This window comes from Bos javanicus, unplaced genomic scaffold, assembly GCF_032452875.1.
Source record: "Bos javanicus breed banteng unplaced genomic scaffold, ARS-OSU_banteng_1.0 tig00002907_1, whole genome shotgun sequence".
Classification (NCBI taxonomy): Eukaryota; Metazoa; Chordata; class Mammalia; order Artiodactyla; family Bovidae; genus Bos; species Bos javanicus.
This window is the reverse complement of record NW_026893882.1, coordinates 6,084-78,172: the sequence shown is the minus strand read 5'-3', so window position 1 is coordinate 78,172 and position 72,089 is coordinate 6,084. Positions and strand designations below refer to the sequence as shown.

General features: G+C 47.7%; 1 protein-coding gene and 1 pseudogene across 1 annotated transcript; both read right to left on the bottom strand.

Annotated features, from left to right (window-relative positions):
* Positions 1–43,374: 43,374 nt before the first annotated feature.
* Positions 43,375–45,003, bottom strand: LOC133244028 (heat shock transcription factor, X-linked member 3-like). The gene is made up of 2 exons (XM_061410699.1): positions 44,417–45,003; positions 43,375–44,023 (listed from the first exon to the last, which is right to left on the bottom strand). The coding sequence occupies exons 1-2, from the start codon at positions 44,897–44,899 to the stop codon at positions 43,487–43,489; spliced, it is 1,020 nt and encodes a 339-aa protein (XP_061266683.1). The 5' UTR covers positions 44,900–45,003; the 3' UTR covers positions 43,375–43,486.
* A 6,406-nt stretch (positions 45,004–51,409) lies between these two features.
* Positions 51,410–52,682, bottom strand: LOC133244025 (melanoma-associated antigen 10-like; annotated as a pseudogene).
* Positions 52,683–72,089: the final 19,407 nt, after the last annotated feature.

The following is a 72,089-nucleotide window of genomic DNA, read 5'->3' as shown; positions in this document are numbered from 1 at the left end:
CTGAGAAAGAAAATCACACACTGAGAGACACACACACTGAGAAATACATAGACACTGAGAGAGACACACAAACATTGTGAGACACACACAATGGGAAACACACACTTAGAGACATACACATATAGAGAGAGACACACCACAGAGAGAGAGAGAGAGAGACATCCCCAATGAGAGAGAGAAACACACACATGGACACACACAAAAAGAGAGACTTAAACACAGACTGAGAGACAAAAACACAGAGAGGCAACACAGAGACACAAGAGACACACACTGAGAACCCTCACACTGAGAGAGAGAGACATCCACACTGAGAGAGAGAAACACACACACAGAGACACACATACAAAGAGAGACTTAAACACTGACAGAGAGACACAAACACAGAGAGGAAATACAAAGACACATAGAGACATTCACAGTGAGACACACACACACACTGAGACACATACACATACAGAGATAGACACACACACAGAGAGACACAGATACACACTGAGAAACAGACACATACACACACTAAGACATACACAATGAGACAGACATCCACACTGAAAAGGAGAAACACGCACTGAGAGACACACATACTGAGAGAGACATACACACTGAGTGAGAGGCACAAACATTGTGAGACACACACTGCGACACCCACACACAAACTTAGAGACACAGATATACAGAGAGAGAGACTCACACACACTGAGAGACACAAACACACTGAGAGACTCACACAAACAGTAAAAACAGACACACAACTCTGAGGCAGACACAGTGAGACAGAAACACACACATTGAGAAACACAATGGGAGACACACTCACACAGAGACACACATAGACACACACCCTGAAAGAGACACACACACACACTGAGACACACATACTGAGAGAGACATATACAGTGAGAGAGAGACCCAGACATTGTGAGACACACACACTGAGAGTGTCACACACACTGAGAGAGAGACACAAACACATTGAGAGTTACACACGCTGAGAGACACACAGAGACATATGCACTGAGAGATACACACACAAGAGAGAGAGACACACATATACAGTAAGACACACACACACTGAGAGACATACACATACAGAGAGAGACACACACATATGCTAAGAACCAGAAACACTCACACTGAAATAGACACAGACACTGAGACAGACACAAACACATTGAGAGAGAGACACACCAGGAGACACGTGAACAGGGACACTGTGAGAGTCAAACAGAGACACACACACTGAGAGACACACACACACTGAGAGAGACATACACATGAGAGAGACACACACCGTGAAATAGTTAATGCACAACATACAGAGACACACACACACTGAGAGAGACACACACACACTGAGATAGACATCCACACTGAGAAGGAGAAACACACACTGAGAGACAAACACACTGAGAGAGATATACACACTGAGACAGACACAAACATTGTGAGACACACACACATTTATAGACATACACATACAGAGAGAGACACACCACACACACACAGAGAGAGATCCAAAGAGACCCACAGAGACACACACAGTCAGAGAGCAACACACACATACTTAGAGAGTCACACACACTGAGAGGGAGACACAGACACACTGAGAGTGACACACTGAGACAGAGAAAAAAACACACTGAGATAAACACACACTGAGAGAGAGAGACACACCGGGAGACACACGAACAGAGAAACTGTGAAAGTCACACAGAGACACACAGAGAAAGAGAGACACACATACTGAGAGAGACACACACTGAGATACACACATACACCTAGAGACATACACATACTTAGAAAGACATATACAGAACATACAGGGACAGACACAAATACTGAGAGAAACACACAGACACTATGAAAGAGACCCACAACACTGAGGCAGACACACAATGAGACAGACACACACACAATGAGAAGGACAGACATCCACACTGAGAAGGAGAAACACACACTGAGAAACACACACTGAGTGAGGCATACACACAGAGAGAGACACAAACATTGTGAGACACACACACTGAGACACACACACACTTAGAGACATACACATATACAGAGAGAGACACACACATATAGAGAGAGACACACACCTACAGAGAGAGACACACACACATTCTGAGATAGAGACATCCACACTGAGAAGGATAAACACACTCTGAAAAACACAAACACTGAGAGAGACACACACTGCAATAGAGAAACAAATATTGTGAGACACACACACTGAGACACACACACATACTTAGATACATATACATACAGAGAGAGAGAGACACACACACACAAGAGACATCCAAAGGGAGAAGGATAAAAACACACTGAGAAACACACAAACTGAGAGAGACATACACACTGAGAGAGAGACACAAACATTGTGAGACACACACACTGAGACAAACACACATAAAGACTGACATATGGAGAGAGAGACCCACGTGGACTGAGAGAAAGAGAGAGATCCACACTGAGAGATAAACACATACTAAGACACACACCCAATAAGAGAAACATACAAAGTGAGAGACAGACACAAACACACTGATAGTCACACACACAGTGAGAGAAACAAATATACTAAAATACACACAAACACTAAAAGCAGACACAAAACACTGAGGCAGACACAAAATGAGACAGACACACACATTAAGAGAGACATACCAGAAGACACATGAACAGAGACACTGTGAGAGTCACACATAGACACACACAATGACAGACATACACACAAGGAAAAAGACCTGCACATACTGAGAGTTAGCCATGCACACTAAGAGAGAGAGACAAACACACAAGCACTGAGAGAGACACACACGAGAGAGACACACACTGTGAAAGACAGAATGAACAATATACAGAGACACAGGCACACTGAGAGACACATACAATGAGACAGACATCCACACTGAGAAGGAGAAACACACACTGAGAGACACACACTGAGAGAGACATACACAGTGAGAGAGAGACAAAGACATTGTGAGACACACAATGAGACACACACACACACTTAGAGACATATACATACAGAGAGACACATGCACACACTGAGAGATAGAGAGACATCCACACTGAGAGAGAAACACACACAGAGAAAGACTGAAACACTGAGAGAGAGACACAAAAACAGAGAGACAACATAGAGATATGCACACTGAGAGAAACACACTGAAACACATAGAGAGAGAGACACACACACACACTGAGAAACAGACACACACACACTGAGAGAACATGCCCACAGACACTTACCAAGACCCACACCATCAGAGAGCAAGACACACACACTGTGAGAGTCACACACATTGAGAGTGAGACAAAACCACACTGAGAGTCACACACAAGAGAGAGACACACATTCACAGGGAGACACACACACATTGAGAGACAAACAAAGAGAGACACACACACACGCTAAGAACCAGAAACACTCACACTAAACAAGACACACACACTGAGAGAGACACACAAACACACTGAGAGACACACATTCTGAGAGACACACAGAGGCACACAAATTGAGACTGACACACACGCTGAGAGAGACACACATACACTTAGAGACATACACATCAGGGAGAGATACACACACACACTGAGTGAGAAAGAGACATCCACACTGAGAGAGAGAAACACACACAGAGACACACACACAAAGAGAGACTTAAACACTGACTGAGAGACACAAACACACTGAGAGTCACACACACTGAGAGACTCACACAAACACTAAAAAGAGACACACAACACTGAGGCAGACACACAGCGAGACCGACACACACACTTAGAGGGAGAGACATAATGGGAGACACACGAACAGAGACACTGTGGGGACACACAGAGAGACACACACACAGACACACACACACTGAAAGATCCACACACACTGAGAGTTAGCCACGCACACAGTGCGAGAGAGAAAAACACACACACACTGAGAGAGACATACACAATGAGAGAGAGACACAGATATTGAGAGACACACACATGCTAAGAACCAGAAACACTCACACTGAAAGGGACACACACACTGAGAGAGAGACAAAAACACACTGAGAGACACACATACTGAGAGACACAGACAAAGACACACAAATTGAGAATGACATACATGCTGAGAGAGACACCCACATCCAGGAAGACAAACACATTCCTGAGAGCGAGACACACACACACATTGAGGGAGAGAAATATACACAGAGAGAGAGACACACAAACTCCCACACTAAGAGAGACACACAAACACTGAGAGAGAGATACCCACCTACACACCTGGGAGGGAGAAACACACATACTGAGAGACACACACAGACACTAAAAATAGACACAAAACACTGAGGCAGACACACAATGAGACAGACACACACACATTGAGAGAGAGAGACACACCGGGAGACACAAGAACAGAGACACTGAGAGTCACACAGAGACACACACACAGAGAAGCACACACACACTGACAGAGACACACACTGTGAAAGAGGGAACACGCAACACACAGAGACACATACACACTTAGAGAGACACACACACACTGAGAGAGAGACACACACTGAGAGAGACAGACATCTGCACTGAGAAGGAGGAAAACAAACTGAGAAACACACACACTGAGAGAGACATACACACTGAGAGAGAGACACAAACATTGTGAGACACACACACTGAGACAAACACACATAAAGACTGACATATGGAGAGAGAGACCCACGTGGACTGAGAGAAAGAGAGAGATCCACACTGAGAGATAAACACATACTAAGACACACACCCAATAAGAGAAACATACAAAGTGAGAGACAGACACAAACACACTGATAGTCACACACACAGTGAGAGAAACAAATATACTAAAATACACACAAACACTAAAAGCAGACACAAAACACTGAGGCAGACACAAAATGAGACAGACACACACATTAAGAGAGACACACCAGAAGACACATGAACAGAGACACTGTGAGAGTCACACATAGACACACACAATGACAGACATACACACAAGGAAAAAGACCTGCACATACTGAGAGTTAGCCATGCACACTAAGAGAGAGAGACAAACACACAAGCACTGAGAGAGACACACACGAGAGAGACACACACTGTGAAAGAGAGAATGAACAATATACAGAGACACAGGCACACTGAGAGACACATACAATGAGACAGACATCCACACTGAGAAGGAGAAACACACACTGAGAGACACACACTGAGAGAGACATATACAGTGAGAGAGAGACAAAGACATTGTGAGACACACAATGAGACACACACACACACTTAGAGACATATACATACAGAGAGACACATGCACACACTGAGAGATAGAGAGACATCCACACTGAGAGAGAAACACACACAGAGAAAGACTGAAACACTGAGAGAGAGACACAAAAACAGAGAGACAACATAGAGATATGCACACTGAGAGAAACACACTGAAACACATAGAGAGAGAGACACACACACACACTGAGAAACAGACACACACACACACTGAGAGAACATGCCCACAGACACTCACTGAGACCCACACCATCAGAGAGCAAGACACACACACTGTGAGAGTCACACACATTGAGAGTGAGACAAAACCACACTGAGAGTCACACACAAGAGAGAGACACACACATTCACAGGGAGACACACACACATTGAGAGACATACACAAAGAGAGACACACACACACGCTAAGAACCAGAAACACTCACACTAAACAAGACACACACACTGAGAGAGACACACAAACACACTGAGAGACACACATTCTGAGAGACACACAGAGGCACACAAATTGAGACTGACACACACGCTGAGAGAGACACACATACACTTAGAGACATACACATCAGGGAGAGATACACACACACACTGAGTGAGAAAGAGACATCCACACTGAGAGAGAGAAACACACACAGAGACACACACACAAAGAGAGACTTAAACACTGACTGAGAGACACAAACACACTGAGAGTCACACACACTGAGAGATTCACACAGACACTAAAAAGAGACACAGAACACTGAGGCAGACACACAGCGAGACTGACATACACACTTGGAGAGACATAATGGGAGACACACAAACAGAGACACTGTGGGGACACATACAGACACACACACACACACTGAAAGATCCACACACACTGAGAGTTAGCCACGCACACAGTGAGAGAGAGAAAAACACACACACACTGAGAGAGACATACACAGTGAGAGAGAGACACATATATTGAGAGACACACACACGCTAAGAACCAGAAACACTCACACTGAAAGGGACACACACACTGAGAGAGAGACAAAAACACACTGAGAGACACACATACTTAGAGACACAGATAGAGACACACAAATTGAGAGTGACACACACACTGACAGAGACACGCACATCCAGGAAGACAAACACACTCCTGAGAGCGAGACACACACACACACATTTGAGGGAGAGAAACATACACACAGACAGCGAGATACAAACTCCCACACTAAGAGAGACACACAAACACTGAGAGAGAGACCCACCTACACACCTGGGAGGGAGAGACACACATACTGAGACACCCACACAGACACTAAAAATAGACACACAACACTGAGGCAGAGACACAATGAGACAGACACACACACGTTGAGAGAGAGACATACCAGGAGACACAAGAACAGAGACAGAGTCACAAAGAGACACACACACAGAGAAACGTACACACGCTGACAGAGACACACACTGTGAGAGAGGGAACACACAATACACAGAGACACAAACACACTTAGAGACACACACACACTGAGAGAGACAGACATCTGCACTGAGAAGGAGGAAAACACACTGAGAAACACACACACTGAGAGAGACATGCACACTGAGAGAGAGATACAAACATTGTGAGACACACACACTGAGACACACACATAGAGACATAGACATACAGAGAGAGAGAGACCCACACACACTGAGAGAAACAGAGAGTGACCCACACTGAGAGACAGAAACACACACTGAGAGACACACCCACTGAGAGAGATATACACATATAGACACACAAACACACTGATAGTCACCCACACTGTGAGAGAGACACAAACATCCTGAGATACAAACAGACACTAGAAATAGACACACAACATTGAGGTAGACTCACAGTGAGAAAGACACACATATTAAGAGACAGACAAACCGAGAGACACATGAACAGACACACTGTGAGAGTCACACATAGACTGACACAGAGAGAGACACACATACACGGAAAGAGACACATATGGTATGAGAGTTAGCCATGCACACTGAGAGAGAGACAAACACAAAAGCACTGAGAGAGACACACATGTGAGAGACACACACTGTGAAAGAGAGAACACACTATACAGAGACACAGGCACACTGAGAGAGACACACAATGAGACAGACATCCACACTGAGAAGGAGAAACACACACTGAGAGACACACACTGAGAGAGACATACACAGTGAGAGAGAGGCACAAACAGTGAGAGACATACTGTGACACCCACACACACACTTAGAGACATAGACATACAGAGAGAGACTCACACACACAGAGAGACAGAAACACTGAGAGACTCACACAAACATTAGAAACAGAAACACAACATTGAGGCAGACACACAGTAGACACAATGGGAGACACACGAAGAGACTCACTGTGGGAGTCACACAGAGACACACACACACACAGAGGCACACACACTGAGAGTTATCAACGCACACTGAGAGAGAGACACACACACACTGAGAGACACACGCACTGAGAGAGACATACACAGTGAGAGAGACACACAGACATTGTGAGACACACACCTACAGACATATACATAGAAAGACACACACAGTCTGAGAAATAGACATTCACACTGAGAGAGAGACACAAAAATACATTGACAACATGGAGACAAACATACTGAGAGACACACACTGAAACACATATGCATACAGAGAGAGACAGACACACACAGAGACACAGACACACACTGAGAGAGAAACACACGCAGGGACCCACAGAGTCACACACAGTCAGAGAGCAAGACACATAGACTGAGTCACACACACTGAGAGAGACACAAACACAATAGAGTCACACACACTGAGAGACTCACACAGACACTAAAAAGAGACACACAACACTGAAACAGAAACACAATGAGACAGACACACACACATAGATGGAGAGACATAATGGGAGACACATGAACAGAGACACTGTGGAGACACACAGAGACAAACACACATATAGACACACATACACTGAGAGAGACACACACAATGAGACAGACATCCACACTGAGAAGGAGAAACATGCACTGAGAGACCCACACACTGAGAGAGACATATGCACTGAGAGGCACAAACATTGTGAGACACACTGTGACACCCAGACACACACTTAGAGACATAGACATACAGAGAGAGAGACTCATACACACTGAGATACAGACACACTGAGAGACTCACACAAACACTAAACAGAGAAACGCAACACTGAGCAGACACACAGTGAGGCAGACACACAGTGAGACTGACACACAAACTTAGAGGGAGAGACATAATGGGACACACACGAACAGAGACACTGTGGAGACACACAGACACACACACAGACACAGACACACACACACTGAAAGATACACACACACTGAGAGGTAGCCACGCACACAGTGAGAGAGAGAAAAACACACACACACTGAGAGAGACATACACAGTGAGAGAGAGACAGAGATATTGAGAGACACACACATGCTAAGAACCAGAAACACTCACACTGAAAGGGACACACACACTGAGAGAGAGACAAAAACACACTGAGAGACACAGACAGAGACACACAAACTGAGAGTGACGCACACGCTGACAGAGACACACACATCCAGGAAGACAAACACACTCCTGAGAGCGAGACACACACACACACATTGAGGGAGAGAAACATACACACAGACAGCGAGACACAAATTCCCACACTAAGAGAGACACAAACACACTGAGAGAGAGACCTGCCTGCACACTTGGGAGGGAGAGACACACATACTGAGACACACACACAGACACTAAAGATAGATACACAACACTGAGGCAGACACACAATGAGACAGACACACACACATTGAGAGAGAGAGACACACTGGGAGACACAAGAACAGAGACACTGAGAGTCACACAGAGACACACACAGAGAGAAACACACACACACTGACAGAGTCACACACTGTGAAAGAGGGAACACACAACACACAGAGACACACACACACTGAGAGAGACACACACACACTGAAAGAGACACACACCCTGAGAGAGGCAGACATCTGAACTGAGAAGGAGGAAAACACACCGAGAAACACACACACTGAGAGAGACATACACACTGAGAGAGAGACACAAACATTGTGAGACAAACACACTGAGACACACACACACATAGAGACATAGACATACAGAGAGGGAGACCCACACACACTGAGAGAAAGAGAGAGTGATCCACACTGAGGGACAGAAACACACACTGAGAGACACACCCACTGAGAGAGACATACACAGAGAGACACACAAACACAATGATAGTCACACACACTGTGAGAGAGACACAAAAATCCTGAGATACACACAGACACTAGTAATAGACACACAACACTGAGGTAGACTCACAGTGAGAAAGACACCCACATTAAAAGACAGACACACCGAGAGACACATGAACAGACACACTGTGAGAGTCACACAAAGACTGACACAGAGAGAGAAACACATACACAGAAAGAGACACACACGGTATGAGAGTTAGCCATGCACACTGAGAGAGAGACAAACACACAAGCACTGAGAGACACACACAAGAGAGAGACACACACAAGAGAGAGACACACTGTTAAAGAGAGAACACACAATATACAGAGACACAGGCACACTGAGAGAGAGACACACAATGAGACAGATATCCACACTGACAAGGAGAAACAACATTGAGAAACACATGGAGAGAGACATACACACTGAGTGAGAGGCACAAACATGGTGAGACACACTGAGAGACTCACACAAACACTAGAATCAGACACACAACACTGAAGCAGACAAACAGTGAGACAGACACACATACATTGAGAGACACAATGGGAGACACACGAACAGAGACACTGTGGGAGTCACACAGAGACACACACACACACATAGACACACACCCTGAAAGAGACACACACACACTGAGAGTTATTCATGCACACTGAGAGAGACAGACAAATACACACACAGAGAGAGACACACACTGAGATAGACATACACAGTGAGAGAGAGACAGGGACATTGTGAGACACACACTGAGACACACACACACACTTAGAGACATATACATACAGAGAGACACACACACACTGAGAGATAGAGAGACATCCACACTGAGAGAGAGAAACACACACGGAGAAAGACTGAAACACTGAGAGAGAGACACAAAAACAGAGAGACAACATAGAGACACACATACTGAGAGACACACTCTGAAACACATACACATACAGAGACACACACACAGACACAGACACACACTGAGAAACAGACACACACACACATTGAGAGAACAAGACAACAGACACTCACTGAGACGCACACCATCAGAGAGCAAGACACACACACTGTGAGAGTCACACACACTGAGAGTGAGACAAAACTACACTGAGAGTCACACACAAGAGAGAGACACACACATTCACAGGGAGACACACACACAATGAGAGACATACACAGAGACAGAGACACACACACACGCTAAGAACCAGAAACACTCACACTAAACAAGACACACACACTGAGAGAGACACACAAAAACACTGAGAGGCACACATTCTGAGAGACACACAGACACACATAAATTGAGACTGACACACACACTGAGAGAGACACACATACACTTAGAGACATACACATACAGAGAGAGATACACACACACACATTGAGTGAGAGAGAGACATCCACACTGAGAGAGAGAAACACACACAGAGACACACACACAAAGAGAGACTTAAACACTGACTGAGAGACACAGACACACAGAGAGTCACACACACTGAGAGACACACACAAACACTAAAAAGAGACACACAACACTGAGTCAGACACACAGCGAGACCGACACACACATTAGAGGGAGACACATAATGGGACACACACGAACAGAGACACTGTGGAGACACACAGAGAGACACACACATACAGACACACACACACACTGAAAGATACACACACACTGAGAGTTAGCCACGCACACAGTGAGAGAGAGAAAAACACACACACACTGAGAGAGACATACACAGTGAGAGAGAGACACAGATATCGAGAGACACACACACACTAAGAACCAGAAACACTCACTGAAAGGGACACACACTCTGAGAGAGAGACAAAAACACACTGAGAGACACACATACTGAGAGACACAGACAGAGACACACAAATGGAGAGTGACACACACGCTGACAGAGACACGCACATCCAGGAAGACAAGCACACTCCTGAGAACGAGACACACACACACACATTGAGGGAGAGAAACATACACAGAGAGAGACACAAACTCCCACACTAAGAGAGACACACAAACACTGAGAGAGAGACCCACCTACACACCTGGGAGGGAGAGACACACATACTGAGAGACACACACAGAGACTAAATATAGACACACAACACTAAGGCAGAGACACAATGAGACAGACACACACACATTGAGAGAGAGACACCGGGAGACACAAGAACAGAGACACTGAGAGTCACACGTAGACACACACAGAGAGAAACAAACACACACTGACAGAGACACACACTGTGAAAGAGGGAACACACAACACACAGAGACACATACACACTGAGAGACACACACACACACTGAGAGAGACACACACACACTGAGAGAGACACACACACACACTGAGAGAGACAGACATCCTCACTGAGAAGGAGGAAAACAAACTGAGAAACACACACACTGAGAGAGAGACACAAACATTGTGAGACACACACACTGAGACACACACACACACATAGAGTCATAGACATTCAGAGAGAGATACCCACACACTGAGAGAAAGAGAGAGTGATCCACACTGAGAGACAGAAACACACACTGAGAGACACACCCACTGAGAGAGACATACACAGAGACACACAAACACACTGATAGTCACACACACTGTGATAGAGACACAAACATCCTGAAATACACACAGACACTAGAAATAGACATACAACACTGAGGTAGACACACAATGAGAAAGACACCGACATTAAGAGACAGACACACCGAGAAACACATGAAAAGAGACACTGTGAGAGCCACACATAGACTGACACAGAGAGAGACACACATACACAGAAAGAGACACACACATACTGAGAGTTAGCCATGCACACTGAGAGAGAGACAAACACACAAACACTGAGAGAGACACGCAGGAGAGAGACACACAATGTGAAAGGGAGAACACACAAAGTATAGAGACACAGGCACACTGAGAGAGACACATTCAATGAGACAGACATCCACACTGACAAGAAGAAACACACACTGATAGACACACACAGAGACATATACACTGAGAGGCACAAACATTGTGAAACACACATTCTGACACTCACACACATGTTTAGAGACATACACATACAGAGAGAGAGACTCACACAGACTGAGATACAGACACACTGAGAGACTCACACAAACACTAGAAACAGACACACAACACTGAGGCAGACACACAGTGAGAGAGACACACACACATTCAGAGACACAATGGGAGACACACAAACAGAGACACTGTGGGACTCACACAGAGACATACATACACACACCCTGAAAGACACACACACATACTCACACTGAGAGTTATCCACGCACACTGAGAGAGAGAGAAAAACACACACTCACTGAGAGACACACACACTGAGAGAGACACATACAATGAGACAGACATGCACACTGAGAAGGAGGATCATACACTGAGAGAGACATATGCACTGAGTGAGAGGCACAAACATTGTGAGACACACACTGTGACACCCACACACACACTTAGAGATCTAGACATATGGAGAGAGAGACACACAGACAATGAGAGACATAAACAAACAGAGAGACACACTGAGAGACTCACACAAACATAGAGACAGACACACAACACTGAGGCAGACACACAGTGAGACACACACACACACATTGAGAGACACAATGGGAGACACAGGAACAGAGACACTGCGGAGTCACACAGAGACACACACAAAGAGACACACACCCTGAAAGAGACACACACTCACACGGAGAGTAATCCACGCACACTGAGAGAGACATACACAGTGAGACAGGGACACATACATTGTGAGACACACACACACAGAGACACACACACACACTTAGAGACATACACATACAGAGAGAGACACACACACTCTGAGAAATAGACATCCACACTGAGAGAGAGAAACACACACGGAGAAAGACTGAAACACTGAGAGAGAGACACAAAAACAGAGAGACAACATAGAGACACACATACTGAGAGACACACTCTGAAACACATACACATACAGAGACACACACACAGACACAGACACACACTGAGAAACAGACACACACACACATTGAGAGAACAAGACAACAGACACTCACTGAGACGCACACCATCAGAGAGCAAGACACACACACTGTGAGAGTCACACACACTGAGAGTGAGACAAAACTACACTGAGAGTCACACACAAGAGAGAGACACACACATTCACAGGGAGACACACACACAATGAGAGACATACACAGAGACAGAGACACACACACACGCTAAGAACCAGAAACACTCACACTAAACAAGACACACACACTGAGAGAGACACACAAAAACACTGAGAGGCACACATTCTGAGAGACACACAGACACACATAAATTGAGACTGACACACACACTGAGAGAGACACACATACACTTAGAGACATACACATACAGAGAGAGATACACACACACACATTGAGTGAGAGAGAGACATCCACACTGAGAGAGAGAAACACACACAGAGACACACACACAAAGAGAGACTTAAACACTGACTGAGAGACACAGACACACAGAGAGTCACACACACTGAGAGACACACACAAACACTAAAAAGAGACACACAACACTGAGTCAGACACACAGCGAGACCGACACACACATTAGAGGGAGACACATAATGGGACACACACGAACAGAGACACTGTGGAGACACACAGAGAGACACACACATACAGACACACACACACACTGAAAGATACACACACACTGAGAGTTAGCCACGCACACAGTGAGAGAGAGAAAAACACACACACACTGAGAGAGACATACACAGTGAGAGAGAGACACAGATATCGAGAGACACACACACACTAAGAACCAGAAACACTCACTGAAAGGGACACACACTCTGAGAGAGAGACAAAAACACACTGAGAGACACACATACTGAGAGACACAGACAGAGACACACAAATGGAGAGTGACACACACGCTGACAGAGACACGCACATCCAGGAAGACAAGCACACTCCTGAGAACGAGACACACACACACACATTGAGGGAGAGAAACATACACAGAGAGAGACACAAACTCCCACACTAAGAGAGACACACAAACACTGAGAGAGAGACCCACCTACACACCTGGGAGGGAGAGACACACATACTGAGAGACACACACAGAGACTAAATATAGACACACAACACTAAGGCAGAGACACAATGAGACAGACACACACACATTGAGAGAGAGACACCGGGAGACACAAGAACAGAGACACTGAGAGTCACACGTAGACACACACAGAGAGAAACAAACACACACTGACAGAGACACACACTGTGAAAGAGGGAACACACAACACACAGAGACACATACACACTGAGAGACACACACACACACTGAGAGAGACACACACACACTGAGAGAGACACACACACACACTGAGAGAGACAGACATCCTCACTGAGAAGGAGGAAAACAAACTGAGAAACACACACACTGAGAGAGAGACACAAACATTGTGAGACACACACACTGAGACACACACACACACATAGAGTCATAGACATTCAGAGAGAGATACCCACACACTGAGAGAAAGAGAGAGTGATCCACACTGAGAGACAGAAACACACACTGAGAGACACACCCACTGAGAGAGACATACACAGAGACACACAAACACACTGATAGTCACACACACTGTGATAGAGACACAAACATCCTGAAATACACACAGACACTAGAAATAGACATACAACACTGAGGTAGACACACAATGAGAAAGACACCGACATTAAGAGACAGACACACCGAGAAACACATGAAAAGAGACACTGTGAGAGCCACACATAGACTGACACAGAGAGAGACACACATACACAGAAAGAGACACACACATACTGAGAGTTAGCCATGCACACTGAGAGAGAGACAAACACACAAACACTGAGAGAGACACGCAGGAGAGAGACACACAATGTGAAAGGGAGAACACACAAAGTATAGAGACACAGGCACACTGAGAGAGACACATTCAATGAGACAGACATCCACACTGACAAGAAGAAACACACACTGATAGACACACACAGAGACATATACACTGAGAGGCACAAACATTGTGAAACACACATTCTGACACTCACACACATGTTTAGAGACATACACATACAGAGAGAGAGACTCACACAGACTGAGATACAGACACACTGAGAGACTCACACAAACACTAGAAACAGACACACAACACTGAGGCAGACACACAGTGAGAGAGACACACACACATTCAGAGACACAATGGGAGACACACAAACAGAGACACTGTGGGACTCACACAGAGACATACATACACACACCCTGAAAGACACACACACATACTCACACTGAGAGTTATCCACGCACACTGAGAGAGAGAGAAAAACACACACTCACTGAGAGACACACACACTGAGAGAGACACATACAATGAGACAGACATGCACACTGAGAAGGAGGATCATACACTGAGAGAGACATATGCACTGAGTGAGAGGCACAAACATTGTGAGACACACACTGTGACACCCACACACACACTTAGAGATCTAGACATATGGAGAGAGAGACACACAGACAATGAGAGACATAAACAAACAGAGAGACACACTGAGAGACTCACACAAACATAGAGACAGACACACAACACTGAGGCAGACACACAGTGAGACACACACACACACATTGAGAGACACAATGGGAGACACAGGAACAGAGACACTGCGGAGTCACACAGAGACACACACAAAGAGACACACACCCTGAAAGAGACACACACTCACACGGAGAGTAATCCACGCACACTGAGAGAGACATACACAGTGAGACAGGGACACATACATTGTGAGACACACACACACAGAGACACACACACACACTTAGAGACATACACATACAGAGAGAGACACACACACTCTGAGAAATAGACATCCACACTGAGAGAGAGAAACACACACGGAGAAAGACTTAAACACTTAGAGAGAGACAAAAAAACAGAGAGACAACATATAGACATGCACACTGAGAGACACACACTGAAACACATATGCAAACAGAGAGAGAGACACACACACACAGAGACACAGACACACACTGAGAGAGACACACACACAGGGACCCAGATTCACACACACATCAGAGAGCAAGACACAGAGACGGAGAGAGTCACACACACTGAGAGAGAGACACAAACACACTGAGAGTCACACACACTGAGACTCTAACACAGACACTAAAAAGACATACACAATGCTGAGGCAGAAACACAATGAGACAGACACACACACATAGAGGGAGAGATATAATGGGAGACACATGAACAGAGACACTGTGGAGACACACAGAGACACACACACACTGAGAGAGACACACACAATGAGACACACATCCACCCTGAGGAGAACACGCCATGAGAGACCCACATATTTAGAGAGACATACGCACTGAGTGAGAGGCACAAACATTGTGAGACACACACTATGACACCCACACACACACTTAGAGACATAGACTTACAGAGAGAGACACACACACACACTGAGATACAGACACACTGAGAGACTCACACAAACACTAAAAACAGACACACAACACTGAGGCAGACACACAATGAGACAGACACACACATATTGAGAGACATAATGGGATACACAGGAACAGAGACACTGTGGGAGTCACACAAAGACACACACCCTGAAAGAGACACACACACACTGAGAGTTATCCATGCACACTGAGAGAGACAGACAAACACACACACAGTGAGACACACACACTGAGATAGAGATACACAGTGAGAGAGAGACAGAGACATTGTGAGACACACACTGAGACACACACACACACTTAGAGACATATACATACAGAGAGACACACACACACACTGAGAGATAGAGAGACATCCACACAGAGAGAGAGGAACACACACAGAGAAAGACTTAAACTCTAAGAGAAAGACACAAAAACAGAGAGACAACATCGAGACACACATACTGAGAGACACACTCTGAAACACATACACATACAGAGAGAGATACACACACAGACACAGACACACACTGAGAAACAGACACACACACACTGAGAGAACATGCCCACAGACACTCACCGAGACCCACACCATCAGAGAGCAAGACACACACACTGTGAGAGTCACACACACTGAGAGTGAGACAAAACCACACTGAGAGTCACACACAAGAGAGAGACACACACATTCACAGGGAGACACACACACTTTGAGAGACATACACAGAGAGAGAGAGAAACAAACACATGATAAGAACCAGAAACACTCACACTAAACAGGACACACACACTGAGAGAGACACATTCTGAGAGACACACAGAGACACGCAATTTGACACTGACACACACGCTGAGAGAGACACACATACACTTAGAGACATACACATACACAGAGAGATACACACACACATTGAGTGAGAGAGAGACATCCACACTGAGAGAGAGAAACACACACAGAGACACACACACAAAGAGAGACTTAAACACTGACTGAGAGACACAAACACACTGAGAGTCACACACACTGAGAGACTCACACAAACACTAGGAAGAAACACAAGACCGAGGCAGACACACAGTGAGACCGACACACACATTAGAGGGAGAGACATAATGGGAGACACACGAACAGAGACACTGTGGAGACACACAGAAGCACACACACACACACACAGACACACACACACACTGAAAGATATACACACACTGAGAGTTAGCCACGCACACAGTGCGAGAGAGAAAAACACACACACACTGAAAGAGACATACACAGTGAGAGAGAGACACAGATATTGAGAGACACACACACGCTAAGAACCAGAAACACTCACACTGAAAGGGACACACACACTGAGAGAGAGACAAAAACACACTGAGAGACACAGACAGAGACACACAAATTGAGAGTGACGCACACACTGATAGAGACACCTACATCCAGGAAGACAAACACACTCCTGAGAGCGAGACACACACACACACATTGAGGGAGAGAAACATACACACAGACAGCGAGACACAAACTCCCACACTAAGAGAGACACACAAACACTGAGAGAGAGAGACCCACCTACACACCTGGGAGGGAGAGACACACATACTGAGAGACACACACAGACACTAAAAATAGACACACAACACTGAGGCAGACACACAATGAGACAGACACACATGCATTGAGAGAGAGACACACTGGGAGACGCAAGAACAGACACTGAGAGTCACACAGAGACACACCAGAGTGAAACACACACAACTGACAGAGGCACACACTGTGAAAGAGGAAACACACAACACACAGAGACACATACACACTGAGAGACACAGACACACTGAGAGAGACACACACACTGAGAGAGACATGCACACATTGAGAGAGACAGACGTCTGCACTGAGAAGGAGAAAACAAACTAGAAACACACACACTGAGAAAGACATACACCCTGAGAGAGAGACACAAACATTGTGAGAGAGACACAAACATTGTGAGAGACACACACACATAGAGACATAGACATACAGAGAGAGACCCACACACACTGAGAGAAAGAGAGAGTGATCCACACTGAGAGACAGAAACACACACTGAGAGACACACCCACTGAGAGAGACATACACAGTTAGAGAGACACACAAACACACTGATAGTCACACACACTGTGAGAGAGACACAAACATCCTGAGATACACACAAACACTAGAAATAGACACACAACACTGAGGTAGACACACAATGAGAAAGACACCCACATTAAGAGACAGACACACAGAGAGACACATGAACAGAGACACTGTGAGAGTCACACATAGACTGACACAGAGAGAGACACACATAAACCGAAAGAGACACACACGTACTGAGAGTTAGCCATGCACACTGAGAGAGAGAGACAAAGTCACAAGCACTTAGAGAGACACACACGAGAGAGACACACACACTGTGAAAGAGATAACACACAATATACAGAGACACAGGCACACTGAGAGAGACACACACAATGAGACAGACATCCACACTGAGAAGGAGAAACACACACTGAGAGACACACACACACACAGAGACATACACACTCAGAGGCACAAACACTGTGAGACACACATTTTGATACCCACACACATGCTTAGAGACATAGACATACAGAGAGAGAGAGACTCACACACACTGAGATACAGGCACACAGAGAGACTCACACAAACACTAGAAACAGACACCCAACACTGAGGCAGACACACAGTGAGAGAGACACACACACATTGAGAGACACAATGGGGGACACACAAACAGAGACACTGTGGGAGTAACACAGAGACACACACACAGAGGCACACACCCTGAAAGAGACACACACACTCACACTGAGAGTTATCCATGCACACTAAGAGAGAGACAAACACACACTCACTGAGAGACACACATACTGAGAGAGACACAATGGGAGACACACGAACAGAGACACTGTGGGAGTCAAACAGAGACACACACACAGAGACACACATCCTGAAAGAGACACACACTCACACTGAGAGTTATCCATGCATACTGAGAGAAAGAGACAAACACACACTCACTGAGAGACACACACACTGAGAGAGACACACACAATGAGACAGACATGCACACTAAGGAGGAGAAACACACACTTAGACATTCACACTGAGTGAGAGGCACAAACATTGTGAGACACACACTGTGACACCCCCACACACACTTAGAGACCTAGACATACAGAGAGAAAGACTCACAGACAATGAAGGACACAAACACATGGAGAGACAGACACACTGAGAGACTCACACAAACACTAGAGACAGACACACAACACTGAGGCAGACACACAGTAAGACAGACACACACACATTGAGAGACCCAATGGGAGACACACAAAAGGAGGCACTGTGGGAGTCACACAGAGACACACCCTGTAAGACACACACACACACACACACACAGAGTTATCCACTCACACTGAGAGAGACATACACAGTCAGAGAGGGACACATACATTGTGAGACACACACACAGAGACACACACACACACTTAGAGACATACACATACAGAGAGAGACACACACACTCTGAGAAATAGACATCCACACTGAGAGAGAGAAACACACACGGAGGAAGACATAAACACTGGGAGAGAGACACAAAAACAGAGAGACAACATATTGACATGCACACTGAGAGACACACACTGAAACACATATGCATACAGAGAGAAACAAACACACACAGACACACACTGAGAGAGACACACACACAGGGACCCAAAGAGTCACACACACTCAGAGAGCAAGACACACATACTGAGAGAGTCATACACACTGAGAGAGACACAAACACACTGAGAGTCACACACACTGAGAGATTCACACAGACACTAAAAAGAGACACACAACACTGAGGCAGACACAGAGTGAGCCAGACACACACACATAGAGGGAGAGACATAATGGGAGAAACATGAACAGAGACACTGTGGAGACACACAGACACATACACACAGAGACACACACACACACAGAGACACACACACACACAGAGACACACACAATGAGACAGACATCCACCCTGAGAAGGAAAAACACGCACTGAGAGACCCACACATTGAGAGAGACATACACACTGAGTGAGAGGCACAAACTTTGTGAGCCACGCACTGTGACACCCACACACATGCTTAGAGACATAGACTTACAGAGAGAGAGACACACACACTGAGATACAGACACACTGAGAGACTCACACAAACACTAAAAACAGACACACAACACTGAGGCAGACACACAGTGAGCCAGACACACACACATTGAGAGACATAATGGGAGACACAGGAACAGAGACACTGTGGGAGTCACACAGAGACACACACACACACATAGACACACACCCTGAAAGAGACACACACACAGTGAGAGTTATCCATGCACACTGTGAGAGACAGACAAACACACATGCAGAGAGACACACACACTGAGATAGACATACACAGTGAGAGAGAGACACAGACGTTGTGAGAAACACACTGAGACACACACACACACTTAGAGACATATACATACAGAGAGACACATGCACACACTGAGAGATGGAGAGTCATCCACACTGAGATAGAGAAACGCACACGGAGAAAGACTGAAACACTGAGAGAGAGACACAAAAACAGAGAGACAACATAGAGACACACATACTGAGAGACACACTCTGAAACACATACATACAGAGAGAGATACACACACAGACACAGACACACACTGAGAAACAGACACACACACACTGAGAGAACATGCCCACAGACACTCACTGAGACCCACAGCATCAGAGAGTGAGACACATACACTGTGAGAGTCAAACACACTGAGAGTGAGACAAAACCACACTGAGAGTCACACACAAGAGAGAGACACACACATTCACAGGGAGACACACACACATTGAGAGACATACACAGAGAGAGACACACAGGCTAAGAACCAGAAACACTCACACTAAACAAGACACACACACTGAGAGAGACACACAAACACACTAAGAGACACACATTCTGAGAGACACACAGAGGCACACAAATTGAGACTGACACACACGCTGAGAGAGACACACATACACTTAGAGACATACACATCAGAGAGAGATACACACACACACTGAGTGAGAAAGAGACATCCACACTGAGAGAGAGAAACACAGAGACACACACACAAAGAGAGACTTAAACACTGACTGAGAGACACAAACACACTGAGAGTCACACACACTGAGAGACTCACACAAACACTAAAAAGAGACACAAGGCTGAGGCAGACACACAGTGAGACCGACACACACACTTAGAGGGAGAGACATAATGGGAGACACACAAACAGAGACACTGTGGGGACACACAGAGGCACACACACACAGACACACACACACTGAAAGATACACACACACTGAGAGTTAGCCACGCACACAGTGAGAGAGAGAAAAACACACACACACTGAGAGAGACATACACAATGAGAGAGAGACACAGATATTGAGAGACACACACACACTAAGAACCAGTAACACTCACACGAAAGGGACACACACACTGAGAGAGAGACAAAAACACACTGAGAGACACACATACTGAGAGACACAGACAGAGACACACAAATGGAGAGTGACACACACGCTGACAGAGACACCCACATCCAGGAAGACAAACACACTCCTGAGAGCGAGACACATTGAGGGAGAGAAACATACACACATAGAGCGAGACACAAACTCCCACACTAAGAGAGACACACAAACACTGAGAGAGAGACCCACCTACACACCTGGGAGGGAGAGACACACATACTGAGAGACACACACAGACACTAAAAATAGACACACAACACTGAGGCAGACACACAATGAGACAGACACACACACATTGAGAGACAGACACGCTGGGAGACACAAGAACAGAGACACTGAGAGTCACACAGAGAGAAGCACAGAGAGAAACAAACACATACTGACAGAGACACACACTGTGATAGAGGAACACACAACACACAAAGACACACACACACTTAAAGAGTCACACACACATTAAAGAGACACACACACACTGAAAGAGCCAAACACACACTGAGAGAGACACACACACACTGAGAGACACAGACATCCGCACTGAGAAGGAGGAAAACAAACTAAGAAACACACACAGTGAGAGAGACATACACAGTGAGACAGGGACACAGACAATGTGAAACACACACACAGAGACACACAAACACACTTAAAGACATATACATACAGAGAGAGACACACACACTCTGAGAAATAGACATCCACACTGAGAGAGAGAAATACACATGGAGAAAGAATACTGAGAGAGAGACACAAAAACAGAGAAACAACATAGAGACACGCACACTGAGAGACACACACTGAAACACATATGCATACAGAGAGAGACACACACACAGAGACACAGACACACACTATGAGAGACAAAAACACAGGGACCTACAGAGTCACACACACACTCAGAGAGCAAGACACACGGACTGAGAGAGTCACATACATTAAGAGAGAGACACAAGCACACTGAGAGTCACACACACTGAGAGACTCACACAGACACTAAAAAGAGACACACAATGCTGAGGCGGAAACACAATGAGACAGATACACACACATAGAGAGTGAGACATAATGGGAGACACATGAACAGAGACACTGTGGAGACACACACACACAGACACACACACACTGATAGAGACACACACAATGAGACAGACATCCACTCTGAGAAGGAGAAACATGCAATGAGAGACCCACACACTGACAGAGACATACGCAGAGTGAGAGGCACAAACACTGTGAGACACACACTGTGACACCCACACACACGCTTAAAGACAGACTTACAGAGAGAGAGACTCATACACACTGAGATACAGACACACTGAGAAACTCACACAAACACTAAAAACAGACACACAACACTGAGGCAGACACACAGTGAGACAGACACACACACATTGAGAGACATAATGGGAGACACAGGAACAGAGACACTGTGGGAGTTACACAGAGACACACACCCTGAAAGAGACACACACACAGTGAGAGTTATGCACGCACCCTGAGACAGACAAACACACACAAGCAGAGAGAAACACCCACTGAGATAGACATACACAGTGAGAGAGAGACAGAGACATTGTGAGACACACACTGAGACACAAACACATACTTAGAGACATATACATACAGAGAGAGACACACACACACTGAGAGATAGAGAGACATCCACACTGAGATAGAGAAACACACATGGATAAAGACTGAAACACTGAGAGAGAGACACAAAAACAGAGAGACAATATATAGACATGCATACTGAGAAACACACACTGAAACACATACACATACAGAGAGAGAGAGACACACACACACAGACACACACTGAGAAACAGACACACACACACTGAGAGAACATGCCCACAGACACTTACCGAGACCCACAGCATCAGAGAGTGAGACACATACACTGTGAGAGTCAAACACACTGAGAGTGAGACAAAACCACACTGAGAGTCACACACAAGAGAGAGACACACACATTCACAGGGAGACACACACACAATGAGAGACATACACAGAGACAGAGACACACACACACGCTAAGAACCAGAAACACTCACACTAAACAAGACACACACACTGAGAGAGACACACAAACACACTGAGAGACACACATTCTGAGAGACACACAGAGGCACACAAATTGAGACTGACACACACGCTGAGAGAGACACACATACACTTAGAGACATACACATCAGGGAGAGATACACACACACACTGAGTGAGAAAGAGACATCCACACTGAGAGAGAGAAACACACACAGAGACACACACACAAAGAGAGACTTAAACACTGACTGAGAGACACAAACACACTGAGAGTCACACACACTGAGAGACTCACACAAACACTAAAAAGAGACACACAACACTGAGGCAGACACACAGCGAGACCGACACACACACTTAGAGGGAGAGACATAATGGGAGACACACGAACAGAGACACTGTGGGGACACACAGAGAGACACACACACAGACACACACACACTGAAAGATCCACACACACTGAGAGTTAGCCACGCACACAGTGCGAGAGAGAAAAACACACACACACTGAGAGAGACATACACAATGAGAGAGAGACACAGATATTGAGAGACACACACATGCTAAGAACCAGAAACACTCACACTGAAAGGGACACACACACTGAGAGAGAGACAAAAACACACTGAGAGACACACATACTGAGAGACACAGACAAAGACACACAAATTGAGAATGACATACATGCTGAGAGAGACACCCACATCCAGGAAGACAAACACATTCCTGAGAGCGAGACACACACACACATTGAGGGAGAGAAATATACACAGAGAGAGAGACACACAAACTCCCACACTAAGAGAGACACACAAACACTGAGAGAGAGATACCCACCTACACACCTGGGAGGGAGAAACACACATACTGAGAGACACACACAGACACTAAAAATAGACACAAAACACTGAGGCAGACACACAATGAGACAGACACACACACATTGAGAGAGAGAGACACACCGGGAGACACAAGAACAGAGACACTGAGAGTCACACAGAGACACACACACAGAGAAGCACACACACACTGACAGAGACACACACTGTGAAAGAGGGAACACGCAACACACAGAGACACATACACACTTAGAGAGACACACACACACTGAGAGAGACAGACATCTGCACTGAGAAGGAGGAAAACAAACTGAGAAACACAAACACTGAGAGAGACATACACACTGAGTGACAGGCACAAACATTGTGAGACACACACATTGTGACACCCACTCACTCACTTAGAGACATAGACATACAGAGAGAGAGACTCACAGACACTGAGAGACACAAACACACTGAGAGATAGACACACTGAGAGATTCACACAAACACTAAAAACAGACACACAACACTGAGGCAGACACACAGTGAGACAGACACATACACATTGAGAGACACAATGGGAGACACACGAACAGAGATACTGTGGGAGTCACACAGAGACACACACACACACAGAGACACACACCCTGAAAGACAGACACACACACACTGAGAGTTATCCACGCACACTGAGAGAGATACAAACACACACACGCTGAGAGACACACACACTGAGAGAGACATACACAGTGAGAAAGGGACACAGACATTGTGAGACACAGGCACAGAGACACACACACACACTTAGAGGCATATACATACAGAGAGAGATGATATACACACACACTGAGAGTCACACACATTGCAAGAGAGACACAAGCAGACTGAGAGACACACACAAGAGAGAGACAGTCACAGGGAGACACAGACACACTGATAGACATACACAGAGAGGGAGACACACACACACACACACACACACACATGCTAAGAACCAGAAACACTCACACTGAACGAGACACACACACTGAGAGAGAGACAGAAACACACTGAGAGACACATATTCTGAGAGACAAGCAACAGTTAGAACTCAACATGGAACAGACTGGTTTCAAATTTGGGAAAGGAGTATATCAAGCCTGTATTTTATCACCCTGGTTATCTTATATGCATAGTACATCATGTGAAATGCCAGGCTTGATGAAGCCTGAGCTGAAATCAAGATTTCTGGGAGAAATACCAATAACCTCAGATATGACACCACTCTTATGGTAGAAAGTGAAGAGCAACTAAAGAGCCTCTTGATAAAAGTGAAAGAGGAGAGTGAAAAAGTTGGCTTAAAACTCAACGTTCAAAAAACTAAGATCATGGCATCTGGTCCCATCACTTCATGGGAAATAGATGGGGGAAGCATGAAAACAGTGACAGATTTTATTTTCTTGGACTCCAAAATCACTGCAGATGGTGACTGCAGCCATGAAACTAAAAGACACTTCTTCCTTGGAAGAAAAGTTATGACCAAACTAGACAGCATAGTAAAAAGCAATGACATTACTTTACTGACATAGGTCTGTCTAGTCAAAGCTATGCTTTTTCCAGTAGTCATGTATGCATGTGACAGTTGGACCAGAAAAAAGGCTGGGTGCCAAAGAATTGATGCTTTTGAACTGTGATGTTGGAGAAGACTCTTGAGTGATCCTCGAACTGCAAGTACATCAATCCACTCAACCCTAAAGGAAATTGACCCTGAATATTCATAAAAAGGACTGATGCTGAAGCTGAAGTTCCAATACTCCGGCCACCTGATGCCAAGATTTGACACATTGGAAAATAACCGGATGCTGCAAAAGACTGAGGGTAAGAGGAGAAAGGGGCGACAGAGGATGAGATGCTTGGAAGGCATCATCGACTAATGGACATGAGATTGAACAAGCTCTGGTAGATGGTGAAGGACAGGGAAGCCTGGAGTGCTACAGTTCATGGGATCAAACAGAGTCTAAACAACAATTGCATTAAATCATGAAAGCTGTAACAACAAGATGAATTGACCTCTCCTGAGTGCCTTCTATGCATCAGGCACTGTGTTATGGAATTTACACCTATTAAGTGATTCTTATAGGTTTGATAATATTTAATAGATGAGAAAACAGGATTCAAGATGCAAAGTAACTCTATTTTTAGTTCTTTATTAAAGGAACTGAACCTGCCTTGTCATTAATAAGAATATGAAGACAAGCCTCACATTTACTGCAATTTTTATATTTAATTCAGCAAATATTTTAAAGGTAAACCTATTAAGCACTGAGATCAGACTTGGGGAAAGATCAGAAGAGTGAGATAATTAGTAAGACTTTGGACTTGTCCCCAGAGGCTGACTCTGTAACTGGGAGAGAGGAGAAATGGACCAGGTAAAAGGAAGAAAGGATACATCCAGATGCAGTGCAACGCCTCAGGAGAACTTTGGCCAAGAGGACACTGATCCCAACAGAGAGGATGTGGGAAAGCTTGGAGGTGCAGTTCATACTGAGCTGAGTAAACTGCAGGAGGAGACATGGAAGCAGTCGGGTTCCCCGAGTCTCCCTCCATTCTTCAACAGCATGCATTCATGAAGCTGAGCAGACCACTTAAGCCAGGCGGGAGCACTTTCAGACAGAAGATCAAAGTCTGAGAGCAAATCCCTGGCAAGGGGCACACTGTGCAGATCCAGTGCAGTGGAGGAAGGAGAGGGCTACTTGTAGGCTCTGCATGAGTGGCAGGTATAGGCGGCTGGCGTGGAGAGTGCCTTTATAAAATGAGGATCCAACATGCAAAAAGCGGGAGATCTCTTACTGAACTTCAGCTTTTTTGGCCATTCTAGATAAATCAAAAGTCCTGGCACCTGGCCCACACACCCTCCTATTGTGAGTGGCAGCTCCTTCTGGGCTAGATCGTGCTCTCTGCATGTGTTCCAGCCCCCTCGCTTCCTGTGGTTTGTACCCATTGACCTCACTTCTTCAAGTTGCCTGCCAGGGCCCTGGAGCAACAGGGACTCTGTCACTTGGCTCAGTCTCATGCTGAGTCAGAGGACTAAAAAGGTCAACAGGTTCTGTGCTTAAATCTTGTCACTACGACTTTACTACATGCTACCTTAGCTTCCTCATCTGTTAAGTGGGCATAACAGTATACTCAAATCTATAGCAACCACTCAGTATGTGTAATTTTCTTAGCATAGCATCTGGACCCATCAGTTCAGTTCAGTTGCTCAGTCATGTCCAACTCTTTGTGACCCCATGGACTGCAGAATGCCAGGCTTCCCTGTCCATCACCAACTCCCAGGGCTTGCTCAAACTCATGTCTATTGAGTCAGTAATGCCATCCAAGCATCTCATCCTCTGTCACCCCCTTCTCCTCCTGCCTTCAATCTTTCCCATCATCAGGGTTTTTTCCAATGAGTCAGATCTTTGCATCAGGTGCCAAAGTATTGGAGCTTGAGCTTCAGTATCAGTCCCTCCAATGAATATTCAGGACTGACTTCCATTAGTATTGACTGGTTTTATCTCCTTGCAGTCCAAGGGACTCTGAACAGTCTACTCCAACACCATAGTTGAAAAGCATCAATTCTTCAGCCTTCAGCCTTCTTTATGATCCAGTTCTCATATCCATACATGACTACTGGCAAAACCGTAACTTTGACTACACAGACCTTTTCTATACTGTTTACGTTTATCATAGCTTTTCTTCCGAGCAGCAAGTGTCTTTTAATTTCATGAATGCAGTCACAATCTGCAGTGATTTTGGAGTCCAAGAAAATAAAATCTATCACTGTTTCCATTGTTTCCCCATCTGTTTGCCATGAAGTGATGGGACCGGACGCCATGATCTTATTTTTTTGAATGTTGAGTTTTAAGCTAGCTATTTCACTCTCCTCTTTAACTTTCATCAAGAGACGCTTCAGTTCCTCTTTGCTTTCTGTCATAAGGGTGATGTCATCTCCATATCTGAGGTAATTGATATTTCTCCCAGCAATGTTGCTATGCCAACAGCAAGCTGCTTAAAGATAGTCCCCAGAACCCCAGAGGGACACAATAGCAGGCTGGCAACAAGGTGACTTGGAGCACTTTTTTCTGCCCTTGTCAACCAATGGTAGGTCCCAAAAGCAGATGAAAGACCACGGCATAATTTTCCTGGTTCCCTTCCCAATATCATCTTTGTGCACCAAGTTTATCCCAACCTTTCAACTCATGGAACCCTCCTTGCTGACCTAGTGACTTTGCACTGTTACTACACCCAGCATACAGATGTGAAACCTGAGGCTGGAAAAGGGTCATCACTGGCTCAAGATCTTAAACCCTGGCCAATGAGCCATGACACCACAAGGCCAAGGACAAACCCAGGCAAGGACACTGATCTGGGCTGCTCAGCCCTGCGCTGTGAGGCTGATGGTCATACACCTTCATGGGTAACCAGGGTACCTGGAGGGACACTAGGGCACAGAAGCTGGGGTGGGCAAACAAGAGACAGCCTCCAGATATTGGGCTGATTGGAAACCACAATTTTGCGCAGGGAAAACATGGCCTTTGCAATTTAGGGTCAAGATTAATCCTAAGAATATTAGCTACCAAGCATGGAGTAAGTGAGGCCTGGGTGCCACTTCCTAAAGGCAGCTTTCCATCCTGTCCAAAGCTAACACACAGGCTTCTCTGAGACAGAGGGGGCGCCCAGCAAGGCAAGCAGCACCAGCAGCAGCACAATGACCTTTCTCCTCATCTCCTCTACTTGCATTGCCTATTGGCACTTGAGAAGTGTGGTATGAAAGCAAGTCAACAAGGTGAGCCTAATGCTGCTGAGCTTCTGGTGTCATTGCCTATGTCTCAAAACCAGAGATTTCTGAATCACATTAACACCCCAGAATTGTGTGGGTGGACCCAGGTTTTTTGGGCTGTACTGGGAGACCACACAGGGCTCCTTCAGCTCTTGTCCTGAAACAAGATTGTGGACAGGTGTCCAGAATTACAAACTAGTGAATACACGAGTTTGCCAAGTGTCCTTCTTCTTTTTAGCTCTATGTTCCACCCATTTATACCACAGAAGACCATGGTTGGTACCAAAAGATTCCACATCCTGAGGCTGTTTGGCAGATGGTGTGGTGTATACTCATCCAGGTTGACCTGGGGCTGGCCCTCGGTCCTGCCTGTCCCAGGAAGGGTATCCCTCTAGGCCAAAGGTTGGAGGAAGGTAACAGAACCAGTACCCCTGGGCCTCCGTCAGTCTCTGAAAGTGTTGGCTCTTATTGGGGCTAAGATCACTTGTGCCTAATGCTTTGTCCAAAACCTTTGGGGGCCACAAGAGTTTAGGGATTTAGAAATCATTAATAGTGACACAGAGATCAACACCCAGGCAGGCACATGCAAACACACTGACACGACTGCAGTGAACCATATGACTGTTAATACCAAGTGGGCTACATAGAGAAAATTCGGGATACTATAAATAGCTTCTTGGTATCATCCATTTTTTGTTTTACTACCAAAAGTGTTTAGGTCAATCTGGTGAAAACACTTGGCTGCTGAAGTGTTCTGGGTGATAGAATGGTGGACAGCAGATTATGGACCTGAGGCAGCAGGCAGATGTTGACTCCTGCACAGTTCAGGGAAGAGGCTCACAGCTTCATAGATTCCTAGTCCTGCTAGGAACTTGTGGTCCTAGCACTGGTTCCCCCCAGTTCACAAATCCTTGCAGTTTGACTCAGCTCACAATGCCTGTCTCCAGGGGCCACTATATACATCTTTGCTCAAAATCCACCAGTGGCTCTCAAGCCCCAAACCAGGCCACATCCTATAGAACCTTTGACACTGGGGGCCAATGGTGTCCATCTCTTCCTCCTTTCCTAATCTGAGGATCCTTGCTGTCTCCCTGTCTCCCAGCTGCAGACTTCAAGGTACATGCCTGCATTCCCACTCATTCTGGGGAAAGCTTTCTTGGCAAAAGAGATGCCTCTTCAACCAGTATTCATAGTAGGTGCTTTCTGGTTTACAGACTGCTTTTGTGTGAATCATCCAGTGACTGGCTCACTCCCATCAGATACACAAATAAATAGTATTACTAGTAATGGGCACATTTCACACTGTGCTCATCCTTCAGATAAACAAATGGAGACTCTGAGAGGGAGTGATTTGCTGAGACTCACACTCCAGAAGTGGTGGTGCTGGGGACCAATCCAGGTTTGAGATGGCAGAACAGAGTGTCTTCTTTCTTGCACACCACCTCTGTGGAGGACCATAGCCTCCCCAGCCTTCCTGGCTGCTGCACATACCTGCTCGCAGACTTGCCTCTGCAGGCAATGGATGAAACTTCACAGCACATCAAAGTCTCTAGAAATCCTTTGCTAAAAATCCCTCAGAGGACCTATACAGATGGTGTCAGGCTGCAGGCCCTCCACAAGCTCGCCTGCTCCAGCTACACACCTGGGCTCAGTTCCCTCCATGGGTCTAACTCTTGGCGGGCCTTCCTCCATTTCCCAGCGAAGGAGACCCTCTTCACTACAAGACCCAGCCAAGATGGCCCTCCCGTCTAAAAAGCCCTCCATGGTCCCTTGATGTGAGTCAGTGTTTGGTCCCCCACATTTCATGCTCCCCAACCTCTGCCTCGTATCAAGCTCTGCACTTTACAGGTCTGCCTGGAAGATGTGCTCCAACCTCTCCACCCCGAGCCCTGAGTGATGCAGGTGTGAGGGAATACCTGAGGGCCTGCACGGTGGAGGAGCCTCTTACAGGACAGGTGTCCTTGGACTTGAATGCACTTTTTCTTGGCACCCAGACCTGCCCTCTCCCATCAGATTGTGCTTACACCATGGCTAGCAGATGGCTTGTGACCAGCACACTGGAAGCAGTTCTCTTGCCCAACCCAGCAGTTGTCTGATGCAAAAGATGCCAAGAGCCCCTCCCACCAGGCTGCATGCAGGGCAGAGTGTGGTGCCACCTGGGCAAAAGCAGTTGGTGTCCTGTGTGTACACACAGCCACTGCTTGGGCACCAAATCCTGGTTTCTGTTTTCCTGCTCGGTCAATAGCAATCACGAGGCCTCAGGCACTGTGAGGTCCTGAACACCAGGGCCCACTGTGGACACCTCCAATGCCTGTCTGTGCTATGCACCTCCCGATGGGCTGGCAGGAACTGTCAGGTCAACATCACAGGTGAAGGGATGCCCTGTTCAACCATGCCTGCTCCCTGTCCCCTTGGTGGTGAGTCCCCAGCCAGCCTCCAGCACCAACTCCCCACCCTCCCCACCCGTGTGAACAGCCTCACAAAGGACCCATACCAAGAAGGCTGGCCCTGGAGTGGTCCAAGTAGAAGTGGCAAGATGGGCCCGGTACTTGGTTGACATCCCTGTCCCACTGGTTATGAGGACCCATCCTGGGGGTAGTCTATGTGCACTCAGACCTGGGCTCAAGACCACAGTCCAGCTGCTAGAACTTTTCTGGGCTGGCAAGGGGAGAGGAATTCCCCAGCAAGTAAGATCCAGGCATGTGGAATGTGGGGTGAATAGAGGGTAGTGACTTCTTATCTTTGCTGTCTTCAGGCGGATGACCAGCCCAGGATGAAGAACAGTGAGAACCAAGGTGGGATGGTGGCCAGGGTCTCCCTGGAAGCTGACAAAGCTTCAGGCAGTGGACAAACATCAGCCCAAGATTCAATAGGAGTGGCTGAATCTCAAAGACACTGAATGTTCCACCAAGGCAGGCCTGACCCACTGGCATTGGATGTCCTCTTGGGAAAACATGCATCCCTGACATGAAGGCCAGGGAGACTGGGAGGCAGGCCCTAGAAGACCGGGACATCCCAGACATCTCTGAACTTCTGAGCCTGCAGGAGCAGTCCACCTCCCCACCCCATAAAGAGCTGGTTCCCCCACCAGGGAGCAAACTGGACCAGAGTCCTCCACCATAGGTGCCCCTCTGTCCCAGAAATCAGGGGAGCTGGCTGCCCTGATCTGCAGCAGGACCCACGGCACTACCAGCACAAAAACCAAGGAAGCACGGGAAGAGCTGATCATCTACTGCCCAGCCACCAAGCAGAGCAAAATCACTGTGCAACACAGGCTGGGCATTCCGGGCTGGGTGATGGAGGAGATGGACAACACCCCCTTCCCCCATACCTGCTGCCCAGGGGCTGCAGCAGAGGTCATGGGGTTGCACTGAGCTGCCAGGAGCCAGGGACCATGACGAAGGCTGCCGCCTCCCAGGAGGCCGGACCCACAGAGCAGGGCAAGTAGTCAACACAACACGGCCTCCTGGAAGCTAGATAGGTGGGTAACCAACCAAGGTATAGTCTAAATGACACTGAGGCCTAGGGCAGCCATCCCAGTAAACAGGTCAAGATCCCTCGCCCAGGTTCAGCCACTGAGCTAGTTCTCAGGTCTGGAACTGAGGAACAGGAATGGGGCAGGACCCCGGGAGAAGGATGCTGCCATACCACAGCAAACAGACACGGGAATGACCCCATCCCCTCCCAAAGGGACCTCAGGCTCTGAGATGGTGAACCCACACAGTGAGGTGGGACCACCAGATGGGTGGAGGTTGCCAGACACACAGTCAATGTGACACAACATGAGAGACATTGTTAACTCTGACTCTGCGACCCCTTCTGGACCACCCCTTGGGCTGGGGTTTCTGGGCACAAGGGGGTCAAGGGGCAAGGGACATGGGCCCAGTCCTGAGGATTTGTCAGTTGGTCTTGAGCTGGGGGACCTGGAATGCAGTATCCCCCACAGCCAGGTGCAGGGCTTAGTGAGACATCTGTCGAGGAGTCCTTCAGAACCTGGGGGAACATGTGATGTGAGGAAAAGATGGTAAGGCCGAATGGAAACCCTGTGTGAACTCCATCGATTAAAAGAGAAACGCATAGAAAAAGAGGGGGGATACACGCCCCACTCACGAACTGGATAACCTTCTCACTTATGGTGACACTTTATGGGCATCCTCTGCTATTGACTCCTCACACCCTCTCTGTGCTTGGCCAAGTCGCCATGGTGGGCACACAGCATTCAAAAGGTAGCTGGATGGGGCTCCCACCCAGAGCAGGAGAGTCTACTCACTGAAGTCCTCTCACCATGAGTATGGGATGGCAACGCACACTTCAGTCCACCCTCCCTGCTTCTCGTTCTCACAAACTAAACAGCTGGATCCATTCTGTGGGCCGCAGCCTGGTGTCCAGAAGCCCCCTCCAGTGCTGAGGGTTGTGGCACCCAGGTCATGGCCAACCTGCCCAGATGGAGGACAGTGAAGCCCCCATAGACCCCAGAGCTTGGGAGTGATGGACATGTGGAAACCAGCATCTCCCATCCCCTGGTCAGACGTGATATAAAAGCCTGTGATGTGAATGCAAGCAGGGCAGCGTCAGAGGGTCACAGAAGATCCCCCAGCCCCCCTGGGTGGTGCCCCATCCCCTGGGCAGTCAGCACCCTGAGGAGCAGCAGCAGAGTGGCCATCCATGTCCACAGGTCCCATGTGTGCCACATCTTCTCAAATAACTGCATCAGAACTGAGATTAAATCAGAAATGCATCCAGTTCTCAGGCTGGCCCCTCCATCTGGGCCATATGGAGAGAGGTGCAGTCAACAGGAGCTGCCCTGGGGACAGAGGGGAAGTAGGTCTGGCTGACCTCCTGAAGCTACATGGCTGCCCCTGGGCTTGTCCTGCATGTGGGAGTCTAAGGCCCAGAACCAAAGCTAGGCAGGTACCAAGGGACTGAAACAGATGTGAAGGAGCCCTCTCTCACGGGCAGAGTGCTGGATGCCAAGGCAGCGTCTCCTCAGGGACTGCTCACTCCAGGTGCCAAGCCTGGGGGTGGATGGTGGCCCCCGGTGGGAGGACCTGACAGACACAGGCTGACCTGTGGGGCACCTATGGCTCCGAGACACTAGGTAAATACTGAGTCCATTGCTAGCCTGCAAACAGAAGAGGACGAATCTGCAATACAAACACCAGGGCGGGATGAGCACCCACACCCTGAAAGAAGTGCCCACAACTCAGTACAGATAGGACACAGAGCTCAGCGGAGAGATGGGTAACAGGCATTTCAGAGAGGAAAACACATCGGCCAAGGAGGACACAAGGGAAACCGAGAATCTGGGTTGAGCCTGTCCCAGGTCAGTGCTGCCCACAAACATACAGCAGGGACAAAATGGAACCCTCATCAAGCCTCAGAGATCCAGGTGGGGTTCGGAGGCAGCAATCCACATGGCTCAGTCCTCACATCTGGGCACGTGAGGAGAGCTGGGGCCAGCAGCAGGGAAGGGACAGGTGCAGAGCAATGCCATGGAGCAGGGCCTCACAGCTGCCCCCATCAGCAGCCACACTTCATAGGTGTCCAGTTCGCTGGGCGAGGTATAGTTCAAAACCAGGATGTGGGAAGAACAGCAGCAGCCCATCCACTATTCACAGGACCCTCCCTCATGATCTGAAACCACTACTGGTTTCATATGTGTCTGGGGTGTCTGGAGGCAGCTGGTAACCAGTCTTGGGGCGAGGAGTGGGGCGCCAGCATGAGGGAGTTTGTGTTGATTGCTTGGGTCCCCACAGTGCTGAGGCCTCAAATTCAGGAGGCAGCCCCTGCCCTTCAACTTGTGGTCAGGAGGCTTCTGCAAGGAGAGAGCAGGCTGCCTGCTGACTCAACATTCCCACAGCAGCAGTTGTGTGGGTACCCAGCTAACAGGAACCAAGGAGATCCTGGCCTTGCCTTCCTGGGTCTCAGCGACCCTGTGGGGGTCCAGACTCGTGCACAACTGCCACAGTCTGGGAGAAAGTAGGGGACAAAGGCGGGCTGCAGGAAGATGCAAGATGCCCCAGAACTCCCAGATGAGAGTGCCTGATACTTGGGCAAATGTAGAAAGGGGTGTTACAGTCGTGCCTGGAGGGAAGACAGTAGGTGGTCAGGACAAGAGGAGCCAGAGGTCCAGGGGCAGGACAAGATTGGCCAATGGTCCAGGGGCAGAACTGCATGAGAAAGTGTGGGGGCCCAGATGAGCTCTGCACAGAGCCCAGGGCCAGCACAGCTAACAGAGTGCTGGGTGACAAGGAAGGAGACCTGGGACTACTGGAAGCCCCCAAGGTACCACAGATGGGTTGGGGCTTAAATAGGAGAGGGCTCCACTGTGCTTTCCTTCCAGGGTTGAGGACAGATGTGCTTGTGGTGTTACACAGAATCAGTGGTGTGTGCAATGCTGTCTGGAGGAGGAGAGACAAGAGGGGTCCAGACTGATAGGGGGCTGTAGGCTGACAGCACCAGCCCCAGGCCATGAGGCCTGAGCTCAGCTAGTAGCAGTGGGGACAGGAAAAAGAGTATTTACTGTGATCAGTCACTTGGGAGGCAGGGACACAGCAGGGAGGGTGGCGGTCAGGAGCAGAGTCAGGTGGCTGCCCTGGGTGGGCTGAGCACCCAGACGAGAGGAAGAGGACAGGAAACAGTTTTGAAGGTGAAGCTGCCTTTCTCTGAGACATCTCAGGTCCCAGGGGCAGCAGGAAACACAGTGAGGATTTTATTCTGCCTTTTCCAAAAAAATAGACTGTTGCTCAGCATTGGCCACCAGTCCCAGGTTGGCTTGGAGGGGAGCCAGCCTGGGCTTTCAGCCCAGAGATGGGAAACTCTGCCCAGAGGCTGCCCCTCTACCTGCTTCCCTGGCCCTTGGGGTCCACTCTGAAGCTCAGATGCAGTTGCTGAAGACCCTGGGTCGCAGTCACTTTGACTCTGGCTGAGTCTCACGGACTGGACGCCTATGGCAAGGACTCAAAAGGGCACAGTCTGGCCTCCGCCATGAAGCTGGACAGACCCACTCTCCATGGGTTCCCTGGACTTCAATCCTGTCAGCCTCACCCCGCCTGTGATGGCTCCACCCAGGCCCAGCCTCACCCCACCCTGCCTCCTTCTCCAGAAGCTCCTTCTCACCCAGGTCTTTCCCACACTTCAGCCTCTGACTCCTTGCCCTGTTCCTCCTGCCTCCACCCCTCTCTTCTTCCCAGCCGCTCACTTCCTGGTCCTCCTCTGGGTCCTTCTCCAGGCCGCTGATCTGCAGGTTCCTCCCGGCCTGACCTTCCAGGTGCCTCAGAGTGTGGTGGATTCTGTTTCATCTCCTAGCAGACAGGGCCAGTGAAGGAATGCACCTTTGTTCATATGTGCGTGTCTGCGTATGGGCGTGTCTATGTAAATGTGTGCCTGCATGTGTACAGGCAGCCGTACACACCAGAAATGACAGGTGTCAGTGTTTGTGGGTGCCATGCAACTGAGGCCAGCCAGCACTCTCAGCAGTCTCGGTCCTGGTGGTGCACCACTGTCCTGCCTGGCGGCCACAGTCCAGCCATCCCAAAGTGCCCGTGACTCACTCTGTTTGTAGAAAGGGGGACCTGCTTCATGCATGGAGGTTACCTCCAGACAGGGCTTTCCAGGCTCTGGGACCAGGAGCACCTGCCATGCGGCCGAGCAGCACATTCAGGTCCCCTCCATGGCCACAGTCCCCACCTGCTTTCTTTCCATGTGTGTGTCCTGGTGATGCCCTGGGACACGTGTGAAGGCATCCTTGACCTCCTTCCAGCCTCGTACTCCACCCCCAGACTGTGACCCCAAGCGAGCCCCACCTTCCCCCTATGAGCAGCCCCCACCCAGGCCTGACCCTGCAGGGCTCAGCTGCTTGTTCATGGTTCCCCTCCTGGTGGGACCCAACCACAAGTCCATGGAGGGCGGCCGACTGAATATGGTGACCCCAGGATCCTTCCAGAGTGGCAGTGTGAGGAGAGGAGTCATTTTCTCTGGTTCCTTGCGGGGGTCTCCTGGACTATAAATCACCATCACTCCTGCGGGATGGGTTTCTGTGCTGCTGACTAAGGCATTGTGGGGTCCCTACCCAGCCACGTAAGGACAGGCCAGCTGCTGTGATGAGCAGAACCAACCCTAAGGGAACATGCACATGTGTTTCTCATCAGTTGGGCCCTACTGTGTCCTTGTGGTCTGAGGCCTCTGCTGAGGAGAAGACCGTGGTGGCTTGTCCAAGACTGGTGTATTGTCACTGATGATTTTCTTCCTGTTCCTCTGGTCCTCGTGCAAGTGAAGATGCCCAGTCAAGCAGGCAGAAGTGTGTTTTCTCCTCTGGCCAACAAGCAGGCACCCTCTGCTTCAAGTGGTAGAAGTACTTGAGCCCGTTTTTGCTCAGGGATTCCACCCACACTGATGAGATTTGGAGGCACCCAGGAGGGGATGAGTTGGCTAAAAAACTGAATGGTGGAAACTGGCAAGCCTGGGATCCAGTCACATACCCTAGTAGAAGACATAGCAATGACCAAGCCCCAGGGGCCAGCCAGGCTACCTGGGAACCAAGCCAGACCCAGTGAAAAATGTGACCCTTTGTCACTCAGCAGGTGGGCAAAGTTTCAACCAAATGATGATGCTCAGGGCCAGCCAGGGTGTGAGGACATAACACCCTTGCCTGTTGTTGCTGGAGTGGAAACGGGGGATGCCTTTGCAGAAGGCCATTTGCTGGTGTGTGTCAGTACCTCAGGTGTGTGTTCTTTGCCCCAGGCCTCCTCCTGCATGGTTTCTTCAGTGAGTGTGTGGTCATCTTGAGTGGCTGTATTGGCAGAATGAGTTTTCCCTTCCCTTCCATCAGGGGGAAGCATCAGTAACTTGTTGGATCCCTGAAACTGGGAGATGTAAACAGACACCGTGTGAGGTGAAAACATGCACATGAAGTTGTGCAGAAGAGGAGGAGTGTACCTAAGGTCCTGGGACTAGAGAAGACATCCCCCCATGCCCCAATTTCCCTGGCAGAGAGATGTCAGGGCAAGGCTGATCGTCTGGCTTCATTTGCCGGCAGTCGCATCAGGATGGCACCTGGTGGCTCAAAGTATGAACCTTGTTGGTTCAGGAGGCCAGCAGCCGAGGTTGAGGTGTTGGCTGACGTTGGCTCTCATGAGGGCTGTGGAGAGAGTCTGTCACATCTCTTCCCCCCTCACTTCCGGGCATTGCTGGCCATGGTGGTCATGTCTGGGCTTGAAGATCTCCACCTTCCTCTTCACCCCGGTTCTCCTGTGTGCCAGTCTGTCTCTAAATATGTCCTTTGTATGGGGACAGCCATCCTGTTAGAGGAGGATCCATCCTATTGAGCTCACTTGACCCCCATCAGCTCTGTGAAGACTTTTTCTTTGTATGTAACATCACACCGAGGTACTTGGGATTGAGACTCCAGCACCTGACTCTGAGGGGACACAATGTGATTCCTCACACCCTACAAAGGCTCTCAGGAAGGAACACAATGGAATGTTCCAAGGATGGACGGCCTTCATGGCAACCAGGGGTAAATCCAGGGTCGAGGAGAGCAGGCCACCAGGGTGGGAGCCAGATCATGTGGGGCCTTGTGGGCCTGTGAGAACTGCATCTCTGCTGTGCTCGGGGAAGGAAATGCCCCGGAGGCTCTGGGCTGGGTGCTTCCGGGACCGTGTCCCTGTCCTCACAGCCACATGGAAACAGAGGCTTCCAGCCAGGTGCTGAGACCCTGCTCAGGTTCAGGCCAGCGCCTCTGCTCCTCTGCCTCCAACCCCCTCCAGTGAGCAGGGACCCCCTTCCAGGTATAAGGAAAGAAGTGAGGACAGAGGTGCATGTGGTCAGGTCCCTTGCAGTTATGGGGTATCTTTCTATCCTTCAGTGCCTCCTCAGGTGTCAAACGAGGTGACAGTAACCTAGCGGGTTATTTGAATTCTGTATTTCCCTGCATGGTGCTGTCCCAGACTTTGGCAAGTACAGGGAGCACACCCATCCCAGAGGTTCCTTCTCTTTGTTCTTTCTCTAGGCTCTGGGCAGGGGCCAGGGCATCTGATAACAGTGGAGGCCGTGGTGTGGGAAGGGCTGCAAGGAAGGTGGCTCCCAAAGGCATGGGGAAGATACCTGGCAAGGCTGTCTGAGGTCCAGGGCAGCCCCAGGACAGAAGCCAGGTTGGTTAGCACAGATCTGCCCTCATCAACCCTGGTCTAAGATGGTAGATCTGCAGAGCATGGGCAGGGATGGGCCCAGGAGCTGAAGGGTGGGGTAGGGGCTGGGGGTGGTGTAAGCTAAGCCCAGGACAGTGCCCATCTATGCTGGAGAGGACCAAAACCTGCCCACTGCACTGTGAAGCCAGTGAAGCCTCCCTCCTCAGTGCTCCTAGGGTTTTGGTGCCCTCTGTCTTGGAACTCACCATGTGCCTCTCTCTTGCTGTCCTGCCCTCCTTGCTGACTTCCCCACAGACTGCATGTGAAGGACGGGTATTCTGGGGCACAACCCTCCCATCAGTGGACCCCATGGAGACAGATGGAAAAAGCCAGACCTCTCTGACCACCCCCCACACACACACACATTCTGTGTCAGCAGGCTTGGAGGATGCTCGGGCATGTAGAGCGGAGGTCCGGCCCAGGCCTGTGAGTTTGGAGGCTGCTGGGTCAGGCTCCTGACCTTTGTGGTTCTGTGTATCCACAGCCACGTGAAGCCCTTGGAACCCTGGGAGGTGAAGTTCAGCTGTCTGTCCTGACAGCCTTAAGTGGGTTTCATCTTAAATGGTGTCAAGCCCCTGGAGAGGCAATGGCGGCCCGTGTTACATGACCACTGGCACTGTACCCTGGCCATCCACATAGCACACTGGGACTGGGTGGATGTGGCCTGGAGGGAGCTGCTGGGGCAGAGGCTGAGGATGAGCCTCGCCCAGATCCAGGCCTTGCTGCGGGATGGGGACAAGTTCAGCCTCAGTGATCATGGGCAAGTGAGGCCCTGCCCCATGCTGCCTGCATGGCCCCTGGTGCTGCCCTGGATCTCAGCCGGGTTGTGTCCATTTGTTTTCTGTTGAACCAGTTTGTGGGGGGTGGGGAGGCTAAGATTTCTTCAGAGGGACAGCGAGGGTAACTTGGCTGGGAGACAATGGCACGAGGTGCCTGACCACCTCCCTGGCCTCAGTCTCCATTTGTGCTCTGAGCAGAGGTGGGTCTAGGTCTGCACATGCACTTTGTGTGTGTGTGTGTGTGTGTGTGTGTGTGTGTGTCCTCACGTATGTCTGTGTGCCTGGCAGAGACCGTGAGAGGCAGTAAAGCACCCAGCCTGGGTTCAATACCCACACTGCCAGCAGCCAGGCGTGAGCAAGTACCCTGATTCCCCAGGGGTGAGGCCCCACAGCAACACCTCTCTGCTGGTAAATCCCTTGGGGACCTGATGCCTGCTGGCTCCTGCCAGAGCCCTCTTGCTCTGTCCCTACAGCCTGCAGTGGTCAGACTGAGAACTGGCCATGGCCAGGTGGGTTCATGGAGCACCAGGCCTCTGCCTTTCATTTCACTCCCTCCCTGGCTTGGCCTTGCACCGAATTCCCTTCGCCAAGGTGAGCCCATCTGAAAATGCTCATCCAGGGGACCCGCTTCACCTTGGGTTTCCTCTTAGTCTCTAGCAGGCATGACTTTAAATCACCTTGTTCTCCTTCTGTGTCCTGTCTTTGCACACAGGTCTCCTGGAAACTGGGGACGCTTTGCTGTGCCCAGAAAACCTAGATGCCGATGAGGTAGAGGAGCTAGAGAATCAAGCCCTGCTACCCGACCTTCGACAGAAGTACCTGACTGTGCTCGCCAAGCCCCACTGGCTGCTGCAGCCCGTCCCTGGGAGGGGCGGGAAGGACATCTTCCAGGTGGACATCCCCGAGCACCTGATCCCCTTTGGGCAGGAGGCCTGTCCAGGATGGGCTCTCGAGAGGAAGGTGGCCAAGACACCTGTACATGGTGACACTGTCCAGTCACCACTGCTTCCTGGACGTGCCCATCTGGTTCTGTCTCAATCAGCCCCACCCTGGGGTGTGATGCCAACTTGGTGCGGGTTGGGGGTCTGGGATACCCCTCATGTGGTGCAGCTCAGGACTCAGCATGAGTCTCCAGGACTTTGACCTTTATGATAAGATGGCATCGCCACTCGTTTTGGCCCTGCTGGGTCTGGGTGGTTGAGAGAAATGTGTTGTTATGAAACTGGTTAGTGTTTTTCCCTCTCTGTTCTGGTTCAAACTCCCTGATGTCGAAACAGTGTCCGGGGGTGATGGGGGAAGGCTAGGGGCGGGGCTGAGCGTGAGCAGCCAGTGAGGCCTCTGGCAGGCAGAGAGGCCCACAGGCCCAGAAACAGGCCGTGGTTTGTCCTTGCAGGTGACCCTTGCCCTGCTCTAATGTGTCCCTTGGCTCATAAAGCATGTGTGTTGGATGCGGTGCCTGGCTGCCTCACATCCAAAGACAGGCTCCTAAATACACCTGTGAGGGCAGAGTGACAAGGGCTGGTGTTCACTTTGTGGAAACCTTGTACTTGTCTTTGGGTTTGATGTCATGTGTTTGCAAGGCCCTTGGCCGGTGGAGTGACCCTGCTTTCTGGTCAGCCTCTTGAGGGGTGGCCCCTGGATCAACAGCTGGAGATGCTCAGCTGCTGAGCAGAAACTTGTGGCATTGTTGGGGGACCAAGGAGAAGTCCCTTCTGCTTCAGGGTGCATGACTCAGGGAAGGTGACAACCCCAAGGTCAGGAGCCCGGCTGGGCCATCTGCTGAGCAGTGACCAGCCTGTCCTGGCTGGCCTCAGCACTCGGCTAGTGAGCCAGACCCTTGGCCAAGCATGTGAAATGCTGCTGCTTCCAATGAAAAAGGGACCACGGGGACCAGACAGAAGCCTGCATGAGGCATGGCTTCCAGCCTCATCTGGCTCACCTGGCGCCGTGTGAATAGCATGGACAGACAAAGAACACAGACTCGCAGTTTTCATTCAATTCTTTATTTACTCCTGTGTAGTTTTGCTCCACTTTATTAGAGCCAAAAATCAATTTTTTATGACAAGAGTACTTTTGAGTGTCCCTAATAACCTGAGAGGTCAGGGATTGGGTTTGTCCTTGACCTGCTCACAGAGTACACATGTGTGATCTGAGGACTCTCCCTGCTCCTCCTCTGCCTCAGGGGCCTCGTTTGGGGCCGTGAAGGAAAGGGCTGCCGTCAGGAGGGAGTAACAGGTGTTGTACAAAGCCATCACTGAATCATAATCTGGGTACTCTGGGAGGCTCTTGGGCATTTGCCCTGTACTCCCCCTTCCAGAAGTAGCTGGGGGTGCAGACGTGGTATTGCTGGATGTGCCCTTTCCACTGGGGCCACCCTGCTCCCTGGGGAGATGGTTTGCCCCAGCCCGCCTGGCTACACTGCCCATAGACCAAAGGTGAGAGAGCACAAATGATCGCCGGCTGGGGGTTCTGCGAGCAGGTGGGGTTCCCTTGTGGACTTTCTTGCCCACCTCTTGGGTGCACTGGTTGTGGTGGAGTCGAGGAGAGTGTCTGGTCGCCACCGCTCGCTTCTTTCTCTTTGGGATGTTCCGCAGGAGGAGAGGCTTGTCTCTCTGAAAGTTGGAGTTGCGATAGATCTGAAAGAAAACGAATCACTTTAGACAGCAAGGGGGAGAAGAGGCCTTCCTAGCCACCCTCCTCCCCACCACCGTCCCAGCCATGCCTATGTATAGAGACAAGATCTCTTCATTGTGGAAGGTTATGAGGCCCTAGCATGTTGCTCCCTAGAGTGCCCCTGGGGCCATCCTCACTTGAGGTGTTACTGGCGGTCCCTGACATTCAGTGGCCGCTCAGGGTCTGGAGTCACCCCTGTGGATCCTGTCTAAGGTGGGTGGTGAAACAAGACAGACCTTGTGTTCTCCTCTTTCCTTAACCACCCTCTCATGAGAACAACGTTCCCCTGGGAAATGAAACCCGTCCAGCACTCAGCTTATCTAGTCTAGCCTCCCCAAAAGGACTTTCTACATTACCATCATCTTCTTCCCTGCAGAGTGATCCGAAGGGGAGATTTTACTGAAACCATACAGGTTCAGTTCACGGATGAAGCTCTTGATGCTGTCTGTCTCAAAGATCTGGTCTGCACCTCTGCGCTGGAGGACCTCTGTCTGGAAGAGATCTGCCTCAATGACCACCATGTCTCCCTCATCGTTCCAGCGCACAGAGGTGAAGGCCTCATCCTCCACGATTCTCCAGAGCTTCCTGGGGAAGGACAGCCCAAGGAAGGTGTTGTTCTCTTCCTTGCTGGCCATTTCTGGCTTCGGGCCCTGTGGGGGCAGATTGTCATGGAGACCTGGATCTGGGCTCTTGGGTTGGTCACCCTGCTTCTCCAAAGTCTCCCCTGAATCAACATTTAGATCTGGGGAGGAATCATGGGGGTCCCCTGCTGCAGGCTCCCCACAAGTTAGTGGGGCCAGCGGGACTGTGTGTGCCTTGTGGGAGCTCTGACTAGCCATAGAGCCAGTCTAGCTCAGGAGCATTCTCTACCCCAGCAGTGAATGCTCAGGGCAGAAGGGCCTCAGGCCAGGGTCGGGGTGCCCCATAAATACTCTCTGGAGATTCTAGAATCTGGGTCATGGGCCAGGCAGCCAATTAAGTAGTCAGCTTCCTTAACTGTTTCATGATGTCACAGAGGTGATGTGGAGAGGCAGCCCTGGCTCAGTGTGGGGGAGGGGTCTGGGGACAGAGATGGATCCCCAGCTGGTCTCTTTTCTGAAAGTACAGAAAAGTATGTTTCAGGTTGCCTGCAAAGGCTCCCGTCTGCTGCCAGGTGCCTTGTTTCAGGGGACTAGGCCCTGTATGGGTTGACAAATGTGCCCCTGGCCTCACCCCTCCCTACCAACGGGCAGGCCTGTGGTTGGCTTTTGCTTAAGGGCCAGGCCCTGGCGAGTCCTGGCTTAGTTACCACTGTGAGAGATCCCAGGGGTCAGATGGGCCCCTGGCAACTGTCCCTCCCAGAAGATGGGATCCTTAGTGGGCTGGTTAGCCTAGCCTGTGTTGGTGGTCCCACCTCCCCACCCTCTGGCCTTGGCCTTGCTCCTCTTCTGGCTTTGTTGTCTTCTGGCTGGTGCTGCTGGTGGGTCTGTCCTACTCAGATGGCCCCAAAGTCAGAGTCCTGTTGTCCTGCCCCCTCCACTCCCTAGGTCGGGCTCTCCCCAGAGTAGGGCTGTGCTTGAGCACAGTGTGAGCAGCCTCAAGTTCCACTTGACTGTTCCCCAAATACCTGAGACAAAGACTCTCCAGGATGCCACATGGGAGGGCACAGCCATGTGCTTTGCTGATTTTGCAGCCTCCCGAGCTCTGCCCGCCCCCAGACAACATCCCACTGCAGATCATAGGCTGCTGTCTTCAGTTTCCATTTCTTCCCATAAAGACTGCTCTCCTGGCCCTAGAGTGCTCACTTTTGGAACACCTGTGTGTGTGCTTTTCTTGTCCCCTGCCCAGAGCCTCGAATTCAGCCTCCCCGGAGGCTGCCTCAAAATTACTGTTTCCTTCATAAATGGGTTGATTGGGCTTCTGCTACCCCTGATCCTGGCCTCCCATGTCCAACTTGGGTGTCTGTGGGTACCTGCCCTTTGAAGGACTTGACTGGGGGCTCAAGGTACAGCCTGTTCTATTGAAAACAAACATTTCACTGGTCCTCTCTGAGGCCAGCTCTGATCTTCTCCGCCCCTGCCCCTGTCCCCGCCACCACTGTGGACTTGTTCTCCCTTACCTAGATGGCAGATACATCAAATGATTTTGTTGGCTCACTGGTTAGGCACCTTTCAAGGGGCTTCCTTTACAGACACTCACTCCCAGAGACATGTCAGACTTGTTGAGCTAGATGTCACCAGAGGAAGCCCCGTCTACCTGTATTTGAAAATGGATGAGTGTCCATGTGTGGGAGTGGACAAAACTCCATTGAAAGTCACCTGTCTTCAGTGCACATGGGTGTTGGGCAGTGGGTTTAGAGATGTTTCTTCTCTGACCTTTGTGGCCACTGTTCTTCAAAATCACCATGTAGGGAACAGACTGGCACCTTGGAGAGGCCAGTGTGTGAGGACCCTAGGGCACTGTCCCCCTAGAGAAAGTGGAGTTCTGCCACTCAGTGGAGTCATTTGCCCTGTGTGAGGGCCACTGCCTGGTGTCTGAAAGGGGAGAGCTAAGAGGGTGTGGAAGAGGCTTGCCCAGGGGCCTTTCAGCCTGAGGACTGGAGGCTAGAATGGAGCTTGCAGGCCACGACCTGAGTTTGCTCCCTTGCCTTTGCACTGTTAAACAGGTTGACAAAACATTCCTTTAGGTAGGTTCATCTGACTGGGACACGACCCTGAAGGCTGTGATCATCAGTGGGGGACCCTGTTGGCTCCTCTGAAGGGGACCAAAGACCGTGGTATTTGTGGCAGCCTGGCTAGGTGGCCATTCTTGCCTGCCCCCTCTCTGGTCCCCTCCTCACCCCCTGTGTTCTGAGGGAGCTGCCTTTTCTGGTCCCCCTCCTTCAGGCACCATGTGGGCCCTGGCAGTGTGTTTGTGTGGCACCAAGTTTTTTAAGCTGTGGCTCAGGATACTTGCGTTGTGTACACACAAGCACTCATGATGTCCAAGGCCTGCCTTTCTCAGCCTCACTCTCCTGCCTCTGCCCTTGGCATTCCCACATTGGAGTCCCCAGCCCAGAGGCCCTCTAGCTACTCCCCACCCTCACTGCGGCTAGTGTGAGGAGCCCCATGTGTTGGGCTGCAGGATGCACCTGAGGGATGCGATGCATCTGGAAGGGCCTGGCCTCTGTTGGCACTGTGATGGTGGGGCAAGAATCTCTCACACTGTTGCCTTCAGACACTCCTCCACTCTCCACTGTGGGAAGGGGTTGGTTGGTCTGTGGTCCAGGCCATGTCCGAGAATATGCACTTCAATAGGATGTGGAACAGCTAATCAGCCAAACATGATGATTCATATATAAAACTAGTTAACTTTTCCAGTTAGACCATAGTGGACCATAGTGTTATTAGCTCAGTTGTGTTCAATTCTTTGAGATTCCATGGACTGTAAACCACCAGTGTCCTCTGTCCTTGCGATTCTCCAGGCAGGAATACTGGAGTGGGTTGCCATGCCCTTCTCCAGGCGATCTTCCTGACCCAGGGCTAAAACCCAGGTCTCCCACAATGCAAGCAGGTTTTTAACCTTTGAGGTACCCCAGAAGCCCCATTTCCAGTTAGAGCGCCTGTTAAATTTGGTTGTTGAGGAGTGTTCCAGCAGGAAAAAGCTGCTCCAGGAAAAGCAAGAACCACTCTTTGTCTCTGTCCCAGCCTGTCTTCCATCCAAACCATTATATTCCTTCATTGCAGCCCCAACAAAGATCAGGTCGTTGATTAATGGCCAATTAAAAAATGAGATAATTTAAAGCTCATTAACACCTTACGTTCTGGATCCCTGGTACCAGGAAAGAGAGGGTAGTTCATGGATTGCTTGGGCATCACTTCAAAGGGAGTGTGACCAAAGTTCTCCAGGATTCCTTGCAGATATGGGTGGAAAACACATCCTTTACCCCTGTGGTCAATAGCAATGTGCCAAGAGCCAGGACCCCTTCCTTCCTGCCCCAGAAGGAGATGTCTCTGGGGTTTATCCAAGATGCAAAAGGACACCTCACAGCAATGATCCCTTTCAGACTTTCCCATCACCCCTAAGACACAATGCAATACTGAGGGGTGCCACCATCCAGCCTCATCAAAATCACCCCTCCCAGAAGGAACCCAGCTTTCCAAAGCCCCAAAGTGACCTGGCTCAGACACTAACCCCGGGTTGCTCCTCCTGGAGCCCCACTGCCCTGCCCCGTGTTGACTTGTTCTGTGGGACTAGAGGACGACTCTTCAACTTACTTCTGTGACTCTGGCTCCTAGACCATTGCTCTAGGAGTGGGGGTTGTCCTGCTTCTCCTAGTGTCCTCACTGCTAACATGGCCTTTCAGGGAGCAGAGGCTCTGTAAAGGTCTTCGGAATCAATGAGCCAGTGGGTAGGAGCTCAGATTAATTGCCTGTTACCTCCTTAAATAACCCAGACAAATCAAAGTAAAAAGAGATAATTTAGTTTTTGAAAATGATACCTCAAAAGGACAAAAACATGAATTTACTATGATCACCTTTATTATTGTCTAAATCTCACCCATCAATATTGCTGTTAAGTAAGCTCACATCTCCAAAACAGTTCTAATTCCAATTCCAATGTATCCCTTTCAGGGTCACAAATCAAAATGGAAGAGTGTCCAATCTCTTTTACAACCCACTCCAGTACTCTTGCCTGGAAAATCCCATGGATGGAGGAGCCTGGTGAGCTGCAGTCCATGGGGTCGCGAAGAGTCAGACACGACTGAGTGACTTCCCCTTTCACTTTTCACTTCCATGCATTGGAGAAGGAAATGGCAACCCACTCCAGTGTTCTTGCCTAGAGAATCCCAGGGATGGGGGAGCCTAGTGGGCTGCCGTCTATGGGGTCACACAGAGTTGGACACGACTGAAGTGATTTAGCAGTAGCAGCAGCAGCCTTCTGTCCAGAGAAGGCAATGGCAACCCACTCCAGTACTCTTGCCTGGAAAATCCCACGGATGGAGGAGCCTGGTAGGCTGCAGTCCATGGGGTCGCTAGGAGTTGAACACGACTGAAGGACTTCACTTTTACTTTTCACTTTCATGCATTGGAGAAGGAAATGGCAACCCATTCCAGTATTCTTACCTGGAGAATCCCAGGGATGGGGAGCCTGGTAGGCTGCCATATATGGAGTTGCACAGAGTTGGACATGACTGAAGCAACTTAGCAGCAGCGGTATCAGCCTTCTCTTAAACTATCAAAGTTTGGAAATTTTCTAAAGAAAACAGAGATGAATCTCCATGTCATCGTAGAGAACAGGAACCCAAAGATGCTACACAGAGGTTCCCTCAACTGGCCCTGGCCCTCACTTCTGAAGGCTGACTGCTCCGTCTTCAATCACAGAGGGAAAGATCACCTGGCTGCTGCTCTGACTCAGGCCCCCTTTTCCTCCTTCCTTGCCACCACTGCAGACAAGGGTGGGAAGGCCCCCTGTCTTTGGTTGACTCTGAACAGAAACACCATGACTTGCCACTTGCTGGTCTCCGCCTAGGCTTGCGGACCCCACAGGAACTCATAGCAGGCAGAGTGGCTGCCCTCCCCAGGTTCAGAGGAGGCCAAGGGGGATTCAGCCTCCCCCACCTCAGCCCCCAAGAGCTGCACCTCCACAGGGCCCTGAGCCTCTCCTGGGTCCTGAAGATCTTCCTTGGTCTTGCTTGGCTTACTCAGGTCACTCATCTCGACCACAAGCCTGATTCCTAGGATCAAACCATAGACAGGAGTGATGCAGGGAACAGATCGGGACCATGGGCCTTGGCTGAGAAACGCACCCAGGATGGTCTGACACAGGCAACTTAAGTCTCCTCTTGAGGGGTCCCCTAAGTTCTCCCTCAGGGTCCTCACCTAAACTCTTTCAGAACCCAAGAATCTCATCACCAGTCTATGAGGTCCCGCCCCTTATGTAAATTCTCCAATGTCCCTGAGACCTTGTGCTTATGCAGCCACCAGAATTGCCCTAGGCTGACAGCAGGTCCTGGGACCTGCAGGGTTCCCTGTGTCCTCTCTCAAGGTCCTCATCTTGAGCCCTAGCACTTCCAGGAATGCCCCTTGTGTTGATCAGAGGTGGGACCCTCACACCAAGGCCGCCACTGCACCGAGACCCTTAAGGACAGTCTGTGGACGTGACATCAGGGTTCCATGCCCAGGGTTTCCCAGAGCTGGGAGGATGTACCCGGCCGTCCTCAAACCTCCTGCTCTTCACTTTGACTCTCAGTAGGTCTGGGCACCACCTTCTCACCCTGACATTGTTCCCCTTAGAACCAGGCCCTCCCCAGCCAGGACCCCTTAGAGGCAAGCGGGAGTAGGGGGCTTATTCCCACAACACTGCTGGGGACCCAGGGTCCGATAGCACTGACATCCTGGATGTCCTGGGGTCCCAGAGCCCACCTCAGGGTTCTACCTTGACTCATAGCACAGCTGGATTCCTTCACTCTGCTGACCTGAACCTGGGCACATGACCCAGGCCCTCACTTCTTCCCTCCCATTGGGATCAGTGATGTCACATCTGGACGCCATTACCCCAGTCCCCCAGGGCTGTCAGGAGGGCAGTACATGCATCCCCTGGGGACCCCCAGTCTCCTCGAGTCTCCGCAGGATGTGGGCCCCTCTGTCTGCCCATCTGTGACTGCACCACAAATTCCAAGCCTCTGAATCCCTGAGTTCACTGAGAAAGTGAGGGGGCGTGGGGTCTCAGCCTGCCAACCCAGACTAGGTCCCCCAGGATGCCCAGTAGGAGTGGAGTGTATTCTTTGGGACCCTCTGTTCTGTCGTGCCTGGACCCTCTCATCCTCACTCAGTAGGGGGCCTCCTTAACCCTTGAGAGAAGGCTGCAGTCCCAGCACAGATGCTGGATGGGGCCTGCTGCACCCATGACCATAGGGGAGCACAGGGAACCACTCACCTTCACATGGGGGCCCCTCTTCAGTCACCAGACTTTGTAAACTTTTGTATAAAAGATGCTGTTTTAGCCAAAGAGGGTGAGGAGTGGCAGGTGAGTTAGCAAGAACTCAGCTGCCTGGAGATGGCCTTGGGCCCTCAGAGTGACTTTAGACTCCCACTCTAGGTATGGGGGTGTCCTGCTTCTCCCAGTGTCCCCACTGCTAACATAAGACCTTCCACAGAACACAGGCTCCATAAAGGTCTGTGGAATAAATGAGCCAGGGATCATGGGGGCTTATTAATCTCATCAATTTTCTCCTGCATTCTTAAATAATATCCAGCAAAATCCAACTAAACAGACATGGCTTAGCTGTAGAAAAGAACAGGCTAAAAGTATAAGAAGAAAGATCACTACAATATTTTTTTCTGATTCTTCCACCAACAGTATACTGCTAAGTAAGTTCACCTGTGCAAACTAATTGTAATTCCAATCCATGTTACATTGCTCAGGTTCACAAAATAATGGGAGAGTTTCCAATCTCTTTTACAAAACAGCAAAACTCTGGCCCTTAAACTGGGTACGTACAAATACAAGTGTGATCAATGCCATTCACAAAGTTAGATATTGAAATTTATTAAGTTTTCAGTTGGAAAAAAAAAATTTGAACAATTCCTAAAGAAAACAGAGATGAATTTCCATGTCATCGTAGAGAACAGGAACCCAAAAGTGCTACACACTGGGTACCCCAACTGACCCGGGCCCTCACTACTGAGAAGGCTGACTGCTCCCTCTTCAGTCACAGACAGAAGGATCACCTGGCTGCTGCTCTGGCCCAGGGACCCTCTTCCTCTTCCCTCACAGCCTCTGCAAATAGAGGTGGGAAGACCCTGGAAATCCTTTCATTGTCCCTAAGCAGATACTATGTGACTAACCACTTGCTGGTCTCTGCATAGGCCCAGGGATGCCACAGGAACTCATAGCGAGCAAGGTTGCTGTCAGGCACCTGCCGGTACTCCAGGTAACCCTCCCACACCCACACATGGGTCAACAGCTCCCTGGGCTCCCCAAAGATGGAGTGCTCCCTCCTGGGACACACCCCCATCCTGCTGAGTGTTTCCCAGACCACATCCTCAGGGGTGAAGTCTCCATTTTGGATGATCAGGCTGAGGACCAGCAGCAGGAGCCCGGCCTTTGGCAGGCTCTGCCCACCACTCAGTGAGGCCCAGGGTGGGGACCAAGATGTAGATGTGCTCCCTGGGGTACACCTCCTTCACTGCCATGCCAAAGACCAACTGCAAGCACTGGGCGGCTTTATGGAAGACCACAGGTATGTGGTCCTGGTTATCCGTGAGGATCATATTCAGTATTTCGGTCTTGGAGTTCAGCTCCTTGGCACAATACTTGAGGAGCATGAACTTAAACAGGTTAGCCATCATCTCCTTAAGAGCTTCTTGGGGCAAGGCCTCCACAGGGCTGAGGAGGAGACTGAGGGAGAGAAGGCTGAGGGGAATGCAGCCTTCCCCCACCTCAGACCACAGGGACTGCCCCTCTACCTGGCCTCGGCCTCCCCTGGGTCTTGAAGGTCTTCTTCAAGTTTGCTCAGCTCACTCATCTTGATCCTGAGCGCAATGCCTGGGACCAAACCACAGACAGGAGTGAGGCAGAGGGATAGACGCAAACCATGTGCCTGAAGGACAGGGGGGGTGTGAGCGGCCTGACCTGAGAAACTCACCCTGGGCAGTCTGACACAGGCCACTTACAGGTCTCCTCTTGAGGGGTGATCTCGAGCTTCACAGGGGTACTCTTCCTGGACGGCCAGACACCTGGCTACCTGAAGGAGGAAGGGCAATGTCTCCCCAGGGTGCAGTCAGAACAGCTGGAAGTTCCTGAGATGACCGGGTGTGGGAATATGGGCTTTGTGGTTTCCCTCTGTTCTGGGAAGGGGAGCCCCTGGTGCACACTCACGACACCCTCCTCACCTTGACTCCTGGCACTGCCTGGATCTCCTCTGATCTCTGACCTCAGAACACGGGCCTCAGACCTCTGCTTCACCTCCTGTTTCCTGGAGCTCCTGTGAGAGACATGGAGGGGACACCTCAGGGGTAGACTGAGACATATCTCTGGGCCTTCCATGCTGGTAGGTGGGGTGGACTCTGTGAAGTCCCCCAGTTGTGGGGTGAGGTCCCCTCAGGGCTTCCTTGTAGTGCTCACCTTTCCCCTGGCACAACCTGGTCCCTCCCCTTTGGGGGCCTGCAGGGAAACTCAGAACAAGACCCTAGTCTGAGCAGAAAGTGCTGATGGGCCCCATGTGTGGCCACACTTGCCCAGGGCTTCCTGTGGGTTCTAGGTTGGGGAGATACCCCGTCCTCAGCTCCTCCTCATGTCCTTCCTGGCCTCCAAAAACTGACCACAGGGACAGGACAGGAGTCTACTCAGTTATCCCTCCGGATCTGTAGAGTATACCCTCTGCAGACCTAAACACTGCCCCCTCTGCCCGAACACCTCAGATCCTGAGGTCCCTAAGCCATAGGTCAGGAAAACGCTCATCCTGCTATGGGGCCTCCAAGATCCCCATCAAAGGCAAGGATACCTCCCTGTCTTAAGGTCAAACCACCTCTGTCATTCCTTGCACGGAGCCTGGACTCCAGCAGGGCCCAGGATTGTCCCATCTGCCATTTTGAGACCTCACTGCTTTCACGAGGTCCCCAGTCCTCTGAGACCCCCATGTCAGGAATTCAGACAGGCCTAATGTGCTCTTCTCACACCAAGCTCTCCCAGGGCCGACTATAGGTGTGGAGACCTGCGGGGTTCCATTGGTCCTCACTCAGGGTCTCCTCTGTCCTCTTTCAGGCACCTCACCTTACCTCTGGGCAGGACCTGGGATTCTCGCCTCTCCCCATCTGAAGCCCAGCCCCTTATACCAGGGTCTCATCTCTCCAAGACCCAGATGTCAGGAAATCAGACCATGCCTGTTGCACTCATCCTATCCCCACAATTGCCCTGGACTGACGACAGAGATGAGCTTCTCTGAGGTGTCCTCTGATTGGGGTTCAGGGTCCTCTAGTTCCTTCTCAGGGTCCTCAACCTGACACCCCACCAGACCTGGGAATTGGCCCACCTGAAGCCTTGCCACATATGTAAGGTCCCCAGTCTGAGACCTGGATGCCAGGAAGTCTGGCAGGATGTCAGGATGTCTAATGAGCTCATCGTAACCCAGGGCCACCAAGGACTGACAGCAGGGACCGGCTTCCCTTGGTCTCCTCTGATTGGGGTCCAGCATCCCCTCAGTCCTCCCTCAGGGTCCTCACCTAAACTGCTTCAGAACCTAAGACTCTCCCCTCCAATCTCTGAGGCCTCACCCCTTATATCAAGTCTCCAGTGTCTCTGAGACCTGATACTCACGTCCCCACCAGAGTCACCCTTGGCATGACAGCAGGTTCTGGGACCTGTGGGATTCCTTGTGTCCTCCATCAAGGTCCTCATCTTGAGCCCTGACATGTCCAGGTATGCCCCTTGTGTTGACCAGAGACGGGACCCTCACACCAAGGCCATCACTTCAGTGGGACCCCCAGCCAGAGGAGTCTGCAGACACGACATCAGGGCTCCATGCTCAGGGATTCCCAGAGCTGAGATGATGCCTTGGACATTCTTCAACCCTCCTTCTGCTCTTCACTTTGACTCTCAGCAGGTCTGAGCACAACCCTCTGTCCCTGACCTTGTTCCCCTTAGAACCAGGCCCTCCCCAGCCAGGACTCCTGAGAGGCAAGTGAGAGTAAGGGGCTAATTCCTACAACTCTGCCAGGGTCTCCCTGGGCTGAGACAATTGATGACTTGGAAATCCTGGTGTCACAGAGACCCTCTGAGGGTTCTACCTTGACTCCTAACACAGCTGGGTTCCTTTACTCTGCTGACCTTAACCTGGGAACCTGACCCAGGCCCTCACTTCTCCCCTCCCATCAGGATCAATGAGGTTAAATTTGAATGCCATGCTCCCTGGTCCCCCAGGGCTCTCAGGAGGGAGGCACATGCATCCCCTGGGGACCCTAGAAAAGACCCTCATCTCGAGTCTTCACAGGACATGGGCACCTCCCTTTGCCCACCAGAGAATGTGTCCCACAGACCAAGCCTATGACTCCCTGAGTTCACTGAGGAAGTGAGCAGGTGTGGAGTCTCAGCCTGACAGCCCAGACCGGGATGCCCAGATATTTCAGTTGGGGTCGAGTGTGGTTTTTTTTTTTTTTTTTTGATGTTGAAAATTTTTTGAATATAAATTTATTTATTTTAATTGGAGGCTAATTACTTTACAATATTGTATTGGTTTTATGATACATCAACATGAGTCTGCCATGGTGTACACGTGTTCCCCATCCTGAACACCCCTAATAACTCCCTCCCCATACCACTCCTTTGGGTCATCCCAGTGCACCAACCGCAAGCATCCTGTATCAGGCATTGGAACTGGACTGGCGATTCATTTCACATATGATATTACACATGTTTCAGTGCCATTCTCCCAAATCATCCCACCCTAGACCTCTCCCACAGACTCCAAAAGACTGTTCTATACATTTGTGTCTCTTTTGCTGTCTTGCATACAGAGTTATCATTACCATCTTTCTAAATTCCATATATATGTGTTAGTATACTGTAGTGGTGTTTTTTTTTTTTTCTGGCTTACTTCACTCTGTATAATAGGCTCCAGTTTCATCGACCTCATTAGAACTGATTGAAATGTATTCTTTTTAATGACTGAGTAATACTCCATTGTGTATATGTACCACAGCTTTCTTATCCATTCATCTGCTGATGGGCATCTAGGTTGCTTCCATGTCCTATCTATTATAAACAGTGCTGTGATGAACACTGGGGTATACGTGTCTCTTTCAATTCTGGTTTCCTCGGTGTGTATGCCCAGCAGAGGGACTGCTGGGTCATAAGGCAGTTCTATTTCCAGTTTTTTAAGGAATCTCCACACTGTTCTCCATAGTGGCTGTACTAGTTTGCATTCCCCCCAACAGTGTAAGAGGGTTCCCTGTTCTCCACACCCTCTCCAGCATTTACTGCTTGTAGACTTTTGCATAGCAACCATTCTGACTGGCGTGAAATGGTACCTCATTGTGGTCTTGATTTGCATTTCTCTGGTAATGAGTGATGTTGAGCATCTTTTCATGTGTTTGTTAGCCATCTGTATGTCTTCTTTGGAGAAATGTCTGTTTAGTTCTTTGGCCCATTTTTTTATTGGGTCGTTTATTTTCTGGAATTGAGCTGCAGGAGTTGCTTGTATATTTTTGAGATTAATTATTTGTCTGTTACTTCACTTGCTATTATTTTCTCCCATTGTAAAGGCTGTTTTTTCACCTTGCTTATAGTTTCCTTTGTTGTGCAGAAGCTTTTAATTTTAATTAGGTCCCATTTGCTTATTTTTGCTTTTATTTCCAATATTCTGGGAGGTGAGTCATAGAGGATCCTGCTATGATTTATGTCGGAGAGTGTTTTGCCTATGTTCTCCTCTAGGAGTTTTATAGTTGCTGGTCTTACATTTAGATCTTTAATCCATTTGAGTTTATTTTTGTGTATGGTGTTAAAAAGTGTTCTAGTTTCATTTTTTTACAAGTGATTGACCAGTTTTCCCAGCACCACTTGTTAAAGAGATTGTCTTTTCTCCATTGTATATTCTTGCCTCCTTTTTCAAAGATAAGGTGTCCATAGGTGCATGGACTTATCTCTGGGCTTTCTACTTTGTTCCATTGATCTACATTTCTGTCTTTGTGCCAGTACCATACTGTCTTGATGACTATGGCTTTGTAGTAGAGCCTGAAGTCAGGTAGGTTGATTCCTCCAGTTCCATTCTTCTTTCTCAAGATTGCTTTGGCTATTCGAGGTTTTTTGTATTTCCATACAAATTGTGAAATTATTTGTTCTAGCTCTGTGAAAAATACCGTTGGTAGTTTGATAGGGATTGCATTGAATCTATAGATTGCTTTGGGTAGTATACTCATTTTCACTATATTGATTCTTCTGATCCATGAACATGGTATATTTCTCCATCTATTAGTGTCCTCTTTGATTTCTTTCACCAATGCTTTATAGTTTTCTGTATATAGGTATTTTCTTTCTTTAGGTAGATATATTCCTAAGTATTTCATTCTTTTTGTTGCAGTGGTGAATGGAATTGTTTCCTTAATTTCTCTATTTTCTCATTATTAGTGTATAGGAATGCAAGGGATTTCTGTGTGTTGATTTTATATCCTGCAACTTTACTATATTCATTGATTAGTTCTAGTAATTTCCTGGTGGAGTCTTTAGGGTTTTCTATGTAGAGGATCATGTCACCTGCAAACAGTGAGTTTTACTTCTTTTCCAGTTTGGATTCCTTTTATTTCTTTTCCTGCTCTGATTGCTGTGGCCAAAACTTCCAAACCTATGTTGAATAGTAGTGGTGTAATTGGGGACTCTTGTCTTGTTCCTGACTTTAAGGGAAATGCTTTAAATTTTTCACCATTGAGGATAATGTTTGCTGTGGGTTTTTCATATATAGCTTTTATTATGTTGAGGTACGTTCCTTCTATTCCTGCTTTCTGGAGAGTTTTTATCATAAATGGATGTTGAATTTTGTCAAAGGCTTTCTCTGCATCTATTGAGATAATTATATGGCTTTTATTTTTCAATTTGTTAATGTGGTGTATTACATTGACTGATACGTGGATATTGAAGAATCCTTGCATTCCTGGGATAAAGCCCACTTGGTCAAGATGTATAATCTTTTCAATGTGTTGTTGGATTCTGATTGTTAGAATTTTGTTAAAGATTTTTGCGTCTATGTTCATCAGAGATATTGGCCTGTAGTTTTATTTTTGTGTGTGACATCTTTGTCTGGTTTTGGTATTAGGGTGATGGTGGCCTCATAGAGTGAGTTTGGAAGTGTACATTCCTCTGAAATTTTCTGGAAGAGTTTGAGTAGAATAGATGTTAGCTCTTCTCTAAATTTTTGGTAGAGTTCAGCTGTGAAGCTGTCTGGACCTGGGCTTTTGTTTGCTGGAAGATTTCTGATTACATTTTCAATTTTCGTGCTTCTGATGGGTCTGCTAAGATTTTCTATTTCTTCCTGGTCCAGTTTTGGGAAGTTGTACTTTTCTAAGAATTTGTCCATTTCTTCCACGTTGTCCATTTTATTGGCATATAATTGCTGATAGTAGTCTCTTATGATCCTTTGTATTTCTGTGTTGTCTGTTGTGATCTCTCCATTTTCATTTCTAATTTTATTGATTTGATTTTTCTCCCTTTGTCTCTTGATGAGTCTGGCTAATGGTTTGTCAATTTTATTTATCCTTTCAAAGAACCAGCTTTTGGCTTTGTTGATTTTTGCTATGGTCTCTTTTGTTTCTTTTGCATTTATCTCTGCCCTAATTTTTAGGATTTCGTTCCATCTACTAATCCTGGGGTTCTTCATTTCTTCCTTTTCTAGTTGCTTTAGGTGTAGAGTTAGGTGATTTACTTGACTTTTTCTTTTTCTTGAGGTATGCCTGTATTGCTGTGAACTTTCCCCTTAGCACTGCTTTTACAGTGTCCCACAGGTTTTGGGTTGTTGTGTTTTCATTTTCATTTCTTTCTATTCATATTTTGATTTCTTTTTTGAATTCTTCTGTGATTTATTGGTTATTCAGCAGTGTGTTGTTCAGCCTCCATATGTTGTGATTTTTAATAGTTTTTCTCCTGTAATTGAGATCTAATCTTACTGCATTGTAGTCAGAAAAGATGCTTGGAATGATTCCTTTTTTTTTTTTTTTTTTTTTACCAAGGCTAGATTTATAGCCCAGGATGTGATCAATCCTGGGGAAGGTTCCATGTGCACTTGAGAAAAACGTGAAATTCATTGTTTTGGGGTGAAATGTCCTATAGATATCAGTTAGGTCTAACTGGTCTATCACTATCAGTTCAGTTCAGTCACTCAGTTGTGTTGGACTCTTTGCATCCCCATGGACTGCAGCACATCAGTCTTTCCTGTCCATCACCAACTCCCAGAGATTGCTCAAACTCATGTCCATCAATCAGTGATGCCAATCAAACATCTCATCCTCTGTTGTCCCCTTCTCCTCAGACTTCAGTCTTTTCAGCATCAGGGTCTTTTCCAATCAGTCAGTTCTTTCAGTCAGTTGGCCAAAGTAGTACAGCTTCAGCTTCAGCTTCGGTCCTTCCAATGAATATTCAGGACTGATTTTCCTTAGGATGGACTGGTTGGGTCTCCTTGCTGTCCAAGGGACTCTGAAGAGTCTTCCTCAACACCACAGCTCAAAACCATCAATTCTTTGGTGCTCAGCTTTCTTTATGCTGCAACTCTTGCATCCATACATGACTACTGGAAAAACCATAACTTTAACTATATGGAGCTTTGTTGGCAAAGTAATGTCTCTGCTTTTTAATATGCTGTCTAAGTTTGTTCTATTTTTTTCTTCCAAGAAGCATGGTTGCAGACACCATATTCAGTAATTTTGAGCCTAAGAAAATACAGTCTGTCACTGTTTCCATTGCTTCCCCGTCTATTTGCCATGAAGTGATTGGACAAGATGCCATGATCTTCATTTTTTGACTGTTGAGTTTTAAGCCAGCTTCTTCTTTGTTACATTCACTAGTTTGTTGCATTTTTAGATTCCACATACAGATGATATTACAGAGTACTTGTCTTTCTCTTTCCCTAATTTGACTTATTTTACTAAGGAAAATTCCTCACAAGTCCATCCATATTGTTGCAAATAGCAAATTTTCATTCTTTTTTGTGACTGAGTAATATCCCTGTGTGTGTGTGTGTGTGTGTGTGTGTGTGTGTGCATGCAGCTCTGTATACAATACTGCTTCTTTATTCATTTATCTGTTGATGAGCATTTGGTTTGCTTTCATATCTTGGCTAGTGTCTTAACTAGTGGGATTCTCCCTCTCCCACAAATTCTTTCTTCTTTTCTCTTTAGAGAGGATCCTCTAACATTTATTTCAGGTTTAGTTTAGTATTGATGAACTCTTAATTTTTGCTTGTCTGAGAAGCACTTTGTCTCTCAAGTCTGAATGATAATCTTACTGGGTAGATATTCAGGTTGTAAGTACTTCTCTTTCAACATTTTAAATATAAATATATAATGCCACTCACTGTGGCCTGCAAGGTTTCTATACAAAATTTAGCAGATAGCCTTATGGTGCTTCCCTTTTATGTGATTCTGTGATTTCTCTTGCTGCCTTTAGAATCTTCTCTTTATTTTTAACTCCTGCCATTTTAATTATACTGTATCTTAGTGTGGGTTTGTTTTGGTTTATTTTGTTTGGTACCCTGTGTGATTTCTGTACTACCTTCTGGTTTTGGAAGTTTTCAGCCATAATTTCATCAAATACAATTTACCATCTTTTCTCTCTTTTATTCTTTTGAGACACCAATAATATGAATGCTGATAAGCTTAATGTTATCCATAGGTCTCTTAAACTGTTCTCATTTTTGGGGGGATGAGGTTTCTTTTAGCTATTCTGATTGGTGATTTCCATTATTATTCACTCCTGTGTTATTGTCAGTTCTGCTGTTAATTCTTCTTGTTTTTTTTTTTTTTTCTGTTAATGTATTCCTCAGCTCTGTCTGGTTCTTTTTTATATTTTCTGGTTCCTTGTTAGAATTTTCAATGCGTTTTCCTATTTTTTTCTAGTTGAGTTAGCATTATTATTACTATTTCTTTGGACACTTTACCTGGTTAATTCTTTATCTGTTATTTAGTTGTTTGGTCATAGGTTCAAAATAAAGCACAATTGCACTCATCTCACATGCTAGTAAAGTAATTCTTAAAATTCTCCAAACCAGGCTTCAGCAATATGTGAACCATGAAATTCCAGATGTTCAAGTTGGTTTTATAAAAGGCAGAGGAATCAGAGATCAAATTGCCAATATCTGCTGGATCATCAAAAAAGCAAGAGAGCTTCAGAAAAACATCTATTTCTGTTTTATTGACTATGCCAAAGCCTTTTACTGTGTGTACTGGGGTCCAGCTCCGGTAGGATCCAGGAAATCCCTCAGGAGGATGGCATCAGTGAATAGGGAAAGTAAAAGGGGAGAGAAAGAGGCTTGATCTTCCTTGGTTTACACAGAAAGCCAATAAAGTCCGTGACACTGGACTTGCTCTGTCTACGGAGGCCACAGGAGCCCTCTCGGTGGGGTGAAGACGCAGGGCGCCCTTCCCCTGAAGACGCTAGGCACCTTCCAGATTGAGTCTTAGAAACCCGGGCAGATAAGTGGACTCAGAGAGCCCCTGTGCTCCAAGTAGTCATCCTGAAAGAAGAACAGAGAGAGAAAAGGAGAGAAAAGGAAAAAGAATGACACGGGAAGACCAAGCTCTGATGAAGCCAGCTCCATAGCTTTATTTTCAAAAGGACCTTTTATACCCCAAGTTGTACATAGAGGATAATAGGGGGTATAGAGTCATGAAAGGTCAGCAGTCCTTGATCCTTATCGAGACCAGGTTTCTTTCTGCAAACTTACCATATACAAAGGCTTTAGGTGATTTACATCATCTTCTGGCCAGGAGGCATGTTAACATTTTTCTTCTGATAAAGCTGAGTCAACCAGAAAAACTTATTTTCTCCAAAGGTGATTTCTTTAAAGTTTGGCAACACTTTCTGAAAGCACTAGATAAAGTTGCATTCCTATAGGGCAAAGTGCAGTGGGGGATAACAAGGAAAGAATTTATTAACTCAAGGGTCTAAGGAGGTTAACATCAAGGTTACTACTTATATTTCTATATACCAACTATATTAATTAATATACTCACAAGGACACAATGGGTAAGGGATATAGAAACTTGGCAGCAAGCATTAGCTCAAGAATGAAATCCTCCATCAGTTCTGTTCTAATAATTTTTAACTCCCTGAGAAGCTCTATATTGTTTGAATATCTTAAGCTTCCCGTGCCTCTCACGGTTGGGAGGATGTAAACAATCATATGCGTAGCTGTGGGAGTCTGGATAAACCTGTCAGGCAAGTTAGAAAGCTATCTGAGGGATTTGAATTGAAACACTCCTATTGTGCCCAGGAGACTTATTAACTAGAGCTCTAAGTTGATGTCCTTCAGAGAAAGGTGGTCGGGGATAGCCTCCCATTAATGTCAGAGGAGTTGGGGCAAGTCATAAAATAGTAAGACAGACAGATTCTGGTTTTGGGGTAGATGCTCGAGCAGGTCCAGGGGTCCCTTGAGTCCTGACTTGCCTTTGCCTTCAGGTCCTCTCTGCATGACCTTTGTTATGGGTGGGATCTCCCATGCTGGTTCCCGGCATGTGTGGATCACAATAAACTGAGGAAAATTCTTCAAGAGATGGGAATACCAGACCACCTGACCTGCCTCTTGAGAAACATGTATGCAGTCAGGAAGCAACAGTTAGAACTGGACATGGAACAAAAGACTGGTTCCAAATAGGAAAAGGAGTACATAAAGGCTGTATATTGTCACCCTACTTATTTAACTTCTATGCAGAGTACATCATAAGAAATGCTGGGCTGGAGGAAGCACAAGCTGGAATCAAGATTGCCAGGAAAAATATCATTAACCTCAGATAGGCAGATGACACCACCCTTATGGCAGAAAGTGAAGAAGAACTAAAGAGCCTCTTGATGAAAGTGAAAGAAGAGAGTGATAAAGTTGGCTTAAAGCTCAGCATTCAGGAAACTATGATCATGGCATCTGGTCCCATCACTTCATGGGAAATAGATGGGAAAACAGTGGAAACAGTGGCTGGCTTTATTTTTCTGGGCTCCAAAATCACTGCAGATGGTGATTGCAGCCATGGAATTAAAGGAAGCTTACTCCTTGGAAGGAGAGTTATGACTAACATAGATAGCGTATTAAAAAGCCGAGACTCTGTGGGAGATGGAGAGGATGGGATGATTTGGGAGAATGGCATTGAAACATGTATAATATCATATATGAAACGAATTGCCAGTCCAGGTTCGATGCATGATACAGGATGCTTGGGGCTGGTGCACTGAGATGACCCAGAGGGATGGTACGGGGCGGGAGGTGGGAGGGAGTTCAGGATAGGGAACACGTGTACACCCATGGCAGATTCATGTTGATGTATGGCAAAAACAATACAATATTGTAAAGTAATTAGCCTCTAATTAAAATAAATAAATTTATATTAAAAATAAAAAGCAGAGACATTACTTTGCCAACCAAGGTCCTTCTAGTCAAGGCTGTGGTTTTTCCAGCGGTCATGTATGGATGTGAGAGTTGGACTATAAAGAAAGCTGAGCACCAAATAATTGATGCTTTTGAACTGTGGTGTTGGAGAAGACTCTTGAGAGTCCCTTGGACTGCAAAGAGATCCAACCAGTCCATCCTGAAGGATATCAGTCCTGGGTGTTCATTGGAAAGACTGATGTTGAAACTGAAACTCCAATAATTTGGCCACCTGATGCAAAGAGCTGACTCATTGGAAAAGACCCTGATGCTGCGAAAGATTGAGGGCAGGAGGAAAAGGGGATGACAGAGGGTGAGATGGTTAGATGGCATCACCAACTCAATGGACATGGGTTTGGGTGGACTCCGCGAGTTGATGATGGACAGGGAGGCCTGGCGTGCTGCAGTTCATGGTGTCACAAAGAATCAGACATGACTGACCGACTGAACTGACTTTCTCAGTCTTTCAATGGAGATCAGTCCTTCTGTCTTCCCATTTTTCTCTGCCTCTCTGAATTTAATTGCATCAATTATCTATTATGGTCTTGAAGGGGTGATCTTGTGGGGGAGCATCACTGTACAGCCTGTACCATATTCAGTGGGGGGTGGGGGTGGAGGTGGGGGTGGGCCTGAATTTCATGGACTACAAGTCACATCTTTCCTTGGGGTGTGCAAGCAGCTATCACCTGGGAAGTTCGGCGGTCCCAGGTCTGAAGCCAGATGTGAGGCAGAAACTTCCTTTTTCTCAGTGGCTTTCACTGTCCTATTGGGGGCAGGGTGGGGTCCCAAGTTTCTGGAGAAGAAGCCCTGAATGTCAGACCAGATCTGGCTGTGTTCCCTAAAGTATGTACGCTCCCCTCTCCCAGCACTGCAACGCTTGCCACAGAGGGACAAGAGGAGCATGTTCTGGTTAGGAAAAAAAGGAGCAAATCTATAGGCTGGCTGCTTACACAGGTCCAGGCTACCTCCAACTTGCCATCTGTGCCAGCACCGGCAGTAGCGTCTCCTGCCCTGCTTAAACATAGCTTCTGATCTGAGACCTCTTAGTCCCTCACAGCTGATCACTTCCCCAGCCTCTGCTATCCCTACCCTGTTGAAGACGGGTGCCATTGGGCAGGTGAGGCCCTCATGGGCTCTGGGCACATACTGGATCATCTCCTGTGGCAGTCTGGCCTCCACCAGAGATCAGCACTTCTCCTGATGTAAGTGCCCTCCATGAGCCCTCCTGTCTCTCCCACCCAGATGCCGCCCTGGACCAGATGTACCTCTGTTTCCCACATCCCAACTCTCTGCTTCGTCATGGCAGCCCCTGCTCCAATGCAGATAAGCCACACTAAGTAAGCTTGGCATGTGTAGGGGTGGGCACTTGGGGGGAAAACAGGCATCCACAAATGCAGTCTCAATCTGTCCTCTTTACTGTGGCTTGGGAGCAAGCCCCTGAGCACATGCTCCTGGAGAGGGAAGTCCAGGCTTTCCACAGACCTCCTGTTAGTCCACATGGCTCTGCAACCAGCTAAGGGTGTTTCTCTTCCCTATGTCAGACCCCAGGACTTGTGTGCAATATATGGCTCGAACCACTCACACCCAGGGCATATCTCCAACCGTGTAATCTCCCTTATATTCTTAGTCCTCTCCCATGGGCACAGGTCAGGACTTGAATGATACTTTTCCCTTCCTACCCTATTACCCGTGGATCTTTCTTTGAGAGTAGGTTTAGGAATCTTTCTGCATTTTCCGATTAGTTTTTTGAGCTAATTGTTCTACATGTCGATGTATTTTTTTTTTAATTTGAGTATATTTGATTTACTATGTTGTGTTTTAGGTGTACAGCAAAGTGATTCAGCTTTACATATACATGTATTTGGACTTCCCACTTGGCTCAGTTGTTAAAGAATCAATGAACGAGATTTGGGTTCAATCCCTGCGTTGGGAAGATATGCTCAGAGGGTCATAACAAGCCACTCCAGTATTCTTGCCTGGAAAATCTCATGGACAGAGGAGCCTAGAAAGCTACAGTCCACAGGGTTACAAAGACTAGGGCACATCTGAAGCAACTGAGCTTGCACAGGCACACATACATATATCTATTCCTTTACAAATTCTTTTTCCATTTATGTTGTTACAGAATGTCTAGCAGAGTTGCCTGTGGTTTTGTAGTAGGTCCTTTTTGGCTATCTATTTTATATATAGTGGTGTCTATACCACAGCCTTGTCTAAATCAATGAAACTAAGGCATGCCGGTGGGGCAACCCAAGACGGGTGGGTCATGGTGGAGAGATCAGACTGAATGTGGTCCACTGGAGAAGGGAATGGCAAACCACTTCAGTATGCTTGCCTTGAGAACCCCATGAACAGTATGAAAAAGCGAAATGATAAGATACTGAAAGAGGAACTCCCCAGGTCAGTAGATGCCCAATATGCTACTGGAGATCAGTGCAGAAATAACTCCAGAAAGAATGAAGGGATGGAGCCAAAGCAAAAACAATACCCAGCTGTGGATGTGACTGGTGATAGAAGCAAGGTCTGATGCTATAAAGAGCAATATTGCATAGGAACCTGGAATGTCAGGTCCATGAATCAAGGCAAATTGGAAGTGGTCAAACAAGAGATGGCAAGAGTGAATGTCGACATTCTAGGAATCAGTGAACTGAAACGGACTGGAATGGGTGAATTTAACTCAGATGACCATTATATCTACTACCGCTGGCAGGAATCCCTCAGAAGAAATGGAGTGGCCATCATGGTCAACAAAAGAGCCTGAAATGCAGTACTCAGATGCAATCTCAAAAATGACAGAATGATCTCTGTTCGTTTCCAAGGCAAACCATTCAATATCACAGTAATCCAAGTCTATGCCCCGACCAGTAATGCTGAAGAAGCTGAAGTTGAACGGTTCTATGATGACCTACAAGACCTTTTAATACAATTTCTGTCCTTTATAGAGCCCATCTTTGCATGAAATATTCCCTTGGTATCTCTAATTTTCTTGAAGAGTTCTCTAGTCTTTCCCATTCTGTTGTTTGCCTCTATTTCTTTGCATTGATCACTGAAGACTCAGATGGTGACAAGCCATGCCTTATTTATCATCATGTCAACACAAATAACCAATAAATGATATGTAACAGGAGTCAAAATAGAAAAGAATTTTATTGAACCAAACTGAGGACCACGGCCTAGGGAACAACTTCTCAGTAACTCTCAGAAGCTGTGCTGGAGAAGCATGGTTTTCATCACAGTTTTATATCTTTGCAGAATAAAGAACCATCAAACAGAAACATGCAGGGGTACATTCCTTCAAGATTTCAAAAGTAATAGATTAGCACGTACAGAGTGAATCATCAGGACCTTGGTATCTGGGAAGGAAAACTTATATTTAAAGGAATACTAGCATAAGCATCATAGAATAGGGTAGCATTTATCCCCACCTTCAAAGTGTACATGCTTTACTTCTGGATAAAGAATTATTTTCTTAATGGCTAAAGCAGATGTACACCGCATGATAAACAGGTCATAAGACAGGCTGTTCTAGTTAGCATAAAGTTCAAGCTAAATCACATATAAGCCAGAATTGTTTCCCCATATCTCAATTGTGAAAATTTCTTCCATCAATCACAAAGTTTCACTGATCCCAAACAGTGGTCTAAAACTCTAATCCTGCATCTGAACTTTGTACAACATTCAAGTTGTGGGCTATATGTTAATTTTGTCCTCCACTCTCCTGGAGGTAGAAAGGAGATTCCTTTTATTTTCTGCTCCTCTTAGGATATGGAGAGAGAACACTGAGCTGAAATTCTAACCCCTTGCAAATCCACAGATGTTTCCTTTACACCCATTTTTGATTCTGTATTCACACTAGGGGATTAGAAGGGATTCATACCCCTTGAGTGGTGCAGAAGTGCGCTGGCTGTGACAGACTGTGCAGAAGCACGTCTGAGAGTGGCTAACCCACGCCCAAGGTCAGGGGTGGCAACTGAGAGCGCCAGGCTGCAATGGCATAGGAGTGACCAAGAGGAGCTACCCCATGCCTGAGTTCAAGGGCAGAGGCCAAGAGGAGCTATCCCATGTCCGAGGTCAGGGGTGGTGGACGAGAGGAGCAACCCCACATCCAAGGAGGGGTGGGTGTGCGGGTGTAGGAGGGCCTAAAGGAGCTACTCCATGTTCAAGGTCAGGAGGGGTGACCTCGTCCAAGGTACGGAGCAGCAGCTGTGCTTTGCTGGAGCAGCAGTGAAGAAATACCCCACGTTCAAGGTAAGAGAAACCCAAGTAAGATGGTAGGTGTTGCAAGAGGGCATCAGAGAGCACACGCTTTGAAACCATAATCATACAAAACTAGCCAATCTGATCACACGGACCACAGCCTTGTCTAACTCAATGAAACTAAGCCATGCCATGTGGGGCCACCAAGACAGACGGGTCATGGTGGAGAGGTCTGACAGAATGTGGTCCACTGGAGAAGGGAATGGCAAACCACTTCAGTATTCTTGCCTTGAGAACCCCATGAACAGTATGAAAAGGCAAAATGATAGGATACTGAAAGAGGAACTCCCCAGGTCAGTAGGTGCCCAATATGCTACTGGAGATCAGTGGAGAAATAACTCCAGAAAGAATGAAGGGATGGAGCCAAAGCAAAAACAATACCCAGCTGTGGATGTGACTGGTGATAGAAGCAAGGTCCAATGCTGTAAAGAGCAATATTGCATAGGAACCTGGAATGTCAGGTCCATGAATCAAGGCAAATTGGAAGTGGTCAAACAGGAGATGGCAAGAGTGAACGTCGACATTCTAGGAATCAGTGAACTAAAATGGACTGGAATGGGTGAATTTAACTCAGATGACCATTATATCTACTACTGTGGGCAGGAATCCCTTAGAAGAAATGGAGTAGCCATCATGGTCAACAAAAGAGTCTGCACTTGAATGCAATCTCAAAAACGACAGAATGATCTCTGTTCATTTCCAAGGCAAACCATTCAATATCACAGTAATCCAAGTCTATGCCCCAACCAGTAATGCTGAAGAAGCTGAAGTTGAATGGTTCTATGAAGACCTACAAGACCTTTTAGAACTAACACCCAAAAAAGATGTCCTTTTCATTATAGGGGACTGGAATGCAAAAGTAGGAAGTCAAGAAACACCTGGAGTAACAGGCAAATTTGGCCTTGGAATATGGAATGAAGCAGGGCAAAGGCTAATAGAGTTTTGCCAAGAGAATGCACTGGTCATAGCAAACACCCTCTTCCAACAACACAAGAGAAGACTCTACACATGGACATCACCAGATGGTCAACACCGAAATCAGATTGATTATATTCTTTGCAGCCAAAGATGGAGAAGCTCTATACAGTCAGCAAAAACAAGACCAGGAGCTGACTGTGGCTCAGATCATGAACTCCTTATTGCCAAATTCAGACTTAAATTGAAGAAAGTAGGGAAAACCACTAGACCATTCAGGTATGACCTAAATCAAATCCCTTATGATTATACAGTGGAAGTGAGAAATAGATTTAAGGGACTAGATCTGATAGATAGAGTGCCTGATGAACTATGGAATGAGGTTCATGACATTGTACAGGAGACAGGGATCAAGACCATCCCCATGGAAAAGAAATGCAAAAAGCAAAATGGCTGTCTGGGGAGGCCTTACAAATAGCTGTGAAAAGAAGAGAAGTGAAAAGCAAAGGAGAAAAGGAAAGATATAAGCATCTGAATGCAGAGTTCCAAAGAATAGCAAGGAGAGATAAGAAAGCCTTCCTCAGTGATCAATGCAAAGAAATAGAGGAAAACAACAGAATGGGAAAGACTAGAGATCTCTTCAAGAAAATTAGAGATACCAAGGGAACATTTCATGCAAAGATGGGCTCGATAAAGGACAGAAATGGTATGGACCTAACAGAAGCAGAAGATATTAAGAAGAGGTGGCAAGAATACACAGAAGAACTGTACAAAAAGATCTTCACGACCCAGATAATCACGATGGTGTGATCACTCACCTAGAGCCAGACATCCTGGAATGTGAAGTCAAGTGGGCCTTAGAAAGCATCACTACGAACAAAGCTAGTGGAGGTGATGGAATTCCAGTTGAGCTATTTCAAATCCTGAAAGATGATGCTGTGAAAGTGCTGCACTCAATATGCCAGCAAATTTGGAAAACTCAGCAGTGGCCACAGGACTGGAAAAGGTCAGTTTTCATTCCAATCCCAAAGAAAGGCAATGCCAAAGAATGCTCAAACTACCACACAATTGCACTCATCTCACATGCTAGTAAAGTAATGCTCAAAATTCTCCAAGCCAGGCTTCAGCAATATGTGAACCGTGAACTTCCAGATGTTCAAGCTGGTTTTAGAAAAGGCAGAGGAACCAGAGATCAAATTGCCAACATCTGCTGGATCATGGAAAAAGCAAGAGAGTTCCAGAAAAACATCTATTTCTGCTTTATTGACTATGCCAAAGCCTTTGACTGTGTGGATCACAATAAACTGTGGAAAATTCTGAAAGAGATGGGAATACCAGACCACCTGACCTGCCTCTTGAGAAACCTGTATGCAGGTCAGGAAGCAACAGTTAGAACTGGACATGGAACAACAGACTGGTTCCAAATAGGAAAAGGAGTACGTCAAGGCTGTATATTGTCACCCTGCTTATTTAACTTATATGCAGAGTACATCATGAGAAACGCTGGGCTGGAAGAAGCACAAGCTGGAATCAAGATTGCCGGGAGAAATATCAATAACCTCAGATATGCAGATGACACCACCCTTATGGCAGAAAGTGAAGAGGAACTAAAAGCCTCTTGATGAAAGTGAAAGAGGAGAGTGAAAAAGTTGGCTTAAAGCTCAACATTCAGAAAACGAAGATCATGGCATCTGGTCCCATCACTTCATGGGAAATAGATGGGGAAACAGTGGAAACAGTGTCAGACTTTATTTTCTGGGCTCCAAAATCACTGCAGATGGTGACTGCAGCCATGAAATTAAAAGACGCTTACTCCTTGGAAGGAAAGTTATGACCAACCTAGATAGCATATTCAAAAGCAGAGACATTACTTTGCCAACAAAGGTCCGTCTAGTCAAGGCTATGGTTTTTCCAGTGGTCATGTATGGATGTGAGAGTTGGACTGTGAAGAAGGCTGAGCGCCGAAGAATTGATGCTTTTGAACTGTGGTGTTGGAGAAGACTCTTGAGAGTCCCTTGGACTGCAAGGAGATCCAACCAGTCCATTCTGAAGGAGATCAGCCCTGGGATTTCTTTGGAAGGAATGATGCTAAAGCTGAAACTCCAGTACTTTGGCCACCTCATGCGAAGAGTTGACTCATTGGAAAAGACTCTGATGCTGGGAGGGATTGGGGGCAGGAGGAGAAGGGGACGACAGAGGATGAGATGGCTGGATGGCATCACTGACTCGATGGACGTGAGTCTGAGTGAACTCCGGGAGTTGGTGATGGACAGGGAGGCCTGGCGTGCTGCGATTCATGGGGTCGCAAAGAGTCGGACACGACTGAGCAACTGAACTGATCTGATCTGATACTGCTTATGGGACTCTGCTTCTAGGTATTGGCTCCTATTTCACATACAGACTGTGGTAAATGGACTGAAAGAAAGGCCACAGCAATTCCTCCTGTCCCTGGATGTGCAGCCCTTTTGTTATATGTTGAAGGTGGAGTTGAGGATTTGCTGATGGATTTCGTGAAGGACACGAAAGAAACAGAGGAGTCAAGGAAGATGCCAGGGTGCTTGGCCTAAGCAATAGGAAGTAAAGAACTTTCATTTATCAAGGGAAGAATGCAGAAGAAAAACAGATTTGGGAGGGGAAAAAGCAGTCAGTGAGTAAAACGTTCATGAACACTAAATCTATTTGTTTTAAAAACTAAACTTACAAAATCTGTAAAACTAAGATTCCTTTAAATGTTCTGATATATATGCAATATATTAAGTAAGAGTTCAACTAAAATCCAAACTCCAAACAGGTTAGTTAATTGCATATTTTCTTCTGGAAAGAGTCACATCCTCTTCGGGTTGAGCTGTTGGGTCTATCTAGAAAGGTTGACTTGTAGCACTGTCTCATGAAAACACATGATTTGTGAAAGAAATTGGAGTGTCATTGCCCTAAGTAAACACTGAATTATGTGCATATATGTGATGATGATGTCAGAGAAGGTAGCTTAATGATCTGAGTGGTCTTTTGATTTTCTGGTATTGGTTATAGAATAAAAGCAAATGCCTCTGGTAACATCAGATAACTCTTCATTTTTATCTTTTCACAGCTGATGCAGATGACCAGATGATTATTTTATTTTAGTCTTTTAATGTAGAATGTTAAGATATTTATTAGCATTAAACCTTCCTTACATTCCCTGGTCATGGTGCACTCTTTGAACATGCTGCTCTGGATTATGCTGGCTAGTATTTGGGGCTTTCCCATTAATGTTGCAGGCAACATCTGCAGCGTAGGTGCCAATAATCTGTCTGAGAGATGCATGAATAAGCAGGAAAATGTGTTCACAGAACCTCATGCAAACCAAGGAATTCAGAAGGACGAGTGCGTGGCGAACTCGGCAGGGAGGGTGGGCACCTGGCTGACTCCTCTGCTCCAAGTGCAACGGGCCTCACCTCCATCTTGTAAGACACAGAGTTCTGGGCTCGCCCCTGGGCCCTGGCCCCTGCCCCTCACCCACCGCCTGCCTGGGGAAACCTAGGCCCTGCCCCTCATTTCTGATCCCGCCTCCTTATGGCCATTAGCTCCGCCCCTCCCCCAACCCTCTTCTCCCGCCCCTCCAGTCCTGGCTCTGCTTCCACATTGCACCTGTGCACTAGCAACCATTTGCTCTTAAGGGCAGGGCCTGTGCAGGTGACAGTAATGCCCACGGCCCTGTGCACCCCTGCCCTGGGCCTGCCTCCATGGAAAGTGCTTTGGTTGGGGCTTGGGGTGTAAATTAAAATCAGAATGGTAGTGGGGTT

Coding starts and splice junctions, on each gene's coding strand:
- LOC133244028 (XM_061410699.1), bottom strand. CDS start 44,899: ATGGCTAGTCAGAGCTCCCACAAGGCACACACAGTCCCGCTGGCCCCA. Junction 44,024..44,416: donor CTGCAGGGAAGAAGATGATG/GTAATGTAGAAA, acceptor GTTTTCTTTCAG/ATCTATCGCAACTCCAACTT.